General features: G+C 41.2%; 1 long non-coding RNA gene across 1 annotated transcript; it reads right to left on the bottom strand.

The window, feature by feature from the left end:
• Positions 1–26,059: 26,059 nt before the first annotated feature.
• Positions 26,060–57,379, bottom strand: LOC125641360 (uncharacterized). The gene is made up of 4 exons (XR_007358031.2): positions 57,237–57,379; positions 32,278–32,438; positions 31,443–31,625; positions 26,060–28,782 (listed from the first exon to the last, which is right to left on the bottom strand). It is a non-coding gene; the product is annotated as an uncharacterized LOC125641360 (long non-coding RNA).
• Between the last annotated feature and the right edge of the window lie 14,710 nt (positions 57,380–72,089).

The raw sequence follows: 72,089 nt of genomic DNA, 5'->3' as shown, positions 1-72,089 counted from the left end.
TATTAATTTTTGCCTTTGAATGCAAATATCTAAAAAAAATGAAAATTCTAAACTTAAATTTACCACGTCAATATACAACATAACATTAACATACATACACAAAAATAATTTTAACCACCTTTAATATTAAATATAAAACCAAATCAATGTTTTAAAAAACACTTTACAATTAATAGGGGGACAACACAGACAATACAGGGAGGAGAAGCATGAAAGCAGGGAGAATCATAGAATCTCAGAACTGGAAGGGACTTCGAGAGGTCATCTAGTCCAGTCCCCTGCACTCAGTTCAGAACTAAGTATTATCTAGACAATCCCTGACAGGTGTTTGTCCAACCTGCTCTTAAAAATCCCCAATGATGAAGATTCCACAACCTCCCTAGGCAAATTATTCCAGTGCTTAAACACTCTGATAGTTAGGAAGTTTTTCCTAATGTCCAACCTAAACTACCCTTCTTGCAATTTAAGCCCATTGCTTCTTGTCTTATCCTCACAGGTTAAGAAGAACTATTTTTCTCCCTCCTCCTTGTAACAACCTTTTATGTACTTGAAAACTGTTAACATGGCCCCTCTCAGTCTTCTCTTTTCCAGACTAAACAAATCCAAATTTTTCAATCTTCCCTTATAGGTCATGTTTTCTAGACCTTTAATCACTTTTGTTACTCTTCTCTGGACTTTCTCCAATTTGTCCACATCTTTCCTGAAATGTGGCACCCAGAACTGGACACAATACTCAAGTTGAGGCCTAATCAGCGTGGAGTAGAGCAGAAGAATTACTTTTTCTGTCTTGCTTACAATACTCCTGCTAATACATCCCAGAATGATGTTTGCTTTTCTTGTAACAGTGTTACACTGTTGACTCCTATTTAGCTTGTGATCCACTATGACCCCCAGATCCCTTTCCGCAGTACTCCTTCCTAGGTAGTCACTTCCCATTTTGTATGTGTGCAACTGATTGTTCCTTCCTAAGTGGAGTACTTTGCATTTGTCCTTATTGAATTTCATCCTGTTTACTTCAGACCATTTCTCCAGTTTGTCCAGATCATTTTGAATTTTAATCCTATCCTCCAAAGTACTTGCAACCCCTCCGAGCTTGGTATGGTTCGCACTTTATAAGTGTACTCTCTATGCCATTATCTAAATCATTGATGAAAATATTGAATAGAACCAGACCCAGAACCGATCCCCAAGGGACCCCGCTCATTATGCCCTTCCAGCATGACTGTGAATCACTGATAACTACTCTCTGGGAATGATTTTCCAACCACTTATGCACCAACCTTATAGTGGCACCATCTAGGTTGTATTTCCCTAGTTTGTTTATTAGAAGGTCATGTGAGACTGTAACAAAAGCCTTACTAAAGTCAAGATATACCACATCTACCACTTCCCCCCATCCACAAGCCTTGTTACCCCATCAAAGAAAGCTATCAGGTTGGTTTGACACAATTTGTTCTTGACAAATCCATGCTGACTGTTCCTTATCACCTCATTATCTTCTAGGTCTTTGCAAATTGATTGCTTAATTATTTGATCCATTAGCTTTCCTGGTAAAAGGGGAATTAGGGAGAGATTCGAAGGAGAAGAAAAAGGGGGAAGTCCATCTGGATCAGCCATTGGGTTTCCTTAGTGAAATGTTTCTAAAAGTGGAGCCCAGATTGCTTCCAAAACCTGTAGTTGATCCCTGCAGTGGGAGATGATCCATTCTTGGACTACTTGGTCAGAATACTATTATTCTGTGCATTGATTTACTTTTCCACCTCTGTACAATTATTTGCTTTGTGATCATGGCTGCTATCTGGAACCATGAACTTTTTACTGGTGAGGTAAATATCCTGATATCTAGTTCTTGCCAATGTCTGAGTGCTAAATGCCCCAATCATTTTAATTAGAGTGGCAACTTCTCTCTTCAGATGTTTAACCAGAGGACATTGCCACAATCTGTTCATAAGCATGTCCTTATCTTTACCACATTCCAACATGTATTTGAAGGAAGAACTTCAATCTTATGTCATTTTTATGGTGTCCAATACAGTCTCCTTTTTTGTTGTTGAATAAATATAAACACATATTTTGCATTGCGTAACACAATTGACCACCACGGAGCTTTTAAAGGATACCCCAGCTCTTGATCTGAGGTTCTAGTAACATCACCAAGATTCAAAAAGTCCTTTTTCATTAAAAGGCCTACATGTATGATGACTTGGGACAGGGGAGTTTGTGGAATATCTTCTATCTGCTGTACTGGAGATGGGTCTCAGGCAATCCCAGGCATCTGGGCCAAAGTGATAGGTTAGTAAGTGTTTCAGTTCTATATGTTGCCATATTGCTGTGGCTGGGAGGTTATAATGATGCTATGGGACCTAGAGTGGAACTATGACCATCTCATAATCAACCAATTCAAATAGGCATATAATGTCCTCTTTCTCTAAACTCTTCATATGATTGGTTGCAATTGCAAAACTGTAAGTCGGAATTACCCCAGATGGTGGCTTGTACGGTATCAGGAAGAAATGGAATTTATTGGCAAAAATTCTCCATATTTTCCTTGTGGCCACTACCGAGGGTACTCTGTTTTTATCTATAGGGTAAGATGAGGATCCCAAGAGCCTGAAAAGGGGACTAAGTGTCATTAATTCTCTTTACATCTCAACCCATCATGAAGTTATTATTGCTAGAACCAGTGAGAAGCCATGGACATGACAGAGGCAATATAATAGCTTGGAAGACCTGGGAGTCTGATACCCACCCCATCAATGGGGAGCTGAAGTTTCCTCTAAGATAGACAGGGATATTGTCCGAGACCCCATTTAAAGATATTGATGATCTTATCAAGACTATTAAAATAGGGTGGTGGGATGAAGAAAGGTAGCCCACTTAAAATGAACAATAATCTAGGTAAGGCGTTCATCTTACCTATGTTAATTTTCCCACAAAGGCTCAGAGAAAACACTTGCCTCCAATTGGTATCTTTTATGAGCAGTAAAGGGCATGTTCCAAATTCATTTCTGCAAGTGTTTCAAGATTCCTTGGTATTTTTAGCCCCAAGTATTGAATTGCTTCTACCTATGAAATTTCCACTGGGGAGGGTAAATAGCATGTATTCCTATTTCACTTGATCAAAGGCCTTTTCCATATCTAAGAAAGTCTTGGGAGTCACATGACACAACACTATTTTATCTATTAACTGGCTTAAATTATTGAAGCCATTAGTAGCCTTTAATACACCTCATCTGTTTTGGATGTGTGATATTGGGTACAACTTACTCCAGCATAGCTGCCAAAATTCTGGCCAATATTTTCACATCACTAACAATAAGGAACATTGGTCTATATTTCAAGCAACAAAAGAGTGCCCAGTCTGATTTAGGAATAAATGAAATCCAGGCCTCCTTCAAGGTGGGGAGTGGGTGAAAGAGTATCTTCTTCAAGGGCCTTATTGAACAGGGCAAGCATTTTGCCTGTGAGGGGTTCAGCACATATTTATAAAAATCAATAGGGAAAACATCTGGGTCAGAAGCCTTACCCAATTTCATGGATTTCAGGCATCAATAACCTCTGATGAGAATGGGGCATCTAAGCTCTCCTGCTGGACCAGAGAGAGTTGGGGCATTTATGTTTTAGCAAAGAAAGGTTCCCACACCCTTGTGTGAAGGGCAGAATTGGAATTGTATGGACTGTAACTTTCACAAAATAATTGTTTGTTTGTATCTCAGGACACGGTGCATAATGTATTACGTTTATCTCAGTAGTAGATCCCCTGACCATTCTTTGCTTAAGTCTGCCTGCCTTTTCTCCTGACTCTCAGAAGTCTTGTCTTAACTGAAAAAATGCAGACTGAGGCTATGTCTTCACTAGCACTTTTGTCAGTAAAAACTTTGTTAGTCTGGGGTGTGAAAAAAACATCCCCCTGACCAATATAAGTTTCACCGACCAAAGTGCCAGCGTGGACAGCATCATGTCTCCTGCTGACATAGGGGATAGTTTAACCACCATGTCGCCTGCTGCTCGTTGGGGATAGTTTAATCAAGCTGACAAGGGAGATCTCTCCTGTTGGCACCGAGTGGCTACACAGTAGACCTTACAGCAGTGCAGCTGCAGCAGTTCAGCTGTGCTGCTCTAAGGGCTCTAGTATAGACATAACCTAATCCTGGTCTGTGTAACCTATTGAGCTCAGACCTGTTGCTTCTTTGGCTGCAAAGGACTTTGGGGGAAAGATTTATAGTCCATTCCTGGTCCTTCTCCTTGACTTTCCCTTCAAAGAGCATTATGTTTCCCCTTTACTTCCTCTTTTTTTTTAAGCCACAACAAAGCTAAATTCTGCCTCAAAAGTTTCCTCAAAAGAGATTGCTAGAGGAAGTTGAAGGTTTCTAACTATCCAGGAACAGGTCAATTTCCTTCTTTATAAGCATCTCAAATTGGAGGTCTAAAAGCAATGAGGTATTAACCATAGATCTATTTTGTCTCCTGCCCAATGTATCAGGAATAAATTATAAGGAAAAGGGTGTATGGTCAGAGATCACCATTGTGAAAACTGGGGAGTTGAATACAGATTGGACTAGTTCCCATGAGATGATAAAAAAGTCAATCCATGAAAATGTATTCTGGACAGAAGAGAAAAATGCATCATCTCCTTCTGTTGGATGCATGAGCCTCCATGCATCACATAGCCCCAAATCATTTATCCTGGATTTCGAGCTTGGTTACCTTACAGTTAGCGGATGGGACGGGCGGGGGGACAATCTATTAGTGGTTGTAGAATCTCATTAGAGAGCTGCCTGCTGTCATGATGGGAACATGTGTATCTCTGTACATCTCGGCAAAGAATCTATGAAGTCTCGGGCTCATTTATATTGAGTTCATAGAGATTAGTCAGGACTACTTTGGACCCATTTAAAGTGGCTGTGTATGAGAAACCTATTCTGAGTATCGAAAGTAATGTCAAAAACTTTTGCTGTCCATTTTCTGTGAAACAGCTCGGAGACCCTTCTACAGTTAAATGAGTCTCATGTAAAAATGCTATGTCAACCTTGGCCTTTTTCAACAAGGCATAAACTTTCTGACATTTAATGTGGGGGGTGTTAAATCACCTAAGGTTGCAAGAAATTAGATTATGGTTTAGAGCCTCAGCAGTAGTTTAGACATTGGTGTCTTAGAAGGGGTTTTAAAGAGATGTTAAGGTATACATCTGTTACCCGATGTACTACATCCTTTGCAGAAACTCCCAGGCTGGGTGGAGGTGGGGTGGGGGAGAGAACAGGGACTGTGTCCCAGATATTAGAGTAGCTAGTTTTATCACACAAGCAGCCAGACCTCCAAAGAGCACAGTGTGTGTGTGTGTGTGTGTGTGTGTGTGTGTGTGTGTGTGTAAAAAGGTGAGATAAGGCACTGGCATGAATGCACCCCTACCTCACCTGTTGGAATGAGTTAGTGGTGTTGGGACCAACACACTCATCAGGTTAGGAAGATCTGGAGAGAGGAATGAGGGTGGTGGAGGCTGAGGCATTGGGAAGTGGAGCCTAGTTGGAGCCACACATTTGTTAAGACAAACAGTGCCAGGGGTTGGAGTCATCAGGAAGAAAGCACACAAAAGATAGATAGTTATTGGTTCTTTATGAAGCTCTCAGCTTCATGGAACGAATGAGTCTCTTCTCCAGCTATTAGGTGAAATAGTGCAGGAAAGCTCATGTAATACTTTAGCTCCTTTTGTTTTGCCAGTGTCCTGCCTATCAACAGCCATCCTCTGTTCCACAATCTCCCTTTTCAAGTCTGGAAGAAGCTTTATTTCAGAGTGGGGACTGCCCAGAGAAGCTTGTTTTTCCCTTGCCTTCAGTACCATGGTTACTTTGGTTGTGAATCTCAGGAATTTCACTACCAGGGCTTTGGATTTAGCCCCAGGGCTGGCCTCAAGCCCTGGGACCAGTGGACTTTTTCTATATCAAATGGAAAGTCCTCAGGTAGAAAAAGTATTTCCATTAAAAGTCTCGGGATAAATTAGAGGTTTTCTTGTTCTGCTTCTCTAAAGGACTCTTACAATTCTAACATTTTATTCTGTGTGATCTGCCTTCTAGATCAGCCAATTTACTTTTAATTAAATTTTAGATCCTTGAAGCATTTCTCAGTTTGGGCAGCTACATCCTGCCTTTGATCCTCTACTGAGGAAATATTAACCTCTGCTTCTGACATAGTGCCTGATAGCAACCACAAGGAGGATTCAGGAGCAGACGCTGTTGGAGAGTGGTGATTAGCTTTAATTGTGTGTGTGGCTGCAGCTAGTTTTTTGAGCAGTCAGCCCCTCACTATTCTCAGCATCAGCCATCTTGCACGGGAGGGTATCGGTGGGGGATTCTCTGCACTGCCCTTAGGCCGGTAGCACCTGAACCCTACAGGTGCAAAGTGTGTGAGTGGGAGTGTGTAGTTCTGGTGGGGAAGAATAGAAACCCCAAGCAGGACTCTACTCTGTCCACCAGAATCATAGCCTTCCCTGTATTTTGGGTCTGCGGGGATCAGTTGCCCTGAGGCAGTAAAGGGAGCCCTCTGTATCTCTGCTGTCTTGGCCTCACTCACTCATTCCTGTGACAGTGGAGCTACAGAGGGCTCTCTGTACTGCTCCAGGAGCCATTTGGCAGCAAGGTGGCATCCCCTGAGGCTGGGAGTTCATCCTCCTCCTTCTCCTCACAGTCCTGGCAGCTGGCCTCTGCTATATTATCCAAACTTCCACCTTATCCACATCTCTTCCTTGTCCCGCAGTATGAGATACATGCTGCAGAGGGCATGTATTGCATGTTTGTCATGTCGGGAAAGGAAAGGATTTGGATAAGGTTTGGCTAATAGGGTTTTGTGTAAACTGCAGTATACTGGATTTCAATTTGGTAAGACTGTCCACAGTTACGATAAGTTGCATTCAAGATACTGACACAAATAAATGCAAGTTACCATTTCAAAAAAAATTAAACGTTTCCTTTCTGATAGCCTCAGAATTTGCTTACTGGAAAATCTGTATCTCTGAATTTTATACAAAACAGTGTATAAAAATGGCAACTGTTCTGCTTATATATTATACAGTCCAGATGAAATTAAGTGAGATTTTAGCTTCTGAGGAGATGCAGGCAGAAATCTGTTTAGCTTTCAAATCCACTAAGAATATTCAGCTGTTTGTTCCATGGGTTTAAAGTAAAATTAGAAAAAGAAAAAAAAATGCAGATGTCAGTGGATTGATAAACTCCGGAGGTTGTACAATTCAAGCTTGTCACTGCAATATTCTAGTTACTGCCATGATCAAATTAACCAAATTTATGAAGGGTTTTTTTTTTTTAATATACCACTGTATGGAAACACAGTTAACACTTTTTGCTTCATTATCAAGTCAAAGGAGAAAGAATTATAAGAACTGAGACACCATATTAAATTAATTCAGCATTTCTAGCCTGGAATGTATATAGAAAAAGAGATGTTTGTAAGTGGTTAACATGGTCTTGGAAAGCAGTAAGTATTGTGAGACTGATTCTCAGCTAGTGCAAAATGGATGATCACCGCCTTTCAAATCATGCTAGCTGGTTGTTGTGTATCTGAGAATCGCTTCAAATATTAAAGACCACCCACAATAAGCTATAATTACAATGCACTTCAATTCACTGCCATCTGCCCATCCAATCATAATTCACACAAACTCCATAATGCCACTTCAACAAATAACTCTGTCCAACCCTCATCCTGTCTCTCCCTATCACCATAACTGGCAGAGAAAAAAGGGGAGCTTCACTGTGTGTTTGGAAGGTTACTAAATCTGTTCTGTGGCAGACCAAAAGGGCAAGACAATGTTTTCCAGAGCTGAAGGGCCCTGACGAAGAATGCAGTGCTCTCAGCTTCCTGTCATCTATTTTGCAGACACTCCAGCAAAAAATGGTATGAGGAGAAAGGACAACTCTAAAGTAAGTGGTTTGGGTCCAGAATAGGACTCCGAGAGTCAAAAACATTTCTCCCTTTGTCATGCTCATCAGCCATAGCCCAGATTTAGTAACTTTCACTTCATATGGCGTAGAGAGATCAGTTTACGAAGAGATCATCATATCATATTCCTGAAGCATTAAGGCTGCTAGAGCACCCACTTCTCTTGCATCCCTGATCCATAGGAGAATGAACTAAAATTCCTCCATCCTCCCTCCACCTGGGTCTCCAAATCCTCCTCTTGCACCACTACAGAGAAGCTTTCTAGAGCTGACATTCATAGCTTGTAGGGAGTGCACACCTAATGCTGGCAGCAAGTAGCCTGGCCCCAGCGGTGAAAGTAAGTCCAGTGACTTACCAGTACTCTGGGGCCAGCTCTGCCCTGGGAAGGGACAGGGTTGACGGGGTTAGAGCTAGCCCCAGCCCGCCCTGTAAGGTAAGTGTCCCCCACACTGGGGTAGCAGCAGCAGCCCCGGGGGCTATTTAAAGGGCCCGAGGCTCCCCTCTTCTACCGCCCCAGTCCTTTAAATAGCCACCAGAGCCCTGTGGAAGCGGTAGGGCTCCAGCGGCTATTTAAAGGACCGGGGCGGCAGAGGCAGTTGGAGCCCCGACCCTTAAATAGCCCCTGGAGCCCCCGCAACCCCAGGGCTCCGGGGGTTATTTAAAGGGCCCACGGCTCCCCTACTTCTACCGCCCGGGCCCTTTAAATAGCCTCCGGAGTCCTGGAGTAGCGGCGGCGGGGCTCTAGCAGCTATTTAAAGGGCCCGGGCGGTAGAAGCAGGGGAGCCCTAGGCCATTTAAATAGCCTCCGGAGCCCTGCAGCCGCTACCCCAGGGCTCCAGCAGCGGGGCTCTGGAGGCAATTTAAAGGGCCCAGGACTCCAGCCACTACTGGGAGCCCCAGGCCCTTTAAATTGCCCCCTGGGGAAGCCGGGCTGCCCCAGTACGGTGCACCGGCTCTTACCGATACGCCGTACTGGGGCGTACCGGCTTATTTTCACCTCTGCTTGGCCCCCATCCAGTCTTGGTGATACCACGTGCATGACCTTAGAAGGGGCGGGATAAGATTTCTCTCTTTTAGATTTGAAGGCACCTGTCAACCAAAGTCTGATTAGTGTCTGTTAGAATTGCTAGCTAAGTACATAAATACATACTTATGTAGTGCATGTAGGGCCAGATTCATTTCCCAGCAAAGTCAATGGGCATCTTCCCATTGACTTCAGTGCAAGGTAGATCAGATCCATAACCCTTTTGAAGTGCATATAAATTAGGGTGGTCTCAGGTCTTGTTGATTTTAAATACTCATACATTTAAAGCTGCTAAACCAAATTCCTTCAAACTTGGCTGAGGTTTCTTTTTAGTTTTTCTACATCACAGTGAGCTGTACAATATAAGCTTTATTTGAAGAAAATCACTTCCATCATTTCAAAGTTATGCATGCCCACCACACGTGTGTTTTAGTGAATGCCAATAGACTTTGACTACAATTTTTGTTATTGGGTGCCTAAAGGCATCTAAATTAAATTGACCTCATTTTTCCAGAGGTGCAGAGCATTCATTTCCATTAGAATCAGTGGGAACTGTGAATGGCCATCACCTTAAAAAAAAATCAGCACATTAATTATGTAGGTGTCTCAATATGGATTAGACGCCTAACATTAGGTAACCATGTCTGAAAATTTTGCTCTTAATGAACTTTTCTTCTGTGCTTTGTCATTCCATTCAGGACTTAACACACGGTTTTTCCTCCCTGACAAAACTCAAATGTCTGAAAGATTTTGCTCCAATTAAAAAAAAATCTTGTTTGGTTTCTTGCTTCTAGGTACAGGGTCAGTTAATTTAGTGAACAGGTACAAACTATTAGTAATCTGCTTTAGTGAATTCAAGCCCTCTGGGGCTTGATCATTAAAATATTACATTTGAGAGTACAATTAAAGAGTGACATTGCCTCCAAGTTGTAGTAGTTCTTATTTTGAAAAGATATCACAGACCTTAACGCAATTCTTGAAATGAACCCAAACCACGTCTAGGTTTTAAAAAAATGTTTGGACATACCTTCTCTCTGATCCTCGTATCTATGTTTTTTACGGCACAACCCTGGTTCTCTGATTCTGTGGCAAGGTCTGCAAGTAATCATCTCTAAATCTTATGGGATAGATTGCTTCTGAAGTGCTAAGTGACAGGCAAAATATCCCCCTTAGTTAACATTTAATATGAAAAAGTCAATTGAATTGACTGATTGTGTATTTGACTGTTACATGCATTTTAAATTGTTAGAAAATGCCACATAGCTCAGATATTCACATAACTAGCAAGATATAAGAGCATATAGTTACCAAGATATTCTCATAATATATTTTCAGAAGGTTGATATGAATGGAAAAGGCTTGAATTCATGGGACGATTGTTTTCTCTACTTGCTCTGTATGTCTGAAATGGTGATTCCTGGTATTTTGATGTTGTCATTCACAGAAGGTACCTTCCTGAAAGTACAGCCCTTCCTAGAGCATTTCTAAGAACTACATAAAAAGGTAACAAAGTGTCCACTGAGAAGCAAACGAAATGTAGATTATGAGGACATTACATAAGATGGAAAAACCAATGAAAAACCCTAATATTCTTACTATCTATGCCATCTGAAGAAGACTAACAATCTGCAGTAGCCTGATGCAAAATGACTTATGCAAAACCTTATGGTTTCAGAGGTGACTCTTTGCAAAATTTTAAAGACCAGCTACCAGAAAAGCATGCTAGGAAAGTTCCCCATAAGGTGAACCCATTCTAAGGAGTTCCATGGTGAGTGGACAATCACAGATGATGAAAGTCATCCCTATGCAGAGGGCTAGAATGCACAGTTCTGAAGGTGAGAGTGGGATTTAAGTGATGCATAGGCCTTGTTCTGGTCCTGTACAGAAGGCAGGATTCCACCCAGAGGAAGTGGCTTCTCAGGGGTGGGTGAAAGCTTTCTTAAAGCTAGAGATTTGAGTGGAAGGCACCTTAGGTGTTACAAAGCTGCAGGCTAGTACATTAGAAATACTTAACATCATTGTTACACAATGGATACAGCTGTGTCAAACTCTACAATTCATGGACACCTGCTACTTTTTTGCTCAGCATTTACCACCACTTATCTATACAGAGAACCAGCAAGGATAGAGATAAATTTTTGATCCATTTTAAATGAGCCTGTTTGATGCACTTAAATTTTGATCATCGTCGTATAAACTGTTTCCCCACCTTCCATTTCCCTTGTTGTACCAAATAAAGTCAGAGCAAACTGAAGATTAGATGTGGTTGTCACGGTGTGCATCACTCACCACTGTCCAGAGCCTCCCCCTGCTCACTCTGGGGATTTGCTTGAGGCTGACGCCCATTTCTTCAGTCTGCACACCAGCACTCTGTTGCTGTTCCCACCTATGGTTTCTCTCTCAGCTCCACAACCACAGCGTCCTCTTCATGTCACTGTCCATGTTCCCCTGCTTCTGGGGGAAGTTTGGCTCCTCAGTAGTCCAGCCACTTCCCCAGTGGTGACTGCAGTAAGTTGTCCTGACACTTCCGCAGTGGCAGTGGGGGGAACCCAGGCCTACCTACTACTCTGGGTCCCAGCCCAGGGACTCTATGGATTGCAGCCTCCTGCTGCACCTCAAATTCTTCTCACTGCTGCCATATCTCCCTTGGCCACTTCCCCATGGCTCTAGCACCTTCTTTATAACTACCCAGTCTCAGCAGCCAGCAGCTCCTCTTGCTCCTAGGTCCCTCCCATTAGGAGCTCGTTCCAAGGTGCCGCAGGTCTCTGAGCCTGCTAGAGACATGGTCTTCTCTCCTTGAGCTCCAGCCAGTGACTGGACTTGCTCTACCCTGCAGCTCTTACTATTTGGGTCTCCTCACAGCCCCTCTCCTATTGGCTGCTCCCTGCATAGCCTCCCTAGGCTGCTTTTAACCCCTTCTCTGCCAGTGTGGGGTGGATGCCCCAACACAGATGTAAGCAAGTTTATTCCTCATCATATGAGGCTTATATCTTACCTACAAGACATTCATAGGCTATGCCTATACTTAGAGCTAGGGGTGAGATTCTCAGTCCTTGGAATGATTTACAAGTACGGCCACTTGCTGCTGCTCACACGACCATGTGTGCAGCATGCTAGCTCAATCTATACACGAGCTGGGAATCACACCCCTAGCTCCAAGTGAAGACATAGTGAGGGACTGAAGACTGATATTCAACAATGCTTTCCCTTGAATAGTTGGTTATATATTTGGACCATTTATATCTTTTCTGACCCCCTCTCTCTATCCCCTTTCCCCTTGAATTAATGCATCTTTAAGTATGAGCACTCAGAAGTCACAAAATTCCAGACGTTATTGGATGTAGTTACTGGAAATGCACCAGGACTGGGGGAATGATAGGGGTCTGGTTACTGCACAGGATCAAGCAATCCCTCAGCTGCACTACACATTGTATACATTTAATGGTTAGCATCAGTAACAGGGATCCTTCAAATGAGATCTTAACTTGGAATATAGAGCCTTTTAAGAAAGGCCATTTTAAACCGTGTCTATTCTTGGTTTAGAGCTGTGAATTAACACTGATGAATTCCCACATTAACCTGCAGTACCTGTTTTGCTCCATCCTTGGTCTAACAGATGCACAAATACAATGCTAATCATGCTAAATTGCATCAGATAATGTGGGTCAAGAGAGGATTGTATATGCCAGATTAGCTTTTCAGGTCTCCATAGGATAAAGCTTTGTGTGTTAACTCACTGTGCTATCCAATCCCACCACTCTGTGAGGCAGGGGCTTTGGGAAAGCTAATCTGACAGGGGGGACTGGCCTGACCTGGCCTGAAGGACATATGGAACGCAAGGACTCATAGGTTCAGATGGTGAAAAGCTGATGGAGCTCCATCTAGCCTTTTTCAAACAGTCCTGGCTCCATTCCCCTCACTGTCCCACAAGCTAGTTTACACAGCTTCCTCACTGCCATTCCTTTTCCTACTGAAGGTACACAATGCATCATGCATCATGCGCTCCTCAGTGAAAAGGTTGGTTAAGCTGCAAGCCATGATGCGGAGCTAATCTTCCAACACACATCACTATCACCCCACCCTGGCACCCCAGCTCCATATTTCCTTGGAGATTAACTTTAATGATGTGGGTGCAGATGAATTGCCAGCTGCTGGTGGTGGTATTGCTGATGATTGCTCCCCTCCACTCTATTTTCATATGTTCAGCACAATTTTGCTTTCCCCCTCTTCCATACAACAGAGGGAACCGTATATGCTATGCTTAAGATTATATTATCTGGCTGGGTTTAAAGAATTTGCTTCTAATAAATCCATAGTGTTGAAGCTTTCTACCGTAGAACTGCTGATTGTAGGCTCAGCACTGAAATTTTCCTGTTAATATTTTTTTTTATTTTAGACATCTTCATCCTGGTCTATTAAGTTCAGTAGATCAGCTGTAGGGTACATCCATACACAGACACTTCTTCGCTGGCATAAATAAAAAGTTCCTCCACCAATGCTAATGTTTTGGATCAATATGCCTCTTGATTCCAATCAACATGTCATTTCCATTGCAAGCCATCCATTTAAATTCTTGACATAGTGCTAATGCAAAAAGACTCTCTAAATGCAAAGCATGTAAATCAACAAAAGTCAAGATGAACAGTCGTGATTTAATACTGTCATGACGATACCTTGAATACTAACCATAGCCATGCTAGAGTAATCAAATGTAATAAACTCCTGCCTGCTCTTTGAACACAAACCAAATCTTTACTTCCAAAAAGCGGAGTAAGTTGCTAGATCCTAGCTAGAGAAAACTGCTATAGCGCCATCAAAATCAATTCATACCAGCAAAAGATCAGTCCCAAACTGTTCAAGACGGCATCTAGCTATTCCCACAATATTGTTGATTTCTGTTTTTAAAGCAACTCATCTTCACCTCTGATTTCAATTATTACGAGCAATCCACGTATTTTCAGGGCCAGTATTTTTAGGTAAATTTTATCTTTCCAGCCCATCCTCTTACAGGCAGATCTCAGAAAGTGATTCATTTACACAGGCTCCAGTAGCAAAGGCCTCACTGTTAGCTCAGCCTGAGGTAGTCCCTGTGAACAACAAACATAGCAGCAGTTCACAGTCAAAATATAGCAGTGAGAGGTTTAAAATAAAATTTAAAAAAAATTAACAGAATGCTCTGAACAAAACTGTTCTGGAATGCATTTAAAGACTGATGGCACCACACCTGTTTGCTAACAGACTCCTCCATCAAACAGAAAAGGAGTTTGGAGGCCCAGTCACAGGTAAAATGCATAGAATTCATAAACTTGCAGCTCTGCCAAAATAGCATATATTTTTCTCCTGCAATTTTTACTAGGAAGCTCAACCAAAATCACAGCAGGGTGGTAAATATTTTGTAGGTTTTAATGAGATAGTGTGTGACTAACCACACTTTGGGTTACTGGAATCAGAAGAATTTAAAAATATAATGTACTTTTCACTATCTTCACTGTGTATTTCATTTCTCTTGGACCTGGGATACAGCACTGGACTAAGAATCAGAAGACTTGGATTTTATTGCTACTGACTTGCTGTTTCATCTTGAGCAGGTTACTTCACTTATCTGTACCTGTTGTCCCTCCCATCCTTTGCCTGTCTTGTCTATGGCAGCGACTGTTTCTTATTATGCATTTGTACAATGCCCAGCACAATAGAGCCATAATCTCTTAGGACTCCTAAGCACTGCTGTAATATAAAGCAACAAGGCCCCTACCTCAGGAAAGTCTGGGGGTTCAAAACTGTGTGGGGATACAGATACCAGGTTGGATGCACGGACACAAACTCAACAAAAGTTGGTTTTCTCTCTCAGTTTTTATGGAGTAGGCAGGTATACTTAGGCCTTCAGATATCTTCCATGGGTGTGTATGATGTGAGATGACTGATATTTAAAACATATTATGTTTACATTTAGGCTCAAGAATTCTGAAATGAATACAAATATTAGTGTCCATTATTATCCCCATTTCCTTTGGATTAACTCTCTGCTTGGACTCAAAGAGGAAGAGAGCAAGCCTGCAACAATCAGCATTGCAGACAGACCTTCCCCTCCTCTTGTTCCAAACTAAATCTCTCTTTTGATTGCTGTCACTCCCTATTGGAATTATTATTAATATAGGATACTACCACAACACCAGTTTAACCATACAATCCTTTATTAAATCCAGTAGGTTGAATGGTGTTTTCTACATCTTCTCCAAATGTGCCTTAAATGCCTAAGCAATCATCACATCCATACAATAACCTGCAGTTATGAGCATTGATCAGGTGCTTACAACAGGACTAGCCCCAGGTTGCTTAAACCCATGTTGGTTGGCTCCAACTGGACGGACAGGTACTAGCTACGAACACTTTAAGAGTTTACTCTTGTATACCTTATCTATTGGAACCTACATGATTATAGTCACTGTTTCTTGAATTTGGTTCTTTTCTAAAACCAGTTTAGAACCACCCTTGATAACTGGTGCTTTTTCTTCAAAGATTTTCCTATCTTATCAGCCACACTCCAGGTCCAGTATTTCTAATTAGGCACCCTATTTTTCAAGACCTTCCACAACAGCTAAGCATCAGCTTTTTACACAAAGTCAAAGCATATATATTCTATATCCAAGCTAATTTAACCCTTTATATATCCCTACATCCCCATTCATTGCTTTTTAGATTTTCAGTAAATGTTCTAATCTTGAGAGGCTGTGGGATGTACTAGGATGAACACGGTGTAGGGAGGGAAAAGGGGGGGGGGGTAAAATCCTGGCTCCATTGAAATCAAAGGCCAAACTCTTATTGACTTTAATGGTGCCAGGATTTCACTCAGGGACTTCTGAGTTCTATTCACACCTCGAACACTCACTCATTGTGTGGACTGGGCAAGTCACTTAAACTCACTGCTATGGATTTATTGTCTGTAAAATTGGGTTAATAATACTCTAACTATGTCATGAAAAATAGTTATAGTACACCCAGTGCTCTGAAATTCTCATGTGTTTTATTAATGTTTAATATTATTCATTTGGCAAGAACCTATGTTTTCTTTAAGGAATTGTTTTTGCAAACCATATAACCCAAGGCTACGGTTTGCTTATTTTTGACTTTCATTATTAGTGCATCTTACCCCTGAAGCTGCAACAAAACATAGCTGCTACCGTTGTTCAAATGACTGTCTGTCATTGTGATGGGTAGCTGTGTTTATTTGATCATGGAGCCAACATTATAGGATACCATGGTAGGCCCAATAGGGGGGTTGACATACTGATTGAATGGGTATGATATGTCAGTGGTGGAACATCAGAAGCCCTGCTTCACTCTTGTACCAACTCATTAGAGGAAATATATGGTAATCTCAGTACAGAGATACTCTATGTCAAACAAACCATGACTCTTCCCTCCCTCTTAAAAACTAGCATCTAAAGCAGGATAGTCATTTTTTATTAGACACTCTGTAACAGGCAGTTTCCCAGTACTTACACTTAATTTGCGACATTGAGGGAGATGATGTTTGGCACTGTTCAAAGGCATTGTGTGGCAGTGAGCTGCAGTTTCCATTCCCATGCTAATTCTACTGGTCTTTATTACTGGAAATGTTATTGTCACTTATAGTTGTTTCCTTTGATCTCCTTCTAAAATGAGGCCACACAAACTGGGTCACTTACACCAGCTTTACACTGCTGTAACTACATTGAGTTACTCCCTATTTTCTCAGGTACGTGAGAAAAGAAACAGGTCTTGTGCATAAGAGTCTGTAAAACTTTACATAAAGTGAAATTTAGGTGAAAGCCTGAAGACAATTACTACTTTATGAAATTTCTCAGAGTGAAACGATCCTCTTGGCCCACATCCCCCACAGCCCTATTTGATTTGCCTCTGAGGTTGAAAATGTTTTGCTGGGATAGTAGCAGTGTGAACTACCATATCTCAAGTAAGAGTGTGTCCCAGTAACAGACTTCTAAGTGGTGGTATCCAGGGAGAAAGTATCTCTAGAACACCCTATAACTCGCCACCCACTGGTGCTGCTGCCACAATATACTTTATTTAAAATAAAGCTATTCTGCAAACAACAGCTATGCAGTGCATATCATAAAAGCCAGGACTATTATGGAGTCCCTAATTTTTTATTTTAAGATGTTGTAAAAGGTAAAAAAAAGGGTAAAAAACGAAGAATTCTAACTTTAAAACAGCTAAGTTAAAGGTCTAAAACTAAGGGGAAAGCTAATTTCTCTTTATTTTTGTGCTCATAAAGCAGTGTAAAATTCTGTGCTGATTTGCACCCCATGTAACCTATTAAAGGCAATAACTTTGTATAAGATAAGTCAGCTCAAAATTTCACTCACACAGACCTGACCAAATAATTAAAGCTAAAAAGTGTGTCAGAAATTGTGTTTTAATTTAAATTGTTGTTACTTTTGTTGCATAAATGTCAATTTCAGCATTTTTTTTAATTTTTTTTTTTCCTGAAGGGTCATTTCAAACCAGAATGCTTTGTTTTGTTTCAAAATGTTGATTCAAAGCTTTTGTTTTAAATTGTTGCTTTAAATTGAAATGTCAATTCAAAACAAAATATTTAGTTTCAAATCAACATTTCCAAACAAAATGTCTTGGTCCAAGTAGATATTTCAGTATTTTGAAATGTCAAAAGTTTCTCTTCAACCACACCATTGAAATGAGATATTTTATCATTTTAGAATTGAAATTATTTGGAATATTTTTTCTCTCCCCAGTATTTAAGTACTTTAACTGTCATTATTTCGGATGAAAACAAATGTCGAAGTACCAGAATTTCCCACAGGACAGAAATTCCATTTTCCAACTAGTGCACAGCTTATGGATAAAGCAATAATAATGTAATAACTCTTAGCATTTATAGGGCATTTTCAATCTGTAGATCTCAAAGTGCTTTAAAAAGTCAGCATCATATTGCTTTAAAAATATGGAAAAAATGGAGGCAAAGGGGAATCAATGCATTGATTCATCAAGGTGCTGTGAACCCTCAACTTCTAAAGAACTGAGTTTGATATGATTCTCCCCAAGACTACATAACAATCCTAATTTTATGATCTCCCCAGTGTAAATCTACTGGCTTTAATGGAGTTGCTCCCCATTTAAACTGTTGTAAATGAGATCAGAAACAGATCCACTGAGACAGAGACAGTGCTGAGAATTGAACCCTTTTCATCATTCACACTCATATGCTCGAGTCACCTGACTATGCTATCTCATTAGTCCAATACTGGGACTAATGCTTATGCATATAGAAGGCTAAAGGCTTACCTGCAATTTACCTTCCGAAGTTTTGTTTACAAGGAAGAATCCACAAGACAATACTGAAATTGTGAAGTTTCTGTCTACTGTCTCCTTCAATAAATGAAACACAAATGTCCCAACAAGCCAGACCTTAATTCAGCAAAATCAACACGAGAATAGAGCCATTTCAAACTGTCAATGCTACCGTGAACTCTGCTCACAGAAATCACCTTCCTCCAGTATCACATTGAACACCGGCCAAAACTAGGGAAGTGCACTCTTGATACAAATGTGAAACCTTAAACAATATCAGTTTTTTAACTATACTTGTAAACAGTGCCTGTACTGTACTGCACACTCATCTGCATTAATATTACAGCTGACTGGAGAGAATCTCATTTTGTGGAGAATTTTGATATTTCAAAATTTGCTTTCCTACTGTTTAGGAATAAAAGCCAACATTTTCAAAATTCCCTGCAAAGAAGAATGTGAACGCCCTGAGGTCCTAGCCCCAAGGCAGTCCATGTGGGGGTAGTCCCAGAACTAAGGAAAACTGGAAGCCTGGCCTCCCCAGCACTCTGCATGAGGTGGGTTTCTGAGGAGCCGGGCATGTAACCTGGCAGGTTTCTCATGGAGCAGTACCTGGGTTCCATCAGACTCCCTCTCTGGGTTCCATTGGAGCACCAGCAACATCAAATCAGCTCTGTAAAACATTTTGATTTCACTGATTTGGTACATTCCAATGAAGCATTGTCTCATTGAACTTATTCTGACCAACACTAATTAGTATTTAGCAGCAGTAGATCTTCAGAATATTCCTTTAAGTAGATCTGCTTTAGCATTTCTACACCAACAATTGAATTTATTTGTATTTACTTTATTTATACAGATTTCAATAGACACATATAAAAGAAGGCTTATCCTGGGCTTTAGATGATCTTGCCATCAGGTTTAAGTACACTACAGGCTCATCACAGACTCAGAAGAAGCAGCACATTCCCACAAACATAATTTCCAGGTTGAAAAACACATTAAAAAAATCAGTCTAAATCTCCCTCTTTTCAAATACTCAAAGGCAACTTGCTTCCAGTTATTGTAGGCATTGCTGAAGGCTTGCTCAAAAAGATGGGCTTTGCAGCATGGCCTGAAGTTACATATTCAGTCTCCTTTGGACCAAGTTAGGGAATGAGTTTCAAAACCAAGGGGCTATCAAGGAGCACACACTGTAATTTTATAGGTTTATTTTTCCATGTACTCCATGGCTACATGCATTTTTTCCAGGTGGATGTTCATTTTTCTTTAAAAAAACACAGTGATTTTGCAGGCAGGGTGGTCCCCCCCTTATAAATGTCATGATAAGGATACAGCTTCAGACTTACTAAATGCTCTGGCTTCTGTCTCAACTTTAGCATTATTAACTAGACAGTTCACAGGAATGACTTCGCCAAAGGCCCAAAGTGAGCCTAATTCCAGTCTCACTCATAAACCAATTTTACACTCATAGAAATATATTGGTTTCTGTGGACTAACTTGTGATTTTAGCCAGTGTAATCTTAGATCAGAATGTAGTCCAGTGAAGCTATGACAAAGAAGTTTCAAGACTATAGCATGACTTCTCAACATGGTCACAGACATCATACCTAGCCCAGAATTCCCTGTTTCATAAGAAACAGACAGAAAAAAATATGTCTTATAATCACCTTTGCCATACAGTGATAGATGAAGACAATGTGTTAATCAGACAGAAAGGTTTCAGGACACACAGAAGGGGGGGAAAATCAGCTAAATGGAAAGTTCCTATACTTTGTGTAACAGAGAAGAGTTCCTCCGCAAAATCATTTTGTGTACCCAGGGCAGAGGGGAAGGGCGGCAGGAGAACAGTTGCTCAGCTCAATCTTTTCTTTAGAGATGGTTAAAATGCCATTATTTTCCTAGAAAATTTCTCAGAAATCTAGGGGTTGTTCGTTTGTTTTTAATTTCCCGCAATGTTTTTCCCACAGAAAACTTATTTTGGTTTAAAAACCATTTTTCATTGGAAAAAGTGTTTAGATGAAAAAATGTCAACGAGCTTTTATGTTGTTCCTCTTAGGCAATCCCAGAAGTGTATAGTTAATGAAATTTGGTATAACATTAACTCTGCTCTTGCACCCTCCAACCTTATCAGGGAGGTCCCAGAGAATGAGTATAATATAGGATCAAATGGTAGTATGACCATCAAGCCAGCCCTGCTCTTTGAGATGCTAAGTAACAGTCATTGAGGGGTGAATAGAACCAAGAGAAGACAGCATCATGAAGCCAAGGAAGTACAGTATATTATAAATGATAGTAGAAGGAATGCTTTCAAAAGCAGCAGAGAGGAGGAGGAGGAGGATGGACTAGAAGCCCTGAGATTTGATCATAAGGACACTGTTAGCATAGTGGGAGAAAATCTTTTGTGTAGCTGTGTAGATAGCTACAGGTCTGATCAGTGATTCTTGTGGGTCACCTATCACATCTAGGGTACACTCTGACCCTGATGCAGACCCCAGACCCCCTACTGAGACACATTACTCCCTTATCAGAGCCCACCATGATAATATCTAACCTAGCTGGATCCTGTAGCAGAAGGCAGCATCTGTATCCCCCCTTGCTACACCTGCCAAGGCAGGAGCCACATGTAAATATATTAGAGTGGCTCAATTACTACAAAGACAAGTTTGCAAACATATTCTGACCTGAAATACAATTCTTCCATGTTCAGGCCCCCCCTTATGACTTGATCACTATAAATATCCATGTAGTTGTGCAGTGAGCACTGTTATAATACGAATAAAAATTTTCTCATTTTCCCCCTCATCTGTTTGTTTTATCCAACTGCTGTCTCTCATCTCACACTTAGATTGGAAGCTTTTTGGGACAAGAACCTCCCCCCACCATTATGTTTGTTTTGTGCCGTGACCACAGTTTGTGCAGCCTGGCATAAATAGGGCCCCTACCTGTACTGTAATGCAACTAAATAATCATCATCATCTTTGTATTCATGAATGCTAGGGGAATGGTTGGTCATAGGTCAGGCCCTACCAAATTCATGGTCCATTTTGGTTAATTTCACAGTTATAGGATTTTAAAAAATCATAAATTTCATGATTTCAGCTATTTAAAACTGAAATTTCACAGTGTTGTAATTTTAGGGATCCTGAGTTGTGGAGGTTCGCAAGGTTATTGTAGGGAGGGTTGCGATACTGCTACCATTACTTCTGTGCTGCTGCTGGTGGGGTGTTGCCTTCAGAGCTGAGTGCCCGGCCAACAGCCGCCACCCTCTATCCCCCTAAAATAATCTTGTGACCCCCCTCTGCAACTCCCTTTTGGGTCAGGATGCCCAATTTGAGAAACGCTGGTCTTCCCCCATGAAATTTGGTCTTTGGGGTGTTCTTACCATATACTATACACATTTCATGGGGGGAGACCAGATTTCACAGCCCGTGACATGTTTTTCATGGCTGTGAATTTGGTAGGGCCCTATTCATATGAATACTTATATATGCAAGCAAACAAGGGTATTAATGTGCTAATAAATATATTAGCTATTCATTATTCACTGTGCATTATTCTCTATGCATTATTAACTGTTTGAAAAGTTTCAGTTATCTAGTCAGTAAGTAGAAGCAATACCATATCTCTTCAGTGATCAATTATACTGCATAAAATAATCAATAGAAATAGTCAAAATGAGCAGTTCATGAACAACTGAAAGGCTGAAAATTTCTTATTCAAAATATCCTGCAGATAATTAACAGTATCTAATACATTTGCAGAAATCATGGTATCCTCACAACTAATTTGTAAGCAGAAAAAATAAGGGATAATTTCACATGATTTTTTGGTGTAATAATACAGAGATCGAATCAAATATTCATGCCTGAGAGACTTATTCAAGTGTGTTTAAAATTTAATTCACATGTAAAGTCTGTGCAGATCATATGACACGATGTGTTTTACATCTGTTTTATGCATGAGGGTCCCAATTTTAATTATTTTGGAGAACATATCTAAAACACATTAGAGCCACATTTAGATCACAAGATACACATAAAATCCAGAAATAAACCACGTCATTGACCTACATTCTAGATAATGAGGAGATATGTTTTGACTCATGCTTTGCCCAACAAAATACATTTAAGCCCTAATTGTACAAACACTTGCACAAAATAGTTACTTTTACTCACATGAGTACATCTAAGTCCGCACATAAGTCTATGTAGGATCAGGGCCTTATTTTCTCTGAGCCCACACAACTGTGCATTTCAGAAGTACATGTGAAGGAAAAACAGAATAGTTGAAGTCAATTTAAAGTCAGAGAAGCATGCACATCACACACCACACATATTATAGTACTGATGATAAACAGGACTGCATTAAAAATAGACAATGAAAAGCAGTGGAAAAATAAGGTTCAATTTAATAAATTCTCTAGCCAGACCTATCTTGAGCACAGAATCCGAAATTTCTCATTTCAATTCCCTAAAATTGTTTTTTGGATTATTGCTTCACTGGAGCTGCAAGATGCAACGTGGACTGACATATCTGTGACAGAAGGCTCTGCTATGGAAGGGAGCTCTCTGCCAAATGACAACTCTCATGCTCACTATAACCAGGATAGCATGCGGCTGAGCAAAACTTCTTTTATACCCTTTTTCTCCTCCCCTACCCACCCCAAAATCTTTTCATATTGTGGTTTTAGTAATCATTTTCATAACAAAATTATAAAGGAATAAGCTTTTAAAAATATCTTATTTTAATGTGATACCAATGGCCATGCATTTTTTTTAAAAATTAAAACTATTTCTTTAAGGGAAAGAGAACCAATAGTAGTTTTGGGATTTAAATTAAAGTTCAGAGAACCCTGAACCATAGGTATTATCATAAACTAATTGTTACCAACAGAGATGAGCCCCAGCTAACACCCCCACACACACACACACACCCAAGATCCAAGTATTCCCTGACTACTTGGAAAGCTAAACTCCATATTCAGATCCCAACTTCGTAGCTTCAAGCATGGGTGATAAGATAAAGTCAGCCACATGGATTCCCTACATGTTCCAAGATTCCTTGCAGATGGTCATTACCTTCTCAAATTCAAAGGAATGACATGTTGCAATGAACCCAAACCCTAGGAAGCTGGAACTTCAGCACAGGCAGGAAATGAGAACGAGCTTCCAAGGTGGTTGAAGAGGATGACTTCTTAAGGTGAGAACATTTACTTTCCTCACTGCCATGGTCATCCAGCTGTGTGCCTACAGCGTGGCCAGAGAAAAATTAGAGAGAACAGCCAGCCTGCAAGACATTCCCCGTTAGCACCTAGAAAGTTTATGCCCTTTTGGCATCTAAGGTGAGGACCTGAAGTCCTGGGCAATGGACTCTTCTGTAGCTATATTATGATGACATGACATTATAACAGCTCAGTTCTTGGAGTCTGAACTCCCATTTGTAATTAGTTCAGTGAACATGAACAGGTCTGCTTTTAACCCTTGTTCTGCTTTAAATTTCTATGCATCAAATGTTCAATGCAGATTTCGCATTCCCTTTGGTGGATGTGCTTGACATCATTACCCATTTTTCAGGGAAAATAAAAAGTCAATAGTGCTGATATTGCACTGCTGAAGTAATGGGAAAGGATATGCCACTGTGCTACAATCTCTTTGTGAGTGAACAGGGAAAATTCTCAGTCTGTTTTCTGTCTTTTGAAATATTCATATATCACTAAGTCAACTATGTGTTTTTGAGTCCCAATCTGAAACTTCATTTACTTTTCCTTCTTATTTTTGCTTGCCAGTTACACAGTAAACCCAGAGGTCTGCATATTTTAACTTGATATTTTCTGTTTTGTCCCCCTAGGTTGCTTTATACCTTATAGATAAGAAGAAAATGTATTCAAATTGTTTTTGTTATGGAAGCTATACCAGGTTAGACCGTAAGGGACAAATATTAAAGAGAAAGGCAAGTCTCTTTGTGAGCTGGTTTCCAATATGCTACGTGTATGTTTCTTTTCTATTGTCTTCAATGTACTTCTGGAATGATTTCAAGAATATTTCAGGTTATCTCAAGGCCCATAGACAGGCAGCGAGAAGCAACAGAGATCTGAAGTTATGACTTGAAAGTGTCTCTCACTGCATTTTGCAGTTTCTTTCAGGATATCAGAATTGGAACTGCCTGCAGTGAACTGTGTGCATGTTAAGAGGGTGTGCATTTTTTCTTGTCTTCAGCAGCTTTAAGTGTATCTACTCCTTATTTTCTATAAAAGCCATTGCTAATTCAAATACACACATTTGTAGGCAAGACAAATACACTTTGCTGGTTTTCACAGATCCTTTTTTCCTCACCACTCGTAAGTATTCAGATATTTTGCAAAATTTTGTACAAAAAATGTGTGCATGTGCGTACGCACGCACACACACGGACCCAGAAAAATCTTTGCACGTAAATAGTTGCAGGAATATTCACACTAGAATGGCTTCTGCTGCCATGATGTGAGTGCGAAGGGTAAGAGAAAGGCAGGAGTGAGGTTGTTGGAGAGGTGCAGAAGGAAAATTGAAAATAGTTGCAGCAGCAGCAGTAGCAATAAGGTGATGAAAAAATTGCACATTACAATCAGCATCACAACCAGGAGAGGCAGCAGTCCTTGCCAGTAAGTTAAAGAAGTATGGGCTGGAAGAATGGACGATAAGGTGGATAGAAAGCTGGCTAGATTGTCGGGCTCAACGGGTAGTGATCAATGGCTCCATATCTAGTTGGCAGCTGGTATCAAGTGGAGTGCCCCAAGGGTCGGTCCTCGGGCCGGTTTTGTTCAATATCTTCATTAATGATCTGGAAGATGGTGTGGATTGCACCCTCAGCAAGTTTGCAGATGACCCTAAACTGGGAGGAGAGGTAAATACACTGGAGGGTAGGGATAGGATACAGAGGGACCTAGACAAATTAGAGGATTGGGCCAAAAGAAATCTAATGAGGTTCAACAAGGACAAGTGCAGAGTCCTGCACTTAGGATGGAAGAATCCCATGCACCGCTACAGACTAGGGACCGAATGGCAAGGCAGCAGTTCTGCAGAAAAGGACCTAGGGGTTACAGTGGACGAGAAACTGGATATGAGTCAACAGTGTGCCCTTGTTGCCAAGAAGGCCAATGGCATTCGGGGATGTATAAGTAGGGGCATTGTCAGCAGATCGAGGGACGTGATCGTTCCCCTCTATTCAACATCGGTGAGGCCTAATCTGGAGTACTGTGTCCAGTTTTGGGCCCCACACTACAAGAAGGATGTGGAAAAATTGGAAAACGTCCAGCGGAGGGCAACAAAAATGATTAGGGGACTAGAACACATAACTTATAAGGAGAGGCTGAGGAAACTGGGATTGTTTAGTCTGTGGAAGAGAAGAATGAGGGGGGATTTGATAGCGGCTTTCAACTACCTGAAAGGGGGTTCCAAAGAGGATGGATCTAGACTGTTCAGTGGTACCAGATGACAGAACAAGGAATAATGGTCTCAAGTTGCAGTGGGGGAGGTTTAGGTTGGATATTAGGAAAAACTTTTTCACTAGGAGGATGGTGAAGCACTGGAATGTGTTACCTAGGAAGGTGGTGGAGTCTCCTTCCTTAGAAGTTTTTAAGGTCAGGCTTAACAAAGCCCTAGCTGGGATGATTTAGTTGGGGATTGGTCCTGCTTTGAGCAGGGGGTTGGTCTAGATGACCTCCTGAGGTCCCTTCCAACCCTGATATTCTATGATTCTAGCCTGACAACACTTCCAGGCCAAGGATGGATGGATAGCCAGCTGTGTGCCAGACAGTGAGGAGTGGGAACGGTCACCTTGGAAGAATCTTTGTTTCCACCGAAGAAGTAGAGTCCAGAAATGTATGCTATTGTTTAACCAGATGGGATCACCCTCCAGAGGATGTAGGCCAGGTACAGCCCGTGACGACAGCACTGACGAGAAAGGGGATACAGCAAGCAGCAGGAACCCAATGCACTAAAGCAATTAAGCATGTTCTTAACTTTAAGCTTGTGCTTAAGTTCCCTTGACTTCAATGCAAGATAGGCATGTGTTTAAATATTCTTTTGAATCAGGGCCTAGTTGAGTGGGGATAGAGAAGAGTAGGTAATAGTGGTAATGACCTACAGACGGCCTTTAATGCTGGTGTTGACTGAGTAAGACCACTTGTCATTTCTGGGCATTTCTTCGGATGGCAAGAGAGTGGAACCTTGATCACTGTGAAAGGGTTCTTCAGGAAAGCAGACATCTCTCCATGAAGCAAAAGAAGGAGCTGGAGGAAAGCAAGATGCTATGTGTGATGTTATCTGATAAAATATGAGCACGTAGATCATTGTTGCTACTACTGTTATATAATTGCAACAAATCTTGTACAAAGTAGTCAAGTAAGGTGTCTATGGAAAGGTTATGATTTGCTGAATATGATTATGCTATTTGTATGCATGTATCATTTTTGCATGTGAAGTTATGAGTATTGGCTCTATACCTGTATTTCAAATATGTTTGTTCTTGTGGCAATGACCACAAGGTACTTAGCCTGCACATCCTGAAGGGACTATTCAAGTTAAATGGCTCACAGTGGGCCATGGAAGATGCCTCTCTACACTTAATGGACTTTTCTTTGATGGCCTCTGCTATGACTAAGCAAAATCATGCATGGACATGTGTATGCAAAAACCCTCTTGTTACCTGCAGATTTCCACAGTGAGAACAATAGATTTCCCTTCACTTGGCAGAAGCTATATAAGGCCCTGGAAACAGTTCCATTTTTCCTCTTTCCTACTCAAACCTCTCGACCTTGAACTTGTACTAATGTGAGCATTCTAACCAAGGGACTGAGGACCTTCCAATGATTTGGCAGCAAGCAGAGACTTAACAAGCCAGCAGTTTATTCCTTCACTGCTACAAGCCTGAACCAATAACTTTGCAATTATTTTATATATTTGATTCCTTTAACAATTTTAACTCTCACTTTTTTTTGTTTCTTTTTTATAAATAAACCTTCAGATTTTAGATACTAAAAGATTGGTAACAGTGTTTATTGGGTAAGATCTGAGTTATATACTGACTGGGTATGTGGCTGGTCCTTTGGGATCAGAAGAACCCTTTTCTTTCATGAAATTGGTTTAATAACCACTCATCATTAAGTCTAGTGTTTTTGGTGGTGATACAAGGACCGGAGTGCTAAGGAGACTGTTTTTCTGACTTCTTGTTTTCCAGTGTGGTGAAACAGAAGTGTGTCTGCCCTATTTCTCAGCAGTTTGTCCTGAATTTCATATTCTCAGTTGTGACCCACAGACGCACGATGACACTATGTACAAGCTGGCACTTGTATTAAGAGCAGGTTTGAAGTTGGGGCTAGCTTGGTGGTGGTTTTTGTTCGGTATGGGACAAGCATAACTTTTCCTCTAAAGGTGACCATCTTTCCTGGGATTAGAAGGTAAGGGCTAGAGTATATCCTGGACCTCGTCAAAAAAGGGAGAACATATGCTCTGATCCTGGTGAGATTCACTGGAGATCCTGGAGATTCACTTCATTTACCTTCTTTGAAAGAAGGGAATGTGATATACTACTTTATTTAATTTCCCTTAAAGAAGAGAGACTTCTTTGTTTCTTCTCCCTGAAACACAGGGCCAGCATTGGCTGAACTCCCCCAAGAGCAAGGAAATAGTGTGTTTCCAGTACTCTGAAGGACTGCCTTTGTTTTTCTCCTCAAAGCCAAGGGAATAGCTTTTGTTTATCACTGAGAGACAAGAATAATAGTTTTTTCAAAAACCTTGAGAACTGGGGCACTGTTTATTGTAAATTGTAAACATAAAAATAGCCCCATTAGCCCATCAGACCACATGGTTCCCTGATTCTTCAGGAGGTCAATAGCTCAAAAAAGGTGACGTCCTCTGGTGACCAAAATACACAGTATTTTAGCATGAAACTCTTCACAGTACATCCGTCTGTCTCAAGTAACCTTCAAACGTGATTCCCCCCTCACAAAACACAACCAAAAACACTTCACATCAGTTCACCAAAGAGACTGAAAAAATAAAAAAAAAGTGAAATTTCTTCCAAAGAAACTGTCTAAAAATATAATAATACATTCAGCGAAACACACATCCCACTGCCAAATCTATAAAAACCCACACATGCAAAAACTCTGTTAATGAGAGACATCACACTGGCTGAAGATTGAAAAATAATAATGAGTCAAACTTTTTTTTTTTGCTTTACATTTTTCAGGCAGTGAAATAATTCTAAAATGTTTCAATGAAATATTTGAAATCAGAGTCATTTAAATTGCAAAAGCATTGCAAGCATTTTTAAAAAAATTAGCAGCAAAAGCAAATTAAAATGTGTTGGTTTACTTCTTGCAAGCCTCAGTGCCAGAAAGTTTCCATGAGAACCAAAGCTGTACATCAGTGTCACTGTCTTGCCTGAGCCAATCTGTGCCTTGCAAAGTGAGATCACAGATAGTTTTCAATGGTCCAATTCAGGTTGCCCCCTGGATCCTTTTACTGCAACAAAGACAATCAAAAATGTCTCTCAGTGACCTAAACACAAAGTTTTGTCAGCAATAGGTCCTGTATAGGCCTAGCTTCTTGGATTACAGTAGAGGGAAGAACCTTTTCCCTATCCTGGCTTCATCCAGGAAGTGCTATTTGATAGGAGCAACCAGTTCTTTTTATTTGGCCAGCTGGGCTTTGACTGACTGCTGCCTGCTCCCAGCCCTTCTAGCTACCACAAGACAAGTGAGACATTTCTATGCAAACCAAAAGGTCCAAAACTTCCTGTTCTTCTCTTCTTCAAGGACCACTTTCTGAGGCAGGATGCAGGAAGGCAGTGCAGTCTCTGGCAAGGGGGAGTGAATGCTTTGTACCCCCCATCACAATCAGTTTCAAACATAGTCATTAAGGTCCCAGTCCTATAAGGATCTTTGTACAGGTGGATCTCTGCATCTGCATGATATGGGACTAAGAGCATGAGTTAATTCCTATTAAACAGTAGTAGTTGCTTATAGAAATCAGGGGAGTCATTGGAACACTAAAAATTAACTACAGCACACCAGGCAGGACTGAACTTCCTGCTAAAACCCCCAGATCAGATCAACATCATAACAACATACAATATAACAATTTAACACTAAGATAAAGATACTGCACCATCTGTTGGTGGAGGTACTGAATACACTGATCATTACAATACTCACTGAAAATTCTGCCAGTGATTTCAGTGGGAGCTGGACTGAGGCAAGCACTCCATTTCACATTTAAGGGCATAAAATGGTATTTGGGCATATGAGTGCTAATCTGAGTGATCGAGTAGGGAATTCAGTACTGTAATTTAGTTGCTCAAGTTTAAACAGTGCTCTCACATTCTTTGGTCGCAAGACTTGCCATATTGGCTCTGACCGCTGGTGAAGCCTCAGAGTCATGCTCTGCTCATTACTATGCATAGAAAGTCAGATCACATTGATCGTGAAAAAAAATGCCATCTTTCACCTTTAGCTTCCTAGGGAAATTTTCCCTTCCTCCTGGACAAGAACATACAGTGACCCATGCATACTTTGTCTTCAGATTGGGCTACTGTAACTCCACATGATAACTAAGGCCATGTCTACATTACACAGTTTTGACAACAAAAGTCAGCTTTCATTGACAAAACAATGGAGGTGTACACACTGCAATGCTCCTCCCGCTGATTTAACTCACCTGCTATGCCAACATAATAAAACCACCTGGATGAGACACATAGAACTTTTCGCAATGAAGTTAGAGTGACGCAGTATCTGTGTAGACACTGTGTTGCTTATGACACACTAAGTGGATTCTAGAAGTTGTCCCGCAATGCCCATTATGACTGCTTTGGTCAACAGTTTGATCTCTGCTGCCCTGCACGGAGGTACACAGGCTTCCCCTTTAAAGCACTGGGGAATTTTTGAAATTCCTCTTTGTGTTTGCTCAGCATGGAGAGCTCACATAGCATCTGCCCAGCTGACCATGGCGGCTCCCGGCAGCAAATGTGCTGCCACCTGGAGTACACAGGAGTTGTTGGACCTGCTGGGTCTGTGGGAACAGAAGGCTGTGCAGTCGCCGCCTCGCTCCAACCATAAGAACTTTGATACCTCTGGGCAGACTGCTCATGGCATGGAGGAGAAGGGGCATGCAGCAATGCTGTGCTAAGATCAAGGCGCTGAGACAGGCATACCAGAAGGCAAGTGAGGCCAATCATCAGTCTGGTGCATCACCAAAGACATGCCACTTCTCCAGGGAGCTGCATGCCTTCCTAGGCAGCGACCCTACCTCCACTGCCAAGAGCCCTGTGGATACAGCGTCCAGAAGAGTCAACCCGAAGGACAAAGTAGTGGACAAGGAAGTGGAGTTGGAAGAGGATGGGGGACAGGTGACAGAGTCAACCTTTGGTGTGGTGAGCCAGGACCACTTTTCAACGCTGGAGGGTCTAGCCAGTCCCAGCACTCTAGCTGTAGTGCACCTGATGCAGGAGATGGAAGCTCCCATAAGTGCTCATTGTGATTTGATACTGCAGGGAGACATGAAGTAGAGCTTTTTATTTTTTCCCCCAGGGTGGAAGAGGGATAGAAATAACCAACACCAGGACTGTTTGCATCTGCTTCTCATTCCCCTGTGCAGCTAGACAGAGGGGGCCCTGAGGAAAAGTTTGTCGATGCACAGTGAGATATCCCAGGAATTTTCCATAGAGGTCTCTAGGAAACTTTCCAGGAGGTACTCTGCAATCTTCTGTCAGGAGATAAGGTGGATGAGGTGATAGCTTTTATTGGATTACACGGAGCTCTTCTGAGGATGTTCTGGAATCAGCATAACTACAACAAGAGTTCATTTTCTCTGGGAGTAATTTTGAATGATAACAACTGATATAGATCATGTGGAACAGAATTTCCAGCCAAAATTAGTAGTATCATCATCCTTATTAATGTATATTGCATTGGATGAGAGAGAGCGAGAAGAGAAATAATGAAAGGGTGGAGATTTTGTAAGTTTTTTGTTGAGTATTTACTGAAATGCTATCATATTGAGGAAACTGCATATGGTCGATGTTACTTTTGAAACAAATAAATTTATACAATCAAACTGAGATGAAATATATTACTGAATAATAATAATAAAAACGTTCTTTCATGAAATAGCCTGAAAAATACCTTTTGTTATTTCACAGAACTGTAGAAGAGAGGACTCATGGCTGGCGCACCCCCCTCGCAGCTGGGCATGGTGTACCAGGCTCTTCTCTTCCAGTGCCCCTTGCACTTGATTGCTTTGGGTCCTGCTGTGGTCCACCTCTTCATGATTCAGCCCTTTGGTCACATCACATTTTAGACCCACTCCTTTGGGAGTAACAGAAAATCCAACACAATTTCAAGACCTAAAGCTTCACATCCAGGCTACGTATAAATCTTGAAGATTGTTTCTGCATAACATCTGTAAGATACAGCCTTTCCTATTCATCCACACAGCTAAAACGCTCAGTTTGATTACTGCAACATCCTTGACTCTGGCTTGACAAATGCAATCTTGTCTCACTCATACCCATTCCAAATACAGCTGTAAAGATCATTTTCCTAGCCCATCACTTTGGTACAACAGAGAAGGGGGAGCCAGTGGAGGAATGCAACGAGAAGGGTGATGGTCAAATATAAGCTGTTTGTAGTTGTTTACAAGGATCTTCACAGTTAATCCACAACCTACCTATCATCTCTCATTCACTAATAAGCTATTACTGTTCACCTCTGATCAGCCACCATGCCAGCTTTCACTCTCTTCTTCTTAAACACCTCTGTGCTTTCTCCCATGCTGCTGCTCACACTTGAGAAGAACTGCCCATAAGTAACTGCAGAGGACACCTCGTTATCTACCTATAAAACCCTCCTCAAAAATTCTGCTTTTCTGTGATGCCTACAAAATACCTAATGATGGTTAGGTTTTTGGTGTGCAAAGACCACTGCCTATCATGCTAACCAATATTGTCTCATTGCTTACCTGGACTCCCACATCAGGCTGTATTGATCAGTTGTCTCCTGTCTTATACATAGGTTGTAAGTGTCTCAGGGCAGAGACCATCTTTTCGTTCTGTGTTTGTATACCACCTCACCTAATAGGGGTCTGGTCCATGGTTGTTCATCCTGGTCCACCTACAGCTCCTAGGTACCAGGGTAATACAAAAAATGAGTGGTGATGATAATAGTAACAATATGTTTAAATGTACATTTTCTTTAATACTTTCTTAAATCTGGGCCAGAGTGGATTTAGTTCAGATCTTTACTCATGACTGAAAAATGCTCAGAGTAACTGAAGAAAAAGAGCTGTATACTCCCATGATCCTAGAGCTGTTCTGTGCTGACCCAGTCCACAGGAACAAATCTGAGGAGCCTGTGGATTATTCTAATTTGTACCACATGCCAGCAGTCCCAAGCAGCCACTGTGGCAGCTGTGTCTAATAGTGCACAAGGACATGCTGACCACAGCTCCTTTCCCCAGTCACGCTTCCCCTGCCAGAAACATGGAATGTAGTAGCATAGGTGCTGCTATGGTCATTCTGTTCCACTGAGATTTCTGCTAGGCTCGGGAGACGCCCTGTTGCCATTTTAGATGTCTTGAGAGCATCTTTGCATCTGCAGAGTATTGCAAAATTTGTCTAACAGGCCAGGATGTGGCCCCTTGTTTAGGTTTAAGCTACAGTCAAAGTGATGTTTTATCATTGTGATTCGGTATTTATATTATTTAATGTATGTTGGGTTTTCTTCTGTTGATATCAGCGTAAATGGATCAGTGGAGGTTGCAATCATCATAAACATCTTCTCAGAAAAATAGTCACTGAAGTTGCATTTAGGATGATTACTTGGAATTGATTTTATCCTATTAAAAGATACTCTAATTACTAAGAAAAAGGAAAAATTACAACACTCTTCATTCTAATAACCCTGATTAGAATCCATTTGCAACAAACTTTAGATGCACAGATTAATATAACTTGAATATATTAACAACAACATGAACAATTCCTCCACACAACAAAAACAATTGGGCAATCATTGTAGCAACTTATTAGGCTCCCTCTGATTTCATTTACATATTTACTCAACATAAGTATTTGACTTTTTCTAGATGAGTGGTTTAGGTATCAAGCTGATGCTACCACTTCTACCATTTCAGTTTCAATATTATTCTATCAGCCACCCTTCCCCCAGTTGCATATTTCCTCCAAAGATGGCTTTGTTCTTTTCAGGCTGATATCCAGCCCCTCACCATTTATCAGAGGGTGACGAATCCCTGTATAGCAGAAACAGAGCAGTTCCCCTGTGCAAGTTTTCCTGAGGCAGCAGGCGCCCAAATGGCTATGCTGGGGCTTCAAGCCAATTTTCTATGGGAAAGTACTATATGCAAGTGGGGGAGAGGCATGGGAATAATGGAGAATCTGTCACACTACAGATCTTTGCTCCTTTTATAAATCAATAGGTCCATTAGCAATGAACACCTTCCTCGACCTATGGACTTCCAGAAAATGATGTCCATGTCTTCCAAATAAGACTCTAGCAATTGTGATCCATGTGTTCATCCCCTGAAGGGAGAACTATTGTAACATTCTCTTGTCAAGAGCAAGCTGCCTGGCCACAAGCTGTCTGGCCATTGCTCTATTCTGTTCAAAGACCTTGATCCTAGTCTTCAGGGTCCTTAATTCTCTTGAAGCAGGCTCGCTCCGATATCACCTTTCCATCTGTGACCCAACAAAACAACTATGTTCATTAGGGACATAAAAACAATTATATGCCCAAGCACACCATTTTGGAAGCTAGAAACAAAGCATTTTCAGTGCTGAATCCTAGTCTGTGGAATACCCTAACAGAGGAGAATAGAATGAGTTCTAGTCTATTTTCAGTGTATGACCCACCTTTTTGCAGAAGTCAACCTGCAGTCAGAAACATATGAATGAAGATGGCACATGCCCACTAGGAACTGGACTGGGATCATTAACTCCAGTCGTTTCATAAGTGCCACTTAATAGTAATGAGATGGTAATACAATCACTATCAACCTGGACTGGATTAAAAATAACATCCTAATTTTACCAGACTCCCACTACTAATCTGCTGAGCCATCTAGCCCCCTAAAATGTTCAATATTTTATAAATAGAAAAAGGTTAATTGAAAAAGGTGGTTTCATTTAATGCCTATTTTTCTGTGAAATAATAATGGGGAGAACTGATTTTTATTTTATTTTTTATAAAAGCCTATAAAAAGAGCCAAAAAAGCACTAGTTTTTGTTTGCAGTTCAAACATGCTTACATACCTCTACTTGAGTTGAAAACATAATTTACCAAAAGGGATTATAAAGAAGGTTCTCCTTACATTCTTACATTGTGACATTGGATTGAAAAAATGCCAAAAAAATCATTGTATGGTACATATCCTGAATTCTGGAGTGTAGTGGCAAAAATGTATAAAACGTATAATCCAAGTCAGAGCTTTACCTAACAAGGTTCAACTTTCCAATAGAAACATGGTATTTTTATTCTCTTTAATGAACCCAGTCGCCTTCAATAGTGCCATTCAATTAAACTGTTACAGTAAACTCATTTTAATTTCACACTTCCTAGGACAGCTCCTCAGGTGGTGTAAACCAGCTGTAGCCCTCTGTATTTTGGTTGCTCAATAGCTGTATTTTCCTAAAGGAGAGGGAATTCTTTAGTGTCATTTGTAGGACTCGAAGTTTTAAAAATGAATGAAAAGCATCATTTTCAAAAAGACCACTGTGGATATAAATGACCACCAGAAAAACCCTCTGCCTTCATGATTCATTCAATATATCTGATTCACAGTAGTAGTAGAAGAAGGGTGAAAAGAACTTCACAGATAAATTATCTTTTAAGGTTCTTCAAAAGGAGCATATAATAAAAGGCAGTGGCATTTGTGAATGTTCTGAAATAGATTATCACTGTAGAAGCTACATACTTATTTGTAAACTTTCAAGAAACTCCCCCCAATGGATTTCTTGAAAGTAGACTGTTACGGTGTAAAAGGGCACACCCTCACTCTAATAGAGAGAGTAGGCTAATGAGTTCTTACGGGCTCAGCCAGCGCTAACCAGACACACCTGTAATGCCTGCTCTGCCTGGAGGGTGGAACCTTGAAAAGGGAAAGCCTGCCACAGGAAGTGGGTGCTGACAGCTGACTTCAGGGATAGATGAGCAAACGGAAAGACAGTTGCAGACCCCGCTGCCCCTGAGACTGTGTCTCCCAGGTATAAAGTGGGACTTACCAAAAGGACAGACTGGAAGAATACACTAACCCTGATCAAGGACTCTAGAGACCGCGTATATGCTGAACCTGAAAGGGATTACCCACCTTTGAGTTCTCCTCTTATTCTGATTTGCCATTATCCAGAATAGGAAGAGGAAAAGGAACCTGTTTGCTTGCTTGGAGAATCCACTGTATGCCATAAGCATGGGAAGGACTCTGTAAGAAGCCCAAATCATGGTCTAGTGGGGACTCAAGGGTGTCCTCAATCATGACATACTACCGATAAAAAAATTAGCAAACATATGGGCATTTTGTCAGGAATTAAAGCAAAAAACAGAAGCATAAACAAAAACAAACAAAATGATATTTTTTTAAAAAATACCTGTAAGTATGTCCCAAATCTCAAAAGACTTCAGCTCTGGCAAACTGTCAGTTGAAGCTACATGAAAGGTGGATGCCATCAACCAGGGAATCCTTTTTACTAGTTTTGGAAAGTTCTTTTATAATAATTGGACCTAAAAATTTATCCTAACTAACCTCCATTGTAAGAAGTTAGTAAAAGTTCATAAAGTATCACAAAAACCTATAGTGTCTGCTGGTGAGAAAAGGTGCAAATGAGACATAGGGCTTGTCTATACTGATGGCTAAATCAGCATTGGTATGATTGATGCAGCGGTGTTGATTTAGCAGTTTTGGTAAAGACAAGCTAAGTCCATGGCAGAGCACTCTCCCGTCAGTGTCTGTACTCCACCTCCCCAAGAGGCAGAAGGTAAGTCAGCGGGAGATGTCTCCAGGGTGACCATATTTCCCAAAAAGAAAACCGGACACCCCCAGCTGCTTGTCAGAGGTCTCCCCCCGATGCTGTTGCCCATCACTGGAACCTTGCAGTGAGCCCCCAATGCTATTCCCCATTGCTGGAAGCCTGGCTCCCCCACACACCAGGATGTAGCCCATCGCTGGAATCCTGAGGGGTTCATTCCACCCCCACGGAAGGTTCTTGCCTGATCTCTGGAACCCTGTGGGGACCCTCATGCTGGAATGCTGCTTCACCCCCCCCAGCCCTGCCTCCCCCCTGCTGGTCTCTCCATTCACCCCCTCCATACTGCACCCCACTTTTTTGACAAAAGTGGGCATTTGTCCTGTTTTCTCTTGCCAACTGATTAAGTCAGCAAACACAAACAGGAGAAATGCCTCCTTTTGGAAAACAGTTGGGACAGCCAGGACAGGGTTTAAAAAAGGGACTGTCCTGACCAAAACAGGATGTATGGTCACCCTAAGTGTCTTCCATTGACACAGCACAGTGTTGACATTGCTGTAAGTCGACCTAAGTTACATCAACTTACGTAACTGAAGTAGCATAACTTAGGTTGACTTACAGTTTAGTGTAAACCAGCCCCAAAAGTGAATAAGTACAAACAAAAGGCCTCCTCATAGAACTAAAGAACTGTGTTAAAATCATGCTTAGAAAACAAGAGAAATATGGGACCAGAAACAGATAGACCAAATCGGAGCGTCAAAAATTAGGCTTAAAACTGGTGACCAAAAGGAAGAGGATCAGCTATTCTTTCCATCAACTTGGGGTGGGAACGGGTGCAGGGAGAAAAAAAAATAAAAAACTGTTCCAGTGAGCTTTACATCATGGCTGCCACCCTCACCATCTCCTGGGAACCCAAGATCTACCTTTAAACCATTGGGCCTTAGTTGTTCTGATCCTAAGAGATGTCTTGACCCAACTAGGCTAGAAAGAAGGATTCAGGTGACATTGCCACCTCCACCAGCTCTGGCTAAATCCCAGCCACGATCTGGGATGTAAGACTTTGTCCTTCTACATCTTATTTGTTCTCTTTCCTATCCCTCTCCTTTTTCCTTCTATCTAACAAGAATCTGGCAGAGCTGGACAATACTGAATATTTTGTACCTTTGGTGTAAGCCTGTGACCAGTGCCACAGCTAAAAGCAATACCTTAAATAGCCTGTTGTTGGTACAAGGTTGCCAGGTCTCAGAACAGCTGATAAGACCACATGCTGCACCTGTGTTTTTCCAGTAGTGATGTAGGAAGGTAGTCAACACCAGAGAAAGAAGCTGCATTTTCTATCTTTGCTACCCTTTTCTTTCTTCCCTCTTGCATGTGTTTGTCTTGTTTTGTGTTTTAGGAAACAGGATCAGACTTTCCACAACAGCAGTAATGGCAACAGCTCAAGCTCCATCCGTTCTCAATTAACTTTTTCTCTTTTTCCCAAAATGACATTTTCCAACTGAAGACTCCCTTCAACTGGAAAGACAGGCCACATAAGCCTGTTAAAATGAAAGTCTTACTTCCTACTTTAACTTCAAAGTTATTTAACCTTCCACCCCATCTGCTTTGTTTCCCTTGTATATTTTAATATAAGGATGTTTAATGATGTGTGTGTCATGGTACCAAGTAGGCTGATGTCTCTGTATACCAAGCCCCAAACTTTGTTTAACGCTCTTTAAATTTCAGGGTCATGTTGACTTATTGAGTCCATTTATTCCACCTATATTAATAGAACAGGTCAAACCAAAGAATAAACAGCTAGAACTTCCCTGCTCATTTTTACTGTTGCAATGATATATATAGAGTGAGTAGAAGATTTAAAGATAGAGAAAAGGCAGGCAGCACATAAAACTTGATTATAGATATTATGTTCTCATAGTCACTTGCCACAATCAGAGAGAGGGGCAGCAGCAAGCATATAAATATATAACTGATCAAAAAAGTATATAAAATGATGGATAAAATAAGCTGATATGAAAACTTATTAGATTTTCACTCTTCCAACACTAAAGAATAAAAGAGATTTCATAAGGTTTAAAATCTGTAAAAAAAAATTGAGAAATATGATTTAATGATACAAAACACATTTTTATTACGGCATTGTTTTAAGTTTGATTTCTTTGTTCCTCTGGGGAGAATAAGATTGTTCAAGGGATTAGAAAAGGCAACAGATACACAGCTGGTGTCCCATTCAAATTCACCCCAAGGTAGTTTAAAGTCAGTTCAACGTAAGGGCTATTCAGTGAGTTGAATATCAGCCCAGTTACTCATAAAACATTATTTTTTGTTATTATGTGTATTGCAGTAGCACCTGGAAGCCTCAGTCATGGAGCAGAACCCCATTGTGCTAGGCACTATACAAACACAGAACAAAAAAAGATGGTCCCTGCCCCAAAAAGCTTCCAGTCTAAGTATAGGACAAGGAACAGACAGACATCTCAATATAAGAGAAGAAATAGACAGACGTAACCAGGGAATCACCAGGTAACAATGACACAATACCGGTCAGTATGATAGTCAATAGTCTCAGCACATCAGCAGCCTAACCATTGTCAAGTTTTTGTAGGCATTAAACAAAGGATTGTTGTAAGGAGGATTTGAATGGGGACAATGAGGTGACTCTGTGGACATTTATGGGGAGCTCCTCCCAAACATGAGGGGCAGCAGAGAAGGTAGCACAAAGGAACTTGATTGAAAAATGTAAGAACTGAGTGATGAAGCGTGGATGGAATTAGAGTGGCTCTGAAGTAACTTATGAATACTTCTTGTTGACTTAAGAATGTATTGGTTTCGTTTAATATGGGGCTGTTAGGAAAAGAAAAAGAATGGCCCAGGATAAGCTATTTCTCTGCAAACACTTGAGGGTTGTTAAGAGACAATGCCAGGACAGGAAAAGGCCCACACACACCAGACATCAAAAGAACATTCAGGAACTTCTCAAGGGAGGGGAGTAATTATCTGCTGGGAGTGTGTGAAGAAGTTTGTCCAGCCTATTTTACCATCAGGGGATAGTAAGTTGCTAGGTAAGAGACTGTTTTCAAATCCTTTTTCTGCAAAAAGCCTTGTTCCTACTGTTAAAATATATATTCCAGAGTGACCAAGCAGTCTTCTTAAAACTACGTACCAGTCACAGACTGCCAAGGGAAAGAACTGCACGTGTCCAAACTCAGTCAAGACTGCTAGGTAATCGTGATTGAGACACAGAGTACTATAGTAGAGAGTCCAGTCATAGAGTGGGCAAACTGCAGAATTCCACTCCATGTTAGATAAAGGCACATGGCCTGTCATCTGAGGGCATGCTCTCGGAGACCACAAAAGGGACAGAAGAGCAGCTAGACCTGTAACTGTGACAGAAGTCTGGCATTATTGTCAGAGCAGAGGCAGGAATCAACATCTTAATAATTTATGAGAAATGATAACTAGCTATTGATGGAGGATAAGCCACAAAGGTCCTTGCAAGTAAAAATGAGTAACTTGTGTTTGATATGATGGAAAAGGGGGAGTGATACAAAGCGAGGGTTCACCTGGTATAGAAGAATTGACTTACTGCTGGAGTGTCCCCTTGTGTCCGGGAGTGGCATAGCTAACTCTCTGCCTCTAGCACTCCGTGCCAACGATTGCTCTGGTCCTATGGTGGTCCACCTCTTCTTGTGAGTAGGCCTTCCAGCCACATCATGTTTTAGTCACACCCCTTCCCAGGTAAAGAAAAAGTCCAATAAACTAAACTCAAACATAACTCTTCATCTGTACCCAAAGCTCTTTGCACCAGACTCCTCACCACTTCCTGGGCTCTGCAGGATTGTCCTCCTGCTCTTATGTGGAGAGATGCCTCTCTATTATCCCATCCCTAACCTGCCTGTGCTAGAAACAAGTGCTGGTAGATCTGCAAATGTAGCATGCCTACATTTATTGCTCTTCAGGTCAGGCATAAACCATCTTTGCTTATGTGGATCTGAAAGTCCTTGACACAAAAAACCAGCTGAATGCAGAGGAGTTCTGAGATAATTTACATAACAGATTATTAGGCAAGGGAATGGGTACAGACCAATGGGTCAAAAGTGGGTTGGGACTGAAGGGAATTCAACAGCAACAGTGAAACAATTTAGAAAAGAAAAGCAATAGCACAATCCCTTCCCCCATCTCCAGAGGTGCCAAGATCTTTACACCCCATCCCCGCTCCTTGAGACCTCCAATCCTAGTTGTGGTGCACATAAAGCTGAAATGTGCTAGCTTGATGAGGTGTGCTACACAGACGCTACTCAGTTTGGATCTCCGGCCCGGTGGCGTGCTGTTCCTCATCCTTCCCCTGCCTTCAGGACACACATGTGTCGGTCCAAAGTGCTCACCCATCTAGTTGTGTCCATTACAGTCCTTTCCCCAGGCTTTTGCACACCCACACCCAGGGCAACACAGTCTGTTCTCTCCACCAAGGCCCTTCATGCATGGTCCTGCCAAGATGGCCCCTCTGCTCCCCATCAGTTCCTCCCAGCTGTCCTGGAATCATCCAGTTGCTTGGCCTTCCAGGCCATTGATCCTCCAGGATTTGGCTGCTCACACTTAGGTGCCATCTGCAAGCTCATTACACCTCTATGGGCTTTTCTCCCTAGAGGCCTGGCTCCAGATTCAGCAGTCCTCCTGTACGGGGAAACTTTGGCAAACCAGTAAAGTGCCTGAAACCACTATGGCTTATTGCTAAAACAGCCAAGTCAGCAGGATTAGCTTAACCAAGGCGGGGGGGGAGGGGGTCTTTGGGTGCCACAGAGAGGGCAGCTTGACCCCACGTCCTTCCTGATAAGAATTGTGTTGAAGTGGCTGCATTTAGAAAGCAGGATGTTCCCCAGGAATGTCTACTGGGGCCTCAAGGCTGCAAACTCTGGAAAAACCCACACCTGGTTAATTGATAATCAGAAGGAATCTCTTGCTTGACTATTGAAACTGCTTACTTAACAAGTTTTCTTTAAGGGACATGTCATTCTATTACTAATGTATAAATAAGGGGAAAAAGTTTGAGGTAGTTGGACTCTTTTTGGACTCTCCCTCTGGAAACATCTTGCAGTCCCCACCAGCAGACGGAAGATTTGGCTACCGGAAGCTTGCTATTGTGTGTCACTCGAGAGTCACACTCAGCTTTTGGTAATTATCAAGGGTTGGGGTGTTTTACTAACCTGTAGTAAAACATGTGTAAGTGCTTGAGACTAAGTAAAGTTTAGCTTTACGTGAAATCACTCGTGTTGTCCTGTTCGTGCCAGCCATCTATCGGTCGGACGGCCGTGTCTCCCCTGATTTATTTCCTGACACCACCTCGCACAAAGTAAAAGTTACTAAGAGCGTTGGGTTGAAAGAACCCCGGGTAACATTCCTGCCCTGTGTCATGGGGTTTCCACACCACCTTTCCTAGTGGACAGTAGGAGAACTCAGGCCTGGCCTCTTCTCTGGGTTCCAGTCCAGGAAGCCTGTGGTTAGCAGCTAAGGCTCAGAATCCTCACTGTCTCCCTGGATTTCTTCCTATCTTGACCATCCTTTAGGACCTTTCCCATAACTCCTCCCTAGGCTTACTATAGGTCTGCCTCATTCTAGGCCAGGGATCAGAAACCTTTGGTATGCGGCCTGTCAGGGAAATCCACTGGCAGGCCGGGACAGTTTGTTTACTTGCAGCATCTGCAGGTTTGGCTGATTGCAGCTCCCACTGGCCACGGTTCGCCGTTCCAGGCCAATGGGGGCTGCGGGAAGCGGCGTGGGCTGAGGGATGTGCTGGCCGCCGCTTCCCGCAGCCCCCATTGGCCTGGAACAGGGAACCGTGGCCAGTGGGAGCTGAAATCAGTTGAACCTACAGATGCTGCAGGTAAACAAACAGTTGGATTTCCCTGACGGGCTGTGTGCCAAAGGTTGTCGATGGCTGTTGTAGTCCCTCTCTTCACTCTCTAGCAACCAGACAGCAACTGCAGAGTTCTTCCCTTCTCCCACTGAAGTCCCCTTCTCACCTGGGCTTCCTCCCTTATCTTTACTTCCCAGTTCCTCATCGGGGCCTGGCCCACAATCCAGGTGCAGCCACGTGCCTTAATTGAGCTCTCTCGCTCCAGTAAACCCTTCTAGTGTCAGTGTGAGGATACACCCTATCACACATGGTCAAAGCCATGAGCTAGGAAGGTGATCTTTGCAGTGGCATTTTGAATGGATATTAGTTGAGCCGATGAGGTTTTTCAAAAGCAGAAGAGATGATGTTACAGTACTCAACATGCAAGATGATATATTGAATAAGAGTTTTAGCTGTATGGAAGGAAAGGAAAGGCCATATCTTAGAAATGTTACATAGGAAAAGTCAGCAAGACTCAGACACAGCCTGGACATGAGAAGCTGGAGAAGGCAGAATTAAAGAGGAGATCGAAGGTGCAAGTCAGAGTGTCCAGGAGGGGAGCAGTGTTGTCCGTGGAGACTGAGAAAAGAGGGAAAGGGGAAGCCTTGGTGGGTAATGAGCTTAAGGTGACAGCTGGGCATCCAGAAGGAGATGACAGAAAGGTTTTTAGTCAGAAATCTAGGTGTGTCCTCATCACAGAAATCCCCAACACAACTGGAATATTTGGTGTCAATCCTGTCCACAGGCATGGAGAATGAGCTACTCACACCACTACAAGTGATTCTACCCAGCTTGAATTGAGGTATATTAATGGTATTATGTGAGAAAGCTTGTCCTGTTGCTTCTTGTCTGTACCTGTCATACTGATTGAAGTCTTCAGTCTCTAGGGCTGTCAATCTGGCACCTTTTAGGAGTAATATATTCATTTAAAATAAAGTACTCGGGGAAAATCAAATGAAGAAGTCAATTGTTTAATAAAGTAACTGAATACCATATTTTTAAAGTAAATATGAGCAGCCAGGAGCTGTCCCTCTGAATACTACAATGTGAAAGGAAAAAAAAGGAGAAAAATAATTGACTATACCTTTAAACAAAGTTACCAGCACTTAGAGCTTTACTGAAATGTTGTATGGGCCAGCTCCTCAGCTGGTATAAATTGGTGTATCAACATTTTATTTTGATTATATATCAAAGATTCAGACAATTATAAAAGAATTTTCAAACCTAAATATAAAAATTTGCACATCTTAGTGAATGGGTGTGTATATGGCATTCATAAATGCAAACTTTAAATATGACTGTATACAAATCAATAGACTAACTTTGTAATTGCTTTACTAGAATTTCATACACAAATGCCAGTTTGCACACACAAATGAGTATGCACCATTTTGTGTGTAAAATTTAGGAAGGAGGCTTTTGAAAATATTATCTATAAGAACATGGCAGATGGAAATAATTATTTTAGTAAAATAAGAAAACCAAATGAAATGAATTTTTAGTTCTAGCTTTTGGAAGCAGATTCTGAGTTACGTAGATGCTTCTGAAAATTGCACACTATATGATGGTCTTCTGAAATCTGTCATGTTTTAGAATGCACCCATGTAGCATACTCAAATATTACAGGTTGAAATTGACCCATAGGATCATACTTTAAATAACAAAACAAAAACTACATTTTGGTCTCTGTTTACATGCAGAATTCGTCACTTCCCACTCTAGAGAATATTATTGTTCTCTAAGCCTGGGATTTTTATAAGAACTGAAGGGAGTTAGGCAGCCAAATCCATTAAAATTTAATTCAATGCATGAGAGTCAATGGGAGTTGGGTGCCTAACTCCCTTAGGCTCTTTGCAAGGCTGCATCTTGGTCAACTACTGTTATGCAATCAATAACATAAAATATACAAGTCTCTTATGGGATAAATATTCTTGGTTAAGGTACAAAATTATATTTTAAAAAAGATCCATTTCCCTCCTTTTCAAATTGGATGACAAGAATCACATTTTTCATTTTACTTGGATGAAGTGGCTATCCACAGGGAGGCACGTGATATGGATTGCATTTTAAGTCATGTACTGTGTGGCCATCAATCATAAAAACTGTAGTCACACTGACTTTGTATCAAGTGTGTATTCCCAAGTGTTTTTATTTGATCAATTTAGAAAGAATAAAGCCCTATTCATTTTATAAGAAAAAAAATCAAGTGAACACAATTGTTCCTGTTGACCTTCAATTTCCAATAATAGTTCCTAACACAGAATACTTCCTGAGAACAGCTGTTCCTGATATGCTTCTTTGCTTTTCCAGGTTTAATGGCTTTTTAATAGGTAGAATTGTTTGAAGCTATGTTTAGTTTAAAAATATTTCTCTCTCCTAAAGAAAGGAGCATGTCTCCCCAGTTTTTAAGGGACATATTCCATATTTGTTTATGTCACCATTGTGGCTCAGCCAGAATTCCCCCAACACTGAGAAATGGCTTTTTAAAATCCAGTTACCTGCTTTGTGGGTCTCAAGAGTAGTCTTGCCTGTAATATTTTGTAAAGAACAGAGCAGACTGTCCTTCAAGTATCTGTGCTGCTTCTCTCTGTGCTAAGTTGACTCAGAGCGGGAAAAGAAATCAGCTCTTCTTCTTCTCTGTAGGACCGGACATTGGTATAAGAAACAGTACATTCAAAGGCTCAATAGGGGGTAACTAGGTAGGAATGAGCATAAATGTGCATGAGGTACCTTTTCCTTCATGCCTGTGACAGGTTTCAATCAGTCCACCGAGCCTCAGAGGGTGATGGAGAGCTACTATCCCACTGGCAGGCCTTAGTCACACCTTTCGGGCACTGGGGAATTAACGGAGAAGGTGTGCCAGCCAGAGTCTGCAGCGCGCCCCTCAGGCAGGGGAGCCCCGGCGCGGGTCTGCAGCGTTCGGGATTCTGCTACCCAAGGCGGGTTGGCTGGGGTAGGGGAACGCAGGCCAACCCAACTCCACTGCGTTCCAGCCCAGGGCCCTGACAGTGGCAGGAGGAGAGTGTCCCGCCGCTGAGTCAGTGGGGAACCATCCGCTCCCCACCAACCAAATACGCCCACCACACTGTGCAGTTCTGCCCCTGGGCTACTTCCTACCCGGTCTCTCAAGCAGGCCTCTCCGGTCCCTCCAGCTCGTCCGGGTATTCAGCTGCTGGCAGCGCCAGCTCCCCCTCTGTGTCGGGCTCACGCTGGCCCGGGCTGCAGCCTGGCCCCTCCAGGTCCTCCAGGTACTCGGTGGCTGGCAGTCCTGGTCGCCTCAGTCCTTCCTCCTGGTCAGGTTTCTCCCGGCCCAGGGCCTCCCCTGGGTCGGCAGCAGGGTCTGGAGGCAACAGCCAGCAGCCTGTGTCTCCCTCCCTCCCACATGCTGCCCCCACTGGGCAAAGGGCCCTGCCCTTTGTACTTCCTGTCCCACCCCTCCCCTTCCGGGGATTGGAGTAAGCTTGGTCTGGCCCCGCCCACTCAGGCTGAGAGGGTGGCTCTCTACCCTCTGTTTTGAAGGGAAGCCACCTTGGCTCCCTACAATGCCATATATAGAGCAGTGAGAGCACAACACAGAGTTCTCTGCAATTCATGCCCCTCTAGTTCACACTATATGCCATATAGACAAGCTCTCTATGACTACAACACATTTCTTGAATATAAGTTACAATGCGCACACAGTTCTTTTGTACCACTAAGCTCTTTGATTACATAATTACATAATTATCTTGAGTAGCATGGTATATGCAACACGTATGATAAGGCTAATTTGAAAAGGTCTATTAGGAAGAGTGATATACCATAAAATGGATAAAATATCCATATTTTGCAATGATGTGGTATTTTTAGCTATGTAGTTCACTGGTTGAACGTACTGTGTCTCAGTATCCCTCTGGTCAGATGTGTTGATGAAGTTCTGTAGGATAACCCAGAATATTTACCTCACATACATGCAGTTCAGCTACTCTCTCGATAAACTCAGTTATTTTTCTGACTTGCTTTTGAGCTTTCATGTTCTACTGTTGTGAGAGTAGATATTGCCTATTTTGTGAGCATGCCTGATAGTTGTGCAATAGATGTTTAAAATATAAGCATTTGTTTTTGCAGATATTGACAACAAAGTTAAACCACACAACAAAATACATTAAAATAAAAATGATTTCCTCATGAACATTGGCATATTTCCCATCTAAATATTAGATGCAATTACAGATAGCAAGGACAAAATACAAATCACAGATGTTCAAGGACAGTGCTCACCAGCACACTTCTCAATCAGGATAAAATTTATAGGATACTCTTCTCTCTAGGTCAAATGAGAAAGACCAAAAGTTCCTTACTAAAAGGTCTCCAGGCAAATCTGAACTGCATAAACCCAACTCACTCTTGTATCCAAACAAAAATAATATGTTTGAGGATCTAGTCAGAATGAAGTCAATTTAATCATTTGGTTCATCTCCTCGGTCACAACATCACACTTCCAGAAAGTGCCCAATTAATCATAGACTGAGATCCTTTGTTTCACAGTTTTACTTTCAAATGTAGTCTCAAACACCCTGTAAATCAGAGAATAATGTGTACATAATCAGCAATTGACCAAGTCATCCTAAATCATTTATCTCATTTCCCCAATGTCTTGAATACATCGTTCCTATCTGGTATATCCCAGAATCAGTTTAGCCAATTAACCATGTCTATCCTGTTTTTCTTTAAAGATGGACTTTAGGTCACAATTCATTTTAATTTAAAAATTATGAAGCACTAAAAGCTTATAGAATATAACGTCTCAAACACTTAAAGGCCCAGATCCTGGCTGGTGTAAATTGACACAACTCCATTTACATCAGAGCTATGCTAATTTGCACCAGCCAAGGAACTTATCCAAAACCTTCAGATCCAAATCTTTCACAAGTTAGAATGCCAAACCGGATACTGAGTACTAAAGTATCCAGATTGATAAAGTTTAAAGTTTTGAAATATCCAGGTTCTCTGCAAGTCTTCTATAAGTAATAGTGCATTGTGGGGGCACATATAGTGGTGACACAAGTGATTTCTGAATGAATAAAAATACGCAGCAAAATACATTTACTTTGTTGTAGAAATTAGGAAAGTGAGGTAGAATGGCAGAGGTTTTTGTAATGTGATGTGTAATAAGGTTTAAAAAAAACAGATTGAATTTGTCACACTGTTGCGTATCTCTCAACTCATCGGCAGCTAGGAGCCATACAGTTGATCAGTGTAAGATCCCTCAGAAGTAAGCATTCAACTAATTTAAGTAAGAGGAAAATTGAGCTCTAGTTGAACATTCCTATGGTTATTTGAATGCTGGATTTTTGGATGTTTTTGGTGAGCACTTGGTGGGGTGGAAGTGGGGGCACGTCATGGTAGTGATTTTGGAGGTTTTTTAAGACTTAATTTTCCTCAGAAACAACCAAAGGCAACTGGAAGAGACAATATAAAATCACTGTAACAGAAGAATTAATACATGTGTGAGTGAGAATAAAGAAATTCAGAGACCTAGGACTTGATCCAACTCCCATTTACGCTTCATTGTGCATTGGATCACTCCCACAGATGAAAAATGTCTCTACTAATCGATGTACATTCTTTGCCTGATATACCATAACAAAATGAAGTTGTAGCTATTAGTGTCCTGGATGATTAAGAGGAGTTATTCTATTCATATTTTAAGAAAAAAAGAGCTGAAGTATGTGGAAACCAATAGAGCTCATTTTAGTATTATTATTTGTGATATTTTTATCATGGAAAAGAAGTGGGTTTTAAAATGGGATTTGAAGACAGCGAGAGAGGGCACTCGGGGACCTATTTATCAAAACACTGAAGCACATGCTTGACTTTAGTATGTGCTTACATTCATCCCTAGTCAGCAAAGCAATGAACTAAGTCCTGAAGTCCTAATGAAGTAAATGGAACTTGAACATGTGCATGTACATAATAGTATATTCTCAAGTACTTGCAGAACTGAGGCCCTGGCGTACAATAAGAGAAACCTACCAAATATAGGGTAGAGAGTAATAGGAAAGAAGTGCAAAGACAAGATTGAGGGGAGGGGCCAGTTAAAATACAGAATTGGAAGCGAGAAGGAACGTAGAAGGAGGTGAGAGCACCTGCACAGCCAAGGACATGGTTATGAGAGTCTCAAAGAAAGATCTAGCTGAATAGGCTGGTCAGGTTTTCAGAAGTAAATTGTAAGAGACTTTTGTTACAAATTGGTAATAACACTTAAATTTAAGATAATTAGGGTGTGCTGAATCCAAATATGGTTGTTTCCAATCTGTATGTTGTGTATAGAGGCCACTACAAAAGAGAACAAAGTAATATATGGAAATCACTGATGTATAATTCTCTCTCCTTTTCATTTAGGATTAACATACTTCAGTTGGATCTTAATTAGCTATAGGATATAATAAAAGGGATCAAATAATATGCACAATCTTTTTGTAAAAGTATTGAATTTGTTTCTTATTTGCAAGAGGAGTAATAAATATTTTAACCATAAATGAGCATCATTACATTACTTTTATAACTGGAACAGTAGCACCTTGAATCAAACTATGCAAGCTGATTTAACCATGAGAATGACAACACATCTGAAAACACCTGCTTTTAAAACAAGTGAAAGTATTTTCTTGACTAAACATTAAATGTTTTAATACACACAATTTAAGCACATCTTCATGTTGTACTCTTGAAAGAAACTTTGGTATACAGTATCATATTGAACCAACATCTTAAGTCACTTATTAAGACATCTGTGTCAGGTACATTGACACATGTTCCAGTTCTCTATATTTGCATGCTCCTGTACAAATGAGTCATGCTATCCTGTATCTGCATTACTGTCTTCTGCACCCTGTTCTGCAACCACAAAATATTGCCTACATGCAGTCTGCGGGAATTGGTGGTAATGACATAAACTGTAGCATCAAACTTCCATTATCCTGTTTCCAGCTTATTGAATTTGGAGGAGGAAGTATTGCATTTGGGCAGTGGGCCTGTCTCCAGGCTTGTGCCTTGTAATCAGCTCTCTGTATGTGGAAGAAAAGAGCATCACTTGTTAGGGGTACAGCTTCACATGACTGCAAGAGTGTGAACAAAATGGCACATGTTTATTTCAGTGCTGTGACCATCTTGAAAGCCATATATCTTACAAAAACTCTTCTTCACTTTTCACCTTTTCCAAGTGCAGGTCACCCTGTCCAAGGTGTATTAGAAGCTGATGGTGTCATTGATGTTTTTCCCCATGTGATCCTCTTGCTATGTCCAGCATTAAAGGAGGTAGCATCACAACCAACCAGGGCATGAAATGAGAGTAGAGTTTTCAGAACAGTGGATCCATATTGTTGTTTCTCCCTCATATGGCATGAAGGGGAAAGTACTTTGGTTAGAATCATAGAATCATAGAATATAAGGGTTGGAAGGGACCCCAGAAGGTCATCTAGTCCAACCCCCTGCTCAAAGCAGGACCAATTCCCAGTTAAATCATCCCAGCCAGGGCTTTGTCAAGCCTGACCTTAAAAACCTCTAAGGAAGGAGATTCTACCACCTCCCTAGGTAACGCATTCCAGTGTTTCACCACCCTCATAGTGAAAAAGTTTTTCCTAATATCCAATCTAAACCTCCCCCAATGTAACTTGAGACCATTACTCCTCGTTCTGTCATCTGCTACCATTGAGAACAGTCTAGAGCCATCCTCTTTGGAACCCCCTTTCAGGTAGTTGAAAACAGCTATCAAATCCCCCCTCATTCTTCTCTTCTGCAGGCTAAACAATCCCAGCTCCCTCAGCCTCTCCTCATAACTCATATGTTCCAGACCCCTAATCATTTTTGTTGCCCTTCGCTGGACTCTCTCCAATTTATCCACATCCTTCTTGAAGTGTGGGGCCCAAAACTGGACACAGTACTCCAGATGAGGCCTCACCAATGTCGAATAGAGGGGAACGATCACGTCCCTCGATCTGCTCGCTATGCCCCTACTTATACATCCCAAAATGCCATTGGCCTTCTTGGCAACAAGGGCACACTGCTGACTCATATCCAGCTTCTCGTCCACTGTCACCCCTAGGTCCTTTTCCGCAGCACTGCTGCCTAGCCATTCGGTCCCTAGTCTGTAGCTGTGCATTGGGTTCTTCCGTCCTAAGTGCAGGACCCTGCACTTATCCTTATTGAACCTCATCAGATTTCTTTTGGCCCAATCCTCCAATTTGTCTAGGTCCTTCTGTATCCTATCCCTCCCCTCCAGCGTATCTACCACTCCTCCCAGTTTAGTATCATCCGCAAATTTGCTGAGAGTGCAATCCACACCATCCTCCAGATCATTTATGAAGATATTGAACAAAACCGGCCCCAGGACCGACCCTTGGGGCACTCCACTTGATACCGGCTGCCAACTAGACATGGAGGCATTGATCACTACCCGTTGAGCCCGACAATCTAGCCAGCTTTCTACCCACCTTGTAGTGCATTCATCCAGCCCATACTTCCTTAACTTGCTGACAAGAATACTGTGGGAGACCGTGTCAAAAGCTTTGCTAAAGTCAAGAAACAATACATCCACTGCTTTCCCTTCATCCACAGAACCAGTAATCTCATCATAGAAGGCGATTAGATAAGTCAGGCATGACCTTCCCTTGGTGAATCCATGCTGGCTGTTCCTGATCACTTTCCTCTCATGCAAGTGCTTCAGGATTGATTCTTTGAGGACCTGCTCCATGATTTTTCCAGGGACTGAAGTGAGGCTGACTGGCCTGTAGTTCCCAGGATCCTCCTTCTTCCCTTTTTTAAAGATTGGCACTACATTAGCCTTTTTCCAGTCATCCGGGACTTCCCCGGTTCGCCACGAGTTTTCAAAGATAATGGCCAATGGCTCTGCAATCACAGCCGCCAGTTCCTTCAGCACTCTCGGATGCAACTCGTCCGGCCCCATGGACTTGTGCACGTCCAGCTTTTCTAAAAAGTCCCTAACCACCTCTATCTCCACAGAGGGCTGGCCATCTCTTCCCCATTTTGTGATGCCCAGCATAGCAGTCTGGGAGCTGACCTTGTTAGTGAAAACAGAGGCAAAAAAAGCATTGAGTACATTAGCTTTTTCCACATCCTCTGTCACTAGTTTGCCTCCCTCATTCAGTAAGGGGCCCACACATTCCTTGGCTTTCTTCTTGTTGCCAACATACCTGAAGAAACCCTTCTTGTTACTCTTGACATCTCTGGCTAGCTGCAGCTCCAGGTGCGATTTGGCCCTCCTGATAACATTCCTACATGCCCTAGCAATATTTTTATACTCTTCCCTGGTCATATGTCCAACCTTCCACTTCTTGTAAGCTTCTTTTTTATGTTTAAGATCCGCTAAGATTTCACCATTAAGCCAAGCTGGTCGCCTGCCATATTTACTATTCTTACGACTCATCGGGATGGTTTGTCCCTGTAACCTCAACAGGGATTCCTTGAAATACAGCCAGCTCTCCTGGACTCCTTTCCCCTTCAAGTTAGTCCCCCAGGGGATCCTGGCCATCCGTTCCCTGAGGGAGTCGAAGTCTGCTTTCCTGAAGTCCAGGGTCCGTATCGTGCTGCTTACCTTTCTTCCCTGTGTCAGGATCCTGAACTCAACCAACTCATGGTCACTGCCCCCCAGATTCCCATCCACTTTTGCTTCCCCCACTAATTCTACCCGGTTTGTGAGCAGCAGGTCAAGAAAAGCGCCCCCCCTAGTCGGCTCCTCGAGCACTTGCGCCAGGAAATTGTCCCCTACGCTTTCCAAAAACTTCCTGGATTGTCTATGCACGGCTGTATTGCTCTCCCAGCAGATATCAGGAAAATTAAAGTCACCCATGAGAATCAGGGCATGCGATCCAGTAGCTTCCGTGAGCTGCCGGAAGAAAGCCTCATCTACCTCATCCCCCTGGTCCGGTGGTCTATAGCAGACTCCCACCACTACATCACTCTTGTTGCACACACTTCTAAACTTAATCCAGAGACACTCAGGTTTTTCTTCAGTTTCGTACCGGAGCTCTGAGCAGTCATACTGCTCCCTTACATACAGTGCTACTCCCCCACCTTTTCTGCCCTGCCTGTCCTTCCTTTGATGTGTGAGCTTTCATCCAAAGCAATAAACATTTCATTTTGCTGCAGTGAGCCAGCAAAAGACCAAACACATCAGCATGCCTGGCTGCATCAATTGCACAGTCCACATCACTGTGGACAAAACGTATAAACATTCCTATGTCTGCTTCTTCCTGATGAGCACACACAGCTGATTGGTGTCAACTGTTGCTGTCGAGCACCATACTTCGGTCTCATCCTGAAAGCCACAAGCCAGAATAATGGCTTTATTATGTAATGCTTGTATTAGTTGCTCAGGTAAAAATATTGCAATATCATGCAATATTTTCTGGAAGAGCAATCCATCCTCACCTTTACTGCCATGTTGCTTCCTTGCCTTTCCTGACTTATTGTGAAACCAACAAGGAACATGACTCTGGTGTCTGCTGCAATATGGGATATCAGGTTGTAAGACAAAGCTCATCAATAAAGGCTGAGAGAGTCTCAGTGATGCCTAAAATTCCACCTCCTTTCTGTCTTATGCCATTAAGCTGTTCTCGGCTGTGATCCAGGTCCATGTGGTTGTACTTCTGACATGATCTGTTGACAACTAAGTTCCCTTGCTAGAACTCCTTGAGCACTTCAGCCAGTACCTGGTGCATTTCTGCAATATAGATGGCACCCCACCATGCAAAGTTTGTATGTTCATATCTCAGGAGGGCCACCACTTCCATGCACTGCCACCAAAACCTGAAGTTCATACTACCTTTTACCTTTGCTGGTCACAAATTGTGGAAGTGAGATTTCAAGATCTGTGAAGTACAAACTGGTGTCCAGAAAAGCATAATTTATGTCAACATTGTCAGCTGTATGGTGAATAAACTTCATGGGAAGCAGGTAGGAAAGAACAGTACCACCATTCTCAGCATCCATAGTTTGTAGGGTTTTGTCTGCTAAAACTGTGTCCACCTTTAGGATTTTGTCATAAGTAATGCAGAATTATGGAAAAGCCAAACAAGTTGTTTTGACCTTGTCTAATGGAGGGTGGACCCAATATCAACATGTTTTGTTGTCCATTTCTTCCACACTCACACCATATATGACATCTTGAGCTATACTAAGCCTCCCAAACTTCACTGATCGTTTCACAAGATTCTTTTCAGCAGCATCTCCCTCCACAAAAAAGGTGGAGAAACATGTACCAGCTATCTGGAATGCAAGTAGCTACATCAATCTCTATGACATTGAAATCTTCATGGTCAGGGTTTGACAAAGTATCTCCCTGAATTTTTAATGCAACACATACCATTGACATAAATAGGTCTTCCTGGGATGGTAAAAGGGGATGGTTGCCTCATCTTGGCAAGAATCTGCCAGTTGTGAGATGGGTATGTATTTATAGTTGTATGGAACTAAGAGTATTTGCCACTCAGTAGGAGACTGATCAGGCAATGAAATGAAATAAAGTAAATCCAATGAGAGTCTGGAGCTTTTTCTTGAATTAATATCTACAGCTGATGATGTAGGAGTGTGCTGCCAGTTACCTTTGCAAGATTACAGTAATGAAGCCAAACCTCTTAAAAGATGGCCTTGACTGGTTGCATGCTGAAACTCACTTTGAAGCCAAAGTATTGTTGTGCTAGTAATTTTGGTGCCTTCACTCTTTTTCATCACAGTCCTGCTAAACAGGATGTAACAAGACAGGTAATATTTGCCTTCAGTAGTTATGAGGTCATTTACTCCAGCTAAATAAACCTTAATTTTGGTGGTTAACTAGAGCAGCCTTCATTATCTATTCACTCATCTTGAATGCAGTTATAGAGATGAGTCTCTTTAGGGTGCACTTCTTGACAAAACATGCAGCATTTCCACTCCATAGGTTTCACAGAACTGGACTGTCTTGTATTATGGGTGTAAGTGTTTTTATTAGGATCACTGCAGCTTGCCACATGTATTACATCAGTTGCAGAGGCTCTTGCTTTATGTAACCTCTGGATTTTGCCTGTGTTTGTGTATTGGTATGACCCTAAGCAACCCTGAATTCCCACCCCACACACTACTGTGATAATGTTTATATAAAATATGACTTATATGGTATCATGTGAAAACGAACACCACACTGGGCATTAATATAATGGTAAAATTCATGTGTTAATGTTACATGTGAAGTCATGAATTCCCTCTGCATAATGTTATTAGATCGGGATTCAGAAGACAGCCTAGGAAAGGTGACAAAGCAATGTGGGTTTACATAAGCTTTCATATTATCTGTAAACCAAGCTACCAAGCAAGCCAGTGGGGGCTGTCTCGAGCCTGAATTTGAGACATGGAGAGTGAGCATACCCCAGAGAGACACAGGAAACAATCCCCAGAAGGCCTTCCTAATTTTGAGAACAAAAAGACAATTATTTTGGGAATGTAAGGGACAGAGAGTGCATCTTTATCTTTCCTAAGATGACAAGGGAAACCAACACCTTTGGTGGAAGGTCCTGACTGAGAGACTGTCAGGCATGCTGGACCAAGAGAAACAGGTGAGCAAAACCATCTTAAACAAAGACTGTGCCTTGCTAGATGAAGTTTTAGACCTTTAGATGCGTGTTTTCATTTATTTTGCTTGTAACCATCTCTACCTTTTTTCCCTTTACCTGGTGTCACTTAACCCATGTCCTGTTTTTAGTAAACATGTTTTATTTTAATGTAAACCAACTCAGTGCTGTGTTTGAATTGAAGTAATTGCTAACTTCAGTTAATGTGGCAAGCTGGTGAGTATTGTCTCTTTATAGGAGCAAATGAGCCTTATTATATCTGAGTAGTCCAGGAGAAGCCTGGGTATTTCAGGGAAGATGGCTTTGGAGAAATTTGGGACTGGAAGTGGGTTGGTCATCTTGCCAGGTGTAATCAAAGATTGTGGAAACCAGAGTGGAACTGTTGCAATGTGGCAGGCTGCAAGGTCAGAAGTGCTGAACCAGAGCTGCACAGCACACAGACACTCAGAATACTGCATGCTTGTCTGCTGCTCTTGGTGTCTGGGCTACGAACCACAGCATTTAAGACACCAGGGTTACAGGGCAGGCAGTGACACAAGCCCTTACTGGTCTAGACTGTACACCAAAATATGACATTTAGGCACAGCAATATCTGTGCCACACAACTGACACTGCCTGTTCTAAATGAAAGATGGATTACATTTTGTTAATGGCCTCTCTATATTAGACATCTTGCAGTTTCTTTCTACGTCTGCTGCCTCCCTTATTCTATGCCATCCTTGTTCATCTGTTTCACACACACATCTTCTTTACTTGTTTCTCAGCAAATACAGAGATTGTAGAAAATTGGTGTGGATCTCTTAAAATTTACTGCTGGTTCCATGGTTTACCTACAACTGCAACCGTTATGGGTGTCATAAACCACCTTAACTACCCTTGCAATCTCTATTTTTAAAATAAATATAACCACCATTACTTCTATGTTAATTCTACTCTAACTACAAAGCATTATGTACTATCAAACAAATACTAAGCAAGCAAGAAAATGATTTCACATATTTCAGGAAAAATAACTTGCGATATGATTTGTTTCCAATATTACAATATATGGATGACTGAACACTATACAAAGTTGCATATTAGGGTTCAATGGGTGTTAAACTAGGATGTGTATCTTCTCATTTCTGTTCTAAATAGACGGAAAAGAAATTATGCCAAACAATCTGATTTTGCTGACAAATTCATGCACATGCTGTTGGTATATCAAACATTTCTCATGACTTGGTGGCTATGATTTCAAGGTCTAAACTTGACCAGTCAGCTTGGTAACAAAATTAGTAGTTTCCAATTAGGTTAGAAAAAATTGTTTCCCACTTTTAACAAAAGAAAAGAAAAGAAAGGGAAAGAGAAAAGAAAGAGAAAAGAAAAGCCTGTAGACCCCTTAGAGAGGATTGATTGTTATATTTCCATCCAGTCTAGAATAGCATTCAAATAGTTTGGCAGTATTTCCCTCTCTACCATCACTGAATGAGGAAAAAAATAGTGAACAGAGTTTAAGGCTAGAAGGAACCACCAGATCCTTGTCTGATCTTCTGTATGTCACAGGCCACCAACACCACCCAGCACTAAACCCAACAAACAAAATTAGATCAAAGCATAACAAGCCATAGGAGCCTAGATATATGACACATGCATGTTCTTTCATTGTTTGACCAACACCATAAATGGTCAAATATTACTAGTCAAACAACTTATTCACCTCTGTTTTTCCAGTCACGGGATGAGTCAAATATTGATGAATAATTATAATTGTTGTTTGATGAGCTGTAGCAGAGGATGGAGGTGAAATATGAGAATGGATGCAGCAAACATTAGGAAGCTGGGACCATCAGGAAGCTGATATGCACAGAGCCTCAGTCACATTTTCTGTGCTGTATACTATTGTCAAGATTCCTTCCCCACTCTGAACTCTAGGGTACAGATGTGGGGACCTACATGAAAGACCCCCTAAGCTTATTCTTACCAGCTTAGGTTAAAACTTCCCCAAGGTACAAACTATTTTACCTTTTGTCCCTGGACTTTATTGTTGCCACCACCAAGCATTTAACAAATATAACAGGGAAAGAGCCCACTTGGAAACGTCTTTCTCCCCAAAATCCCCCCAAGCCCTACACCCCCTTTCCTGGGGAAGGCTTGATAGAAATCCTCACCAATTTGCATAGGTGAACACAGACCCAAACCCTTAGATCTTAAGAACAATGAAAAAGCAATCAGGTACTTAAAAGAAGAATTGTAATTAAAGAAAAAGTAAAAGAATGACCTCTGTAAAATCAGGATGGTAAATACCTTACAGGATAATCAGATTCAAAACATAGAGAATCCCTTTAAGCAAAACCTTAAGTTACAAAGACACATAATACAGGACTATACATTCCATTTAGTACAACCTATTTTACCAGCCATGAAACAAAAGGAAATCTAACGCATTTCTAACTAGATTACTTACTAACTTAACAGAAGTTCTGAGGAGTTATGAAGAGCATTCCTGATCTGTTCCCGGCAAAAGCATCCCACAGATGGACAGACAGCCTTTGTTCCTCCCTCTCCCTCCAGCTTTGAAAGTATCTTGTCTCCTCATTGGTCATTTTGGTCAGGTGCCAGCGAGGTTATTTTAGCTTCTTAACCCTTTACAGGTGACAGGGTTTTGCCTCTGGCCAGGAGGGACTTTATATTTCTGTATACAGAAAGGTGGTTACCCTTCCCTTTATATTTATGACAACTATATATCAGAGAGAGATTGCAAATTAAAAAAACACCACCACTTTTTTCAATTGAAACTATTTACACGTGTGCGTCCCCCTTTGCTCTAAGCCTTCCTGCATATTTTCCTGCTTCTTATAAATGGGCACTGCATCTAACACAGCTTCTTCTGACACTATTTTCTGTTCCATTAGTTAATTGCAGGGCTTTGGAGCTGTGCTCTGGCTCAGCTCCAGCACCAGGCAAAAACATGCAGCTCCACTGCTCCGGAGCTGCTCCGTGGGCTCTGCTTCAAAGCCCTGGTTAATTGCCTTTTTTCTTATTTCATAAAACCATGTAACATTTTCCCCAGTATCATGCAGTTAGCACAGATAGCCATGCATGGCAAAAAAATGTGCTTTATCCCTTAGTCTTTATTTGCCTCAAGGGATCATTATGGAAAACAATTGTCTGTTCTTTATTAAAGGCTGCTAAGGCAATATAATCCTCCTCTCCCCCTTTTTTAATTTTGATGTTACTGTCTCAGCTGGAACAGAAAGGGCCATTTAAGTTTTCTGTAAAATGAGCACTATGCGCTTGTGGTGGAAAGTTATGGAAGAACGCCTCACTTAAAAGCAATATCCAATTTTTATGACCACCACTGAACAAATATAAAGAAGCCATAGCAGTGCTCTCAGATGTACCTAGCAATAATGTGAAATCAATTTTCTACTTCATTAAGAAACATAAATGAATGAAAACAAACATGCACATTTTGCCACGTTTAAACATATGAACTAACTTATTTAAGAAACCGGAGCAATAAAAATTAAGTAGAAACTAGAAATGGGCCCTAGTGATGAAATACAGGATTTAAATAACTTTCCCCAAAATTGTAAAGTGTCACATCCAGACTCTCTCAAGTAAAATCTAGTCTGGGATTAATTTAAAAGCAGTGTCCACTGTTATGGGGCCACTGGCTAACACTTCAGATATAATCATAGCACCAACAGCATCTCTGTATCCCCTACATCCCTCTGCTGCTAGTACAGAGTGATTGTCTCACAGGACTCTTCCTCCCCCTAAACACTGTGGTGCTAATGCATAACTTCTCTTTATATTGGGCCCAATTGTACAACCCATACACGGAGTAGCATTTTCAGTCAATTGGACTACTCACATCAGTAGGGGGATGATCTAATGCTCAATAGAAAAAAACTTAGTGGACATTGGATGGAGTCCTCTGTGTTACTCAGAATGGGCAAGGATTGAAGAATTTGGCCAATGAGCTGTAGAGTTTAGTCAAATATTTGGTTAAACTCTGTCTCATTTTAATATTATGAGGGAAACTGCTCTGAAGTTTAAGGGGGAGCTTGCTTTTGTTTGTATTTTAAATAGATAGGTTTCAGTTATTGCATTTTGTTTCTGACATCTGTTAATAACTGAATAAAACTCTAAACCCCTAAAAAGTTTGCCCAAAGTGGAGAATCAAGGGCTGCTCCAATCTCTATAAAGATCTGCAGTGCTGCCTTTGCACTGTTCTGTCCCTCTAACTGAATCAATATGCAAGGGCTGGAGTAGCCTTAAGGACATGAATGCCGAGTGCTGGTATCACTGAGCTGTCTGTTGGAGGAAGCAGATGTACTCTACCAAAGCTCAGTGCCAATATTCCTTAAGAGAGAGCACACCACATACATGGATCACAATGATGGATGGCCTCTTCCTCTCGTGATACTAAAATTGTAGTCACTCTCTCAATTTTAAACAGACTCTCATTAAAATGGCAAGTTTCCCCTATGACTGAGTATGCTGCAAAAGTAAGCTATTTTCCCGATTAGGTTTTATGTCATGTTGGCACAATGACCTCGCAAGCTTTCAATTCACAGCTATGTAGCTGAGGAAAATGTACTGGTAACTCAATATTAGCTGCTTCCAAACGACTCTCTCCTGTGAATGAGAAGCTGCACCCACACAAGGTCTGTTCTTGAATAGGTAAACAAAACAGAATACAGAGAAGACAAGAGTTAGTTTAAAGCTATCGGAGTGAGTGTCAGCATTCTGAGCAAAAACAGGGAGACTTCTGTAGTGTGGAACAAATGTGAAAAAAAAAAAAGTGAGCAAATTCTATCCCTTCTTCTGCAGATATGAAGAGCTCCACACAGAGCAGGAACTGCTGCAATCCCAATGTGCAACGGGCCAGGATGCAAGGATTTCCTCCAAAGCATGCATACATCCTGCACAATGAATAACTGTGGTCCGAGGAAGCTGTTGCAAAGGAGGAATTTGGGGCACGCATGGGGAGAAACAAGTGATCATGATTAGGTACATCCACTAGTCATCTTCCCCACCGCCACCCCAACTAACAGAGACAGTTACTATAGTTAGGCTGCAGCAGCGACTGCAGGTTGTCTGTGTTACCCCTCAGTGACAGTGTGCCTGCTACTATCTCTGAGTAATCGCAGACTTTCCTTGCAACAAACACATGTGCTCAGCTTTGACATGAATAAAACAGTGTTATATTCCTAAGTCTACACACACAGTGTTATATTCCTGAGTCAAACACTACCTTCAGAAGTGTGAACTTCACCATTCATGTGATAGTAAATATGAAGTCGAGTGTTGACATTTTAAATGACAGCACTGGTAATTATTTCACTGCTAATAAGTTTAGGTGAAATCAGCTGTGGGTGTTTTTAAACAGTCACATTCACCTCACTTTAGTGTCTTCTAGCAAGTACTACTCACTCCCTTCTTCTGGATCCAGAGGAGAACCTGAATGATGCTATGGTTTTATTTTTGTAACATAAGGACAGATGCGGGAAACCAGATCTGTAACATGAATCCTGCAGTTACTTTTTATTAGTAGTTTAATTGAAAGGGTATTTAATCAAAGTATAACAACTTTTATATTAACCCTTGAGTAGCTATTTTCACCAATTGCCTGCAGCTCCTTCATCCTCAGTAGCAAATGGCTCCATTACTAAGAGGTTCTTTTGTCAGAAGACAAACATCCATTGGCCATTTCTTTTGCTTTCTTTAGTCATCATTAATAGTCAGTGGGCACCTGAAGATTTACTGGGGACTCCCAAACTATCTTTTGAATCACATTTGAATCAGGCTGTAATAAAATTTGCCATCTGAGAAAATAAGATTCAAAAACCTTTTCTCCCTCCACATGCAGACTGATATGCTCTTCTGTATTTGCCATTGTATGGACTGCCTAGTACAATTTCTTATTGGTGTTTCTTCCAGTACATGCTTTGAGAAAACTTCAGTGAGCACAAAAAGCCTACAGCCAGATTAATCACCAGCACACAGAGAAGCCATGACCACATTCCCCTTTTTTTCAGTCTCAGCACTGGCTTCTCGTACAGTTTCAAACTGATTTAGAAGTAATTATTCTAATGCGTAACACCCTACATGACCTTGCTCTTCCTTACTTATTTGACAAACTCAGGAGCCCTCTACAGCCTTTGTTCTCCGTAGCTTAGTTTATTAATTATCCCCAAATATAAATAGTAGCCAGCAGGTGTCAAAGTCTCCATAAATTGCACTTTAAAGGAATTGCTGAACTAAACATTTGTTGCAACAGCAGCTCATTTCATGTCAGTGTATAGAAGTAGACTAAAGAACTATTTCCCTCTGCCCTCAGTTTTTCATTTTGTTTAACGAGCTCCAAAGGTTGTTTTCTGTACAGCCTAATATATGTTAACACCTCTTCCCTTCACACTTTGAGCTTTGTTGTATTGATAATGGTAACCAGGCAAAGGACTTTCCGGAGGAAAAGGGGGAGGAACCTGTATTATCAAATATATTAACAATGCAGAAGAAAAGGTTTGAAGTAATACACTTCCTGCATATTCCTCTTGGAGCAGATTTTACTGATGTTAAATGCATCAGAAATCAAGTTGCCCCACTGAACATCAGCTGTTTTTTGATAGCCTAAAAGAAAACCATGAGCCATTCAGAAAGTGCAGTGTGCTTTGCTCAACAATTTCAGAAGTGCCTCATGATTTTGAGTGCCTCCATTCTGGATGCTCAACTTAAGATGCCTCAAAGGGACTTGATTTTCAGAGAATGAACTGACAGATTTTCAGAAAACCAATAGTGTGTCTCAAACTTTGCCCTCAAAAAGGGAGGCATCCTAAATCATTAGTCACTTTTGCAAATCTTGGCACTGTCTCATTACCAGAGTTTGGAATATCTACCCAACACCTACTAGCCAGAGCAAAAAATCCAACCTAAACAAGACAGACCTGGGCAATCACATCCCTTATAATTTAAGGATTAAAATACTGGTGTGCTGCATTTGGTCATTAATTACAGTCTACTGTCTATCATCTCAACTGGTTTTGTTAAATCATCTTCCCCTTTCTGACTGCACTTTATTTTTTGTTTCTTACCTTTCCAGTAATAGATTCTGGTGTGCCTTTGCCTCAGTTGTTTTCAATGTGTGTGTTTTCTCTTTTCCTTCTTTCTTCTTCCATCCATTCTTTTATTTCTCTTTCTCACCCTAAATTATTTACCCTACCTCCTCCACATACTCTCTCTCTCCTTTCTCTTCCCCAGATTCTCTCTTGGTATCGTATTTGTCTCTCCAAATATCTCAAATATCTCTTTCATCTTGCTCTGCACCCCATCCTGTCAACCTCTGCATATACCCACGTTCCCAACACAATGCAAACAGCCACTCACATATGGAGCTTGGTAAATTTTACTAGAAACCTAAGAGACAGGGGACTAAACACAAACTGAAGACTGATGCTAAAGATAGTGCCTCCACTGTCAATATGCAAGTGAAATGCCATCCCCACGCCTAGCTGCTGGGAGAAGGAAAGGTGCTGGGATACCATGGCGCTGGAGGCTGTGTAAGTAGTGAGACAGATTACTACTTGGATGCCATCTTTGGACCCTATTCAGGGGCCAAGGTTTTCATCTCAGCCTCTATCCAATAGGTGTGAGTCAGATTTATATGACAATCACATGGGAAGCTGGACAGGCAAGGCAATCAAACTTGTGTGATAATGTAAATGCACCCAGCCTTGGAAATGATCACAGCTGTCCCACTGAGGCGTGTACATATGAATTTCTGCAAGAGAGGCAGACAGACAATTCAAGAACAGTATGGCCTTACTTCTTCATTTTCCTCTTCTCTCAGTTCAGCTCTGTTCTGGGGGCTATTCCAATGTTATTCCCTCCTTTTCCCTTTTCTTCTGCTGTCTTTTGCAATAGGATCCAGCTAACTCTAACACCATTTCCTGTTGTGTTGCAGGCAGAAGTAAGGAGCAAAGAGAGATCCAGGCACTGACAGAAGTAAATGCTTGAATACTGTAACCTAGAAGTGACTCAAATAGTAATGTAGGTCTCCCCTACACTGTTAAATCTTCCAGTGCCTTCCGGGGAAGTCTGAGTCCATCTACACAAGGGATGTTTGTGTTATCTATTTCATAAACTAGTAAACTGAGACAGACACAGAAAGGTTAATGGCATGATTTTCAGAAGTATCGTGTATCTGTAGCTCCACTGATGTTGATGGGAGCTAGGATGCTCTGAACAGATCAAATAATTGTAAATGATTTGACATTGTTTCCAGAAGAGTGTATGTATGGGGGGGGGGGGGGAGGTGGAAAGTTCACAATTACAAGAATTGCACAAATGAATTAGCATAAAGGATATTATAATTTGTCAGTACTAGAATGTCATTGCTTCCACTAGCAGTATGATTAGCTTTTCTTCCCTTATTTGCCTGAACTTTCTTTTTTAATGCAACCCTTTTTATAAACATAATTTATGATGAGAAAAAAGTGTTGATTGACATTAGTCTACTGCCTCAGAAGAATCATACTGCTTAGCAGCCTAGGATAAACTCAGTTTGCCTCCTAATAATTAACATAACTAGAGTAACTGCCTGGCAGATAGGCATCATTTTTTCATTCAGAATATTAAAGATATTTGAAACAGCCTCTCTTTATTCAAACTGGGTGATTAAGGATTAAGCTTGTCTTCAACAATAGCTCGTTAGCTCTGTGTGTGTGTGTATGTGTGTGTATATTCAAGCATTTACTTGAAGCATATATGTGTATACATACACACACACATATAATATAGGCAACATAACTTTTGTGAGGAATTCTCATTGACTTCTATTATCTTGTCTAATCTCCATATGAGGAGAAGCCCCCCTCTCCCTTTGAGAGGCCCAAGCTGTAGCCACACTGTATACCCACACACACATTTTATAATAAAGCTATTAATGTATTACAGTAAACCTGTTCCATCGTTGTCAACAGTTGCTGACTCTTGAGTTCTGTCTGATAATAATAGCCACAAATGTGATGGAGAGAAAGTGCATCCAAACGTAGTGTTTGGACTAAGTCTAACCCAAATATGAGCTGTCTTAAAATTCATGGAATTTGTGTGTGCTAAAAACCACAAACTACATTGTACAAAAATGTCAGATGCCCACAGTTTTCAGTCAGACTCACCTGTAGTCATTTCTAAATTTAAAGTAAAAGAAAACTTAGTCATGATTGTGTTTCAAGGATAACATTTAAAAATAAAAAAAACCAAAACAAAAACAAAAGCCCAATCTAAATCTGTCACTAGTGATCATTATTGGATCTCTAACTAGCAGGCACATACAAAGCCAAGTACAAAGCACATCTGATTTAACCTCTAGCTATGGTTTTCAATAGTGGCGGATCTGTGCTATACCCCAGCTTTTACACAGTCCTTTGAAAGAACCCATTCAGTGTGCCAGACCCCAAAGGGATCCCACTGTTTCCCCAGTTTGAGGATCAATACACCTCAGCAAATATTTGCAGTGACACCAGGCAACCTTTTCAAAACAGAGAAGTATTAGTCAACAGGAACACAACATCAGGAAGTCCTCAGGTTAACACAAGGAATCAAAAGTTGTCCACACTGGCCAAGCCAGGGCTCCCTTGAGCCATGCTGCTGAAGGAACCATCTTGGTTTCCTTTCCATCTCTTTGTCTGTCCCAGGCGAGTTCCTCTCTGTCTCTTAAGGCCAGCTCTTGTTCTAGTCTCTTTTCACCTCTTGGTCCCTTGTCTTCCTTCTGAAGAACTATGCTGAGGTCACATGTTCTTCCTGCTGGAGTTTCCCATGGATAGGTGTCAACTGTTCAGTCTTTGAGATTTCCATTGTCTTTCCAGATCCTCCATTGAGATGAGTCAGTTTCAGCTAGATCTTAAGAACTTATTCATACCACCCAAACAGTTACATGACACAAACAAGTCTCCTGCTCTGCCCCCAAAAGCAGTTTAACTCTTTACACTCTGTATAAAACAATGCAAAGCACAAAGGCAAAACTGAGTCACCTGTAGGAATAAAAAAATATTTCAGAAAATTCCCTTTGTCACACTACATCCAGCAGCTGTTTTGAACTTTTAATTTATTGTTTTAACTATACAAAGCTTAACACCAGCTAAAACTGTTGAAGGCTTTTGCACTTGATAAGTACCTTTTGAAAAGGCTGTTAAAACAGGAAAAACCTTGTTTTAAACTTACACAGAGTTTGTTTGGTATAGCATTTCTAATAAGTTTTAAATGCATTTGTTTATTTGTGTTCTGCTTGATTTTTAGCGCTAGATAAACCTGAAAAGTTTCAGGTGGTCAGCTGGGGAACATCATGTGAAAATCCTTCTCAGAACTCAAGCTTCACCTCTTCAGACTGTCACTGGGCTGGAAATGTGCTGAATACCAAGCTCTCTTGTGAGACCTTCACGGTTTCTTGTTGCTGCATGGAACAGAAATGCCACAGGGTAGCTTTCCTTTGCATTTTGGCCCCTCCACTTCTGCTCTTAGATGGAGCAGTGAAGAGTTTGGGTGTGAGAAAGTTTAAAATAGACAGACTTCATTTTTGTTTGAAAAATAATGTTTTTATGCTCAGGCAAGTGGCCTGATTGATTCTTCTATTAAACAAACCAGTTTGCTGACCCTAGCAATAATGCTGTCGAAACTCAGGTTGTGGCAGATGCAGTGCTTTGCAAAGAATGTTCACATTATTTTCTATATCCTGTTCGCTCTTAGATGGTCGAATCCTTTGAATCTTTCCTTGTGAGGAACCTTACTCAAACAAGTAATTCTCTTACCTAAGGGCTAGGTTTTCACGGCATTAGGCACCTAAAGGTGCAGTTAGGAGTCCAGTGGGAATCAGATGTGTAGATGCTTTTGAAAATCCCCATGCTCTGTTTCAGTGAGGGAGCAAAACTGGTCAATGTTTTTTGTGTTTTTTTTTTTTTCTTCCGGGAGAGGGAGGGAGTGGCAGCCAAGTTTGGAAAATTGCTGTGGTTCTCTTTAAATTACAGGAACAACAAATTCAACTATGAAAGTAAGGCGATTCTCTGGGAGGGCTCCTGCTTTGGTATTGCTCCCCACCTTGGTCCAAAATAGCTCAAACTTGATGGCAATCTGAGCACATTGCATAATCGTTTGACAAGGTTTTAGGAGAAAGGTGAGGGAATATTTCTGGGTAGGGCAAAGCGGCTGTTTATTGGCTGGCTGAGTTAATTCATTATTGATATATGATTATTTTTTTCCTCTGCTAGGTGGTCACTGTTTGGGACAATAAACCTAATAATTTTCAAGGGGGCCTTGATCTTTCTCTATGGGCCTTTTGAATTATTTAAATCTAAAGAAACAATAAGTAGTAAGAATACATGAATATAATTTAAGATGCCCAAACGATTAAAAAAATGACTCACACACACATTACATTCTTCTAAGTATCTCAGTGGTACATATCCACTTTAACCTCAGCAGACTCACTGTTCTCTGAAGACTTGCTGACGTATGGCCAGTTCTGTGCAGACTTTCTGTACCCATAACCAGTTTGCCACAGACTTACTGATGCATCACCATTTCTCTGCAAGCTTACTGGTGCATATTTACTGCCTTGCTGCAATTTCTCACACAGAGTTCTTTACAGATTAGCTGACACAAATTCAGTTTGTCACTGCCACTACTGGTGCATAACAAGTCAGCTTGCACTGAAGGTTATACAATGGTAACTTTTTTAATTTTCAGAAGAGTGTTTGAAAGCAGCCTATACACTAAAAGGCCTAATACAGCAGAACAAGGAGAAAAGATTGTTTCCGCACAAAATTGGAAGAGGTAAAAATGCAATGTTAATTTGTGGGTGGTATAGCCAAAATATGAGGCCATAGGTATGGCTCCATAACTAATGCTAATGCTGTTAAAACATATGGATGGAACCCACTGGCTTAACTCTGCTCCTTTTCAAATCAACGGTAAAACTCCCATTGACTTCAATGAGTTCAGAATTTGCCAATGCTAAGCACTTTTGAAAACCCCTTCCTATATCAATATTACCTCTTAGTAACTGCTATTCCTATTTGCAAGAGTACTAGAGAGTAGTCTGTTACAGGGTCTCCCTTGAGCACTGCAGGGGCAAGATTTATGCCCTTGGGTAGTCTCCAGGGGCACAATTCTTTTCCCTTTTCAAAATCAGTACCAAGTTTTCCTCGGGATTTTAGTAACTCTCGGTTTTAGGTGATTCTTTACAAAAATGGCAGTTGTTTAGCTAGCAAATTTGCTAATGCCTTGAATAACCTCAAGTACGTACTGTTAGACTGGCTGGTATGTATATATTCTGATTTCCCAGATATCCCCTTACTTGCTCTATCAATAATTATTTCTGTAAGGTCCTCTATATTTCATCACCCAAAACTCTTTGCTTCATTTTTTTATGACAGAAACAGAGATCAATATCTCAGCTACTTTTTAAATTCTGTTAAAAACACTAATAAACAAGTTCTAGGATTTTGCATCCTTTCACAGTAGCGGGAAAGGTCATATAAATGTTATAAGATGTTAGACAATTTTATCAGTTATACATCTTACTAAATGTGGTGCATCTGAGGTCTTTGAATTTTATTATTCAAAGTTTTATTATTCCCAGTTCTCAGATTTATTTTCTCCTTTTGGGCTGAAAACCCAAAGTTAGAAAAAAATACTGTCACAGCATCGCTTTTGGATCCATTTCAACATCACAGAAGAAGCCCCATGCATTGGTGCATAAGGAATACCTTCAAATGCTTCCTACAATCCTTTTCAGCATGTGACATTTTTTCTCATTTCAAAAAAGAATTCAAAATTCCACCAATCCATCCAAGTCTTCAGCTGTGATTGTGTACCCGGGTAACTTTTCTTCTTTCTTTGGAGCAGTGATCTGCTGTAGTAATAGCTCTAATAAACTGATAGTGCTCAGCCGCACTTCTTTTTTTCATTTTAGATGCTGCTTCAGTGGAAAAGATGGCTCCCCAGTTTTGGTTCCTGATGGTTACTTAATAATTTTTATATCATCATCCTAGCTGAGAGTGTGGAAATGTGAGGATAGCTGTTGCATAACTAGGAGTATGTACTACAGTAGTCTCAATAGTAGCACTAGGAAAAGATATTTTATGTGTGTCTAGATGGTGCTTCCTTACCATTTTTACACCGGAAAAGAAGGATTAGTTATTTTATTAGGACATGTAATATTTAGACAAATATGCTTCTTAGACATGACCTGTCATTTTTCTCTCCAATCTCTCAATATTATTACTATGTAACATTTATATTGTAAAAGCACCTACAGATCAATGAGATTAGGGCCCCTCTGAGCTAGACACTATACATATCGTGAATTACAGTCCCTTACTGAAAGAATTTACAATCTTTCTCTCTTTAAGGACCGGGTATTTATATTGAATAGTATCTTACTCCTTGAGTCAATGAGTCAATTAGGCTCAGAAATCAACAGCACAGTTCAAGTAGTAAGACTGAGTAAAGGCATCAGAATCTGTCCATAAAGAAGCTTAAAAGCGCCAATCCCTCTATATTTATCTGAAGGGATTTTTCTTTCCAAGAAGTTCTACCAATAACTTTCTTTGTTCTGTATTTTAATGAGGAATCTACAAATCAGAGCACTATTCAAATTTGCCAAAACCACAGATTTAGAAAATTCCAAAGGCAATTGTCAAGGTTATATTGCTCCCTGCCTCTTTTACCCTCTTGTTTAAATGCCTAAATCTCTTAGCCTGAACAAGCATTCTATAACCCACTGAGATTATGTATGTACATTTGATGCAGCTCCAGTGAAGAAATACAATACAAACAGTAAAATCTGGACAACAAACTAAAACCAGCAGAATCTTTTTCCGCCCATGGTGGCACTGCATGAATTTTAACAAAGGCACAATATGCTACAAACACTTTAGGGGTGACAAGTTAATTGGATTTTTTTTAATATATTAGGAAGGAGATTTGACTATACTGTATTTAGCATAATATTACAGTTGGATAAGACAATATGTGAGCTGTGGTTTTAACTGAGCCTAACAGATTCCAGACATCCATGGTTAGACGAAGCTGAATTAGCATAAGGAAAAGCTTAATAAACCCACTCATCTCACACAGCTTCTCCATCAGCAATAATTCAAAGCACTCCATTGCAAGGGCCAAACCCTGCAGTGAACTTCCAATCTGGTCTCATTGATTTCAATAGAATTAGATAAGGACCCTAAAAAGATAAATAGACTGGTAATTAAAGACTGGAGTGGGACTTGTGAGAGTTGGGTTCAATGCCCAACTTTGGCAGACTCCCTGTGTGGTGCTGGACTTGTTTCTGTTCCCCTGTCCCCCATCTGAAAAATGGGGATAATGAAACATGTCCTTTGCCAGTCTTGCATATTTAGATTGTGAACACTTTCAGGCAGAGACTGTCTCCCACGTATTTATTCCGTGCCACAACAGAGACCCTAACTGAGCTAGTGTCCCCAGGGGCTCCTGTAATATAATAGTATGAATATTAATATTTGTATAAGCCGGTTCAGAATATACCCAAGATTCTAAACATGTGTGGAACAATGAGGTGAGATAATCTATGCTGCAGTCCCCTTAAAATTACTATCTGTAAAGAAGATTCAAGTCTTCTGAGTAATGATTTCATTGCAAGTGATGTCCCTAAAGGTCATGAGGATTGGGTTGAAAACAGGATTTCTAAACTAGCCGTAACTGCTCATCTGTTCACACAAATCTGTGAAGGGCATTTCTCCAGCCTCATATTAACTTTACAGCTGTCACAGTTCATCTGCTTTAAATAGAACTTGTTTTTCTGCGCCTAGAGCAGCTAGAATTTGTGTTTTTAAAAATGGAGATGTGTGTTTGAAGCGAAATTGCTAAGACAATAATTCAATTTGCCCAGTAAAACTTGATTTGTGCATAAGATCAGTTATTTAAAATATACAAAAGGGTTTCAAAGAGCACTGTCCCAAATAAGACCTTTCCTTTAGAAGCCTGTTAGACTATAATGGGCTCCAGGTAGGTGTAGATGCCAGAGATGCTAGCAGATTCATGGCCAATAATAGCATCTTCTTTTGATTCTCTAGCACACAGGGCCAAATTTGTGGAACAACTCCAAACTTGAATTAGCCCATTGATTTTTTTTTTTTTTTTTTAGTTTTACAGGGGGGCAAAAAAGTCCCCATAAGTTGTCCTACAAGCATACTAGCAACAGCAGAAGCTTCAGCTATTTATTTCTAGGAGTAAAAGAAGAAGGTCAGCACCAGCCTGAGGTTTAGCCTGTCAAAGACAATTACAACATGCATGACAGAATCCCCAAACAAACGAGTGCTATTTTTTTTTTAATTTCACCTGTTGTTACCATTGATAAAAGATGACAACATTCGTTATGGTTAACCTCCAGTTCTGAAGGGATGACATTGTCTCCTTTGACTGGAATGTGGTGTAAGAAACAGTAACTAAAAATCAGTTTTACTGAAGCTGAGAATGACAGAGGGAAAATGACTGTGTTGATGACGCAGCAAAGCAGAGCAGGGAAGCTTTGTGATTGAAAGCATTGATTGCAAAGTACAGAATTAATAACTGGGGTGTTTAGATAAAAACACCAAACAATGTACTCGCTTGACCTCAGCTCTCATCTATCTCTTTCCAGATGACAGCTTAAAAAATGAGTCATTGATTTTGAAATATAAAATTGCACCATACAGACCTAACTAAACATCAAGTCTTGCCTTGCCACTTATTATTTAGGGCAATGAGCAAATACAGCTGTCCAAAAGGGGGGGTGGAGTGGGGGGCGAGACACATAGCCCTGGTCTACACTAGGACTTTAGGTCGAATTTAGCAGCGTTAAGTCAATGTAAACCTGCACCCGTCCACACGATGAAGCCCTTTATTTCGAATTAAAGGGCTCTTAAAATCGCTTTCCTTACTTCACTCCTGACAAGTGGATTAGCACTTAAATCGGCCTTGCAGGGTCGAATTTGGGGTACTGTGGACACAATTCGACGGTATTGGCCTCCGGGAGCTATCCCAGAGTGCTCCATTGTGACTGCTCTGGACAGCACTCTCAACTCAGATGCACGATTGTCTGCCATTGCTCTGACGCAGGGAGGGGCGACTGATGACATGGCTTACAGGGTTGGCTTACAGGGAGTTAAAATCAACAAAGGGGATGGCTTTACATCAAGGAGTATTTCAGGCAGGACTTCATGGAGCGTTTCAATAAGAAATGGTGCACCTAAGTTATTGTTCTTATTGGAACAAGCAGGTTGGTCTGGCCTCTGATTGATACATGGCTAGATTTACCTCACTGCACCTTCTCTGTGAGTGACTGCAGTGTGACCTAGAGGAATGAGTCCCCTAGACGGGGGGCGGGAGGGGGGGATTGCAAATGAGTACAAAACAAATCTGGTCTATTTCTTGTTTTGATACACTCCATCTATCTTTTACATCTTTGACTGGCAGCAGACGGTGCAGAAGGACTGCATGCCATCCACATCTCATGGCTGCTTGGCAGAAGATGGTACAATAGGACTGCTAGCCATCCTCATCTCTTGCCTGCCCGGCAGAAGATGGTACAAGAGGACTGCTAGCAATCCGTATCACCTGCCTGCTCACCATAAGATGGTTCAATAGGACTGAGTGCAGGACTAAAGAGAATGACCTCATCAAGTCACTCCAAATTTAGTCCCTGTGCCCTTGTCTGCCCAGGCGCTCCTGATCGACCTCACAGAGACGACCAGGAGCACCTCGGACATGACGATGACGGCTACCAGTTGTACTGTACCATCTGCTGCCATAAGGCAAGGGGTTGCTCCTGCTGTGTAGCAATGCAGTACCACGTCTGCCAACACCCAGGAGACATACGGTGATGGTTACCTGAGCAGGCTCCATGCTTGCCGTGGTATGGCATCTGCACAGGTAACTCAAGAAAAAAGGCGCAAAACGATTGTCTGCCCTTTCTTTCATGGAGGGAGGGAGGGAACGGGGGCCTGATGATATGTACCCAGAACCACCCGCGACAATGTTTTAGCCCCATCAGGCATTGGGATCTCAACCCAGAATTCCAATGGGCAGCGGAGACTGCAGGAACTGTGGGATAGCTACCCACAGTGCAACACTCCGGAAGTCGACGCTTGCCTCGGTACTGTGGAACACTCCGGAAGCACGCCGCCGAGTTAATGCACTTAGAGCATTTTCTGTGGGGACACACACACTTGAATATATAAAACCGATTTCTAATAAAACGACTTCTATAAATTCGACCTAATTTCATCGTGTAGACATACCC

This window comes from Caretta caretta, chromosome 8, assembly GCF_965140235.1.
Source record: "Caretta caretta isolate rCarCar2 chromosome 8, rCarCar1.hap1, whole genome shotgun sequence".
NCBI lineage: Eukaryota > Metazoa > Chordata > Testudines > Cheloniidae > Caretta > Caretta caretta.
The sequence above is the reverse complement of the archived record's forward strand: the minus strand, read 5'-3'. Positions and strand labels throughout refer to the sequence as shown.